General features: G+C 33.8%; 1 long non-coding RNA gene across 2 annotated transcripts; it reads left to right on the forward strand.

The window, feature by feature from the left end:
* The first annotated feature begins 1,098 nt into the window (after positions 1-1,098).
* LOC106014541 (uncharacterized) lies at positions 1,099-46,101 on the forward strand. 2 transcript variants are annotated; one of them, XR_011811841.1, is made up of 6 exons: positions 1,099-1,304; positions 26,352-26,474; positions 35,362-35,466; positions 36,612-36,657; positions 38,952-39,226; positions 40,134-46,101. It is a non-coding gene; the product is annotated as an uncharacterized lncRNA (long non-coding RNA). The 2 variants fall into 2 exon arrangements; XR_001185921.5 differs by lacking the exon at positions 1,099-1,304 and adding an exon at positions 4,272-4,459.
* The last annotated feature ends 25,988 nt before the right edge of the window (positions 46,102-72,089 follow it).

A 72,089-nucleotide genomic window follows, 5' to 3' on the forward strand; every position in this document is an offset into this window, starting at 1 on the left:
GCAGTTAATTTCAGAATCAGTCATTTTTCAGTTCCAGTGCAAGGCAAGAGAATTCAAGAACAGGGCAGAACCTCCTCTGTTGGTGGTAGGTAACTATTAGACAGGATTACTTTATCATCAAGCCATTCATCAATCATAGCAAACTTCCGTACAAGCTGTGCCGATGTTACCACTGCAGCACAACTTACAGTTAGGTTTTTAAAAACGTTCAGTTCATTAAACTATCTGACTTTTTCTTGAAACACCACTCCTTTTCTGTTTAGAAACTTTATAAGAGTGATTAAGTTTTCAAAAAGGCAAGGTACTCAGCAGTTCACAATATCTTCAAAAATAGATAATAAAAAATAACAATTTAAGAGGCTTTACCCAAGAGAAAACTCTGTTAAGAAAGAAGGTTTAAATTTTTACCTTCTTAATATTTCAAGCATCATGCATAGCCATTTTGGTCTTGTGTTTATGCAGTAATGAAATCTAAACTGTTAAGAAGTGTAGTCATTTCAAACATAGTTTTACACATTACTCTGGCATGTGCTGTAAACTATTTTTGCCTCAAGTGTCTCGGTCCTGTGGTTGGTAATACTTAAGTACGCCACTGTTGCATACCTGCCCTTGATCCTGTGCCTGGAACACCACTGAGCACATGATTCAACTGATCCTACAGGCTTCATTAATGAGGAATTTGGATTTTTCTTTTCAGGGCAGTTTCTTCAATAAACGTGATCCTCTCCTATTAGTGGCATGAAATCTTACTGCTTTTTTCCAGAGCTTCTTGAGAGTATGTCACCCTCAATATAGCCAAGCATAAGTTAGTATGAGTTCCAGTCGGAAAACTTCAAGACTTAATGCAGAAGTGTCAGCCAGCCAGTATCTCTGTTGCAATTAGCTAAAACACAGTTCTTACTATTATTTGCCTGAGTATTAGCAGGATTTAGACTTTTCTCTGTACAAAGACTCTGGAAGGTGAGAATTACTTTATACCCTTTCATAAATTATTCCCTTCCAACTAAATGTGTATTCCTCAGGATGAATATGACACTAAATGAATTAAGCAATTTTCCCCAGAGACCTGAAATAACTTCCTTCTGTTACTGAGGAATTTCAAGCAACATCCCGTACTGGACGTTTGCAAGTTAAAAAGATCTCTTCTGCTGTTCTGGTGCCTCAGACCTTCCTCTCAGCATATATCCACCATCTACCTTTCCTCTTCATAACATGCAAGTGTTTGTCACAGTTTAAACTTAAAAAAAAAAAATAAAAAATCACTGCTGTTGGTAGAATTGAAGAAATGATCTCTGGAGAATAAGGTTAGTGTATATATTTAATGTGAAATGAGTAGTGATTCAATCTCATGCAGACAATGAACTTCCCTGACCAGATGTGCTTTGTATAATTCTTGCCTGACATTATACTTGAATGCACTGCTTTTGCAAAAGACAGCAAGATTGCTGCTATTTACCCCTGTGCTGTTAAATACTTAGGTGTTGAATTATTTCATGCTTTGAAACATAGTACTACTACTGTTTGTTGTGAATATATTATTTTGAGACCTTCATTCTTGAGTGATTTCTCTGTATGGAAGAGGAAGATTGTGTATAAATTGTTTCCAGCATTATTTTTGGAATAAGTGTATATCCAAAGGAAATTTCTAGTCATGGCTGTAGCTACTACAGAGCTCAATTTTCTTTTCCTTCAATTCTCTTCAAGTTGACTGCATCAGAAAAATAAGGCTTCCCTTATTTCTTTACCTCATGTACAGATAGAATATCTGTACCAAACCTGAAATAGGTCTTGTTGGTTTATATGCACCTTCCTACTGTAGTGGAAAATGTAAAGTAATAAATAGGTTATATAACCTGTTTTCAAATGTTTTCAGTGGTATAAAGTCGTGTAACCCTTCCATCTGTCAGGAAAGATATAGATATTATTTGTCCCAATTTTGTCTAAGAGCTAGACTTGGACCTTTTATGTTCTATTTTCTAGATGATGTTGAGTATTCAAATATCTAAATAATTTCATAACATTTTTAACAAGTTCTAAAGCATGCCCACTGTTTAATTTGATCCACTTTCTGTCAGGAAATTTGATATTGTGTTGTTGCTTATGTCTGGAAAGTGCCACTAAAATGGCATGTTTCGTTTTGTTCCTATACCAATAAGCCTCAAGCTAATAATGTAAAAAATTCTGTTTACACATCATATAAAATTGCAGAGGAAACTCTCCATTTAGTCCAGCAAATTGTAAACAGTGAGGAAAGAGTTCTGTAGTCAGGTATTTCCATGCTATTCAGGATAGACAGGAAATCTGGAACAGGTAATTATAAGAAGTAAATCAGCAACATAGTTTCAAAAAGCTTCTTTTGCTTACCCAATATCTAATTCTTCAGTGTAACTTTAATTTCTACAAAAATCCATCATCCTGCTTTACACAAATTACTTTTTACTTAATTTATTTATTTCATTTTTTTTTTTTGAATGTTATTTTTTTATCTGAGCTCTTATACAGAAGTATTTGCTGTTACCACAAAAAGAAATAAATGGCATATCAGGAAAACAAATTTGCATACAAAGTACAGGCTGTGGAACATTCTGCTTGATTATTGTACAATTTTAATAAGGTGCGTTATGACTATTTCAAAATCTTGGTGAATAAGAATTTAAAAGAGTGTGAAAGTTTGCAGTGAAACTAATATAGGTATAGAACAAATATTCATGCTTTAAACTTTGCAGGCTTTGTTACAAAGAAGTATTTAAAGACTTCTTCTGGAAGTGTATTACAGAAAAGACCTCTTCCAGGTTATAAAGATCCAAATTACCATGTACTGAACATTTTTCCAACTAATTTAAAATAAAGGATGCTTGCTGATGCTAAATTTTGTACAGCCTATGCTGCCTGTTTTACACAACTATTATTATGGAAAGTATAATTGATATGACTAGTAGGCATTGGTTTTAAAATCAGATTGTCTAGCAATGGGTTATTTATCTTTGTGACTGTACGTGATGCCAAATACTGTTTATGAATGAGATATTGTTCTAGAAGTATGTCCAAATGCTTGAATTTACTTAATTTGAAGACAGAAATTTGTGTTGACACCTTGAAAGATTGTAATGCTATGGCTAGTATTATAAAGAGAATATTCTGCAAGGTTTTGGTTCATCATTATTAACATTTAGCATTCAAAGAAGCACATAAAAATACCAGGCCAAATGTTCCAAAATCTCAGTGCTTTCCTCTGTTGATATCAGCAATGTCTTACCAGTTTTAACACACTTCATTAATGAACACTCCATGCCAGATGTGCTCCTGTTTAAATGCCTAAAAATAACTCTTAAGTTGCTCCATAGCAAATGTTAAGCTGACATAAAGATAAGCTTATGGCAATAATTATATTGCTGCCTTTAAGGTTTATGTTGCGCTTGTAATTGAACACACAATTTGGTATTTTTACCCTGAGAATGGTCTTGAGGCTACTACCTAGGAACATCAGAGAAAAGTTATGATGTAAAGATAGAAAGGCATATAATTAATTTTGTCTAAGAGTTATGCTTAAAGTACTGAGAAGACGGCCATTTTTTTAATCTGAAAATCCCATCACTTGCCAGCTGTAGTGTGTCACATACAGCATGTCTGGCTCAAATACAGAAACATTCTACCTTAAAAGTTAGCAGGAATCAGGAACATTTTGTCAATTCTTTAAGAAAGAGTAATTTCTATTTATAAGAAAATAGTACGTAGGATGGGGGAGAAGCTGAGTCTTTCGGGCAGGGGATAGAGTGTGAGGTGAAAAGAAACATGGCAAGGGAACCCTTAGTGAAAATTTCCTCCTATTTATTTAATTGTTGTAAGCAGAATACTAATAGTCTCAGATATATGTGGACTTTAGATTCCTCTTTCCATTCCTTATTAGGAGTAAAAAACAGAGTTCCGGGGTAACTACCCAATGTATTTTTGTGTGGCACAGTCAACTTCTGTAAAATTATCTAAATGAGATCTAAAAGATGTAGCAACTTGTAGTATATAAACTGGGAACATTGCAACTGAAGATGATGAAGGAATCAAACTTAGAGTAATTACTATTTAGATTGTCAAAACATGCACATGCCATCCAATATTTGTAGCTGGAAAGGAGATTTTTGAAAGAACAGATGATCAACAGAAAAGCTGGGGAGTGACAGCCAATTGAACTGTCCTTTCTTCTGTCACAAATGTATTTGGAAACGACATCTAGGGTGGGGAGTGATTTCCTGTCCCTGCTGTGTCCCTAACAAGGTCTCTGAGGATGTTAATAAGCAAAATACTCTTACGATTTCTCTTTGCAATACTGTTCTTTAAAATAATGTCAAGTAATGATGCACAGAAGAGGTGCCAAGAATCTGCCTTTCATACAGCTGTCTCTAAATACATTGTGCTTTGGAGAACCAGAGGAAGAGGAAGAGAGAGCTACATAGGAGTTCACAATGTAAGTAATGTCTGTTCATCTGCGGTCAGGTCACTGCTTTCCTGCTGGATTGTCCAGGGTGTGTAGAGCAATGCTAGGGTAAGCTAGTACTGATGGCTTCAGGATTTTTCTGTTGTATTATTCCTGTCTCTCTCTACCTTATGCTATGGAGCAGCCCCTGTTTGCATGACTCTGTTGCACCACGGATCACCAGATCCCCCAGGACAGCCACTGAGATGCCAGATTGCTTAAGCTTGTCATGTAACCTGTCAGTCACAGGTGGCTTTTCCCACTGGTAGCTTCACTTATGAAGTGTTCTTTAATTCATCCTTGATGAGTAATGAAGACCTTAAAACTGTTTTTCTGTAACAAACATTAAATGCTTAAGGAATGTTTACTTGTTAAATAACAGAAGGAGAAGAAAAATCCAGAAAAAAAAAAAAGTTAAGACAAAAAACAGATTATATACTTTATTCATGTAGTACTGGAGTATATAGTTGTAATTGTGAAGGTTATTATTTTGACAGAAGAAGATAAAGTAGCTTATAATTAGTACTCAAAATGTGCCTCTATAAAAACAAGGAGTAAGCTAGAAAGTTTTGTCTCGACTAATTAAATGTCATACTACTAATGTTAGTATTTCAGGTACCAAAGACCTTGCAGAGATTAGGTGTTTGAAGATGTAATTAATGCTGCCAGAAACTTCTCAACACATCTATAATTGATCTAAAAACATATAGAGCCAATAGTAGAATAATGTCTTAAAAGTTTGAGGTCATCAGCATTAGTGTGCAAATCAGCATTAGAGTTTTTCTTACACAGAGATGAGACTGGAAAGAAGTAACTGTGTTCCTGTGGACAAGGGCTTACTTCAAGAGAAAGGCCTCAACTTAATCTGTTTTAAGCCAAAATGAAATTTAGCACATACAGAAAGTCTAGCTGTCCTAACACTTAATTAGACCACTTATATCCTCTTCTGTATAGCCAAGGAGGTAAGTCTTGAGAACATTTAATACTTTAAATGATTTAATCCTTTAAATGATTTAAGATGAAAATACATTTCTGAATTTCATCTTGCAACTCTAATTCTGGTAGTGGTAGAAGTTACAGTGAGCTACTTTTATTGATATAAATTATATACTTTAAAAAGTTTTTCCAGTTATTCTGTATGGTTTGATGCCCAAGTAGTATTCATATGCATGCTTCCTATTAGCTTCCATAGAAGAAAATGCTGATCTATTGGCTCATTATGTGGAAAAACTATTATTTTAAGTGCCAGTGATCTTCACTCATTCTTGTCCAGAGCAATTCTGAAGATTTATCATGACAAAGCGTAATTGTAGTTAGACATACTGCTGTTGTCTTTGCAATAAGAATGAGAAAACATCAGCAGTAAAATAAATAAATAATCAAACAGATAAATTGTCTTTCTCCATGTCTTTCATTTTATGAGGAAATGGGAAAAAACATCTGGAGTTATCTGTGAATTCAAAAGGTACAACCTGAAAAATTCTCTCTTGGCTCATTACATCCATTATCTGTCTTCATTTTCTGCCCCTTTTTCAACTGAATCATATACTATTTCCTTCTGGACTGCTGTTATTCTCTGCTTCATTAGCTGCTAATGAGTTGAGATACAGAACAGCATGTCTTCTTTCTTTATTCTTTCCTAACATTTACTAAGAAGCTGGAGGCTTTATATATATATATACATGTACATATATATAAAATATTAATTAATATTAATTAATATTTATTTTATTTTATTTTATTTTATTTTATTTTATTTTATTTTATTTTATTTTATTTTATTTTATTTTATTTTATTTTTTATTTTTCATTTACGTAGAGGGCTGGTGGTTTAAGAAATATCAAGACAGATGATATCTAACTCAATACTCATAGATTTAATTGTACTTACAGATTTATTTATTTTTTTGGTTAAACTGAAGATTATCTTTGATTATTTTAAATCTTAAAGATTTATTTGCCTCTCTCTTCAATGATTTATTTTATTCGGAGCTGCAATATGCATGGTCCCATAATTTGAGAATGATAATGAAGGTAAATTGAACTGTTTATTTTTAATCCTTATGTTGATGTTGACTAGCACAAGGAATGATGATTCACACCTACTCTGCATGTCATTTTACAGGCTATTTGCAATGCAAAACAAATAAAAAATGCTTTATACATATTGGTGATTGAAAAGTATCTTGGACAGCTATGATTATGATGACACAGTAATTTTAATGGCTTGATAATATGCTTCAATTTTAGAAATTTAAGTGTTCAGATGTGAAAAGAGATTCAGCCATTTGTACCTTCTGGCAATGTATTTGTCAATAATACATTTTAAACTGTTTGAAAACATGATATTGGACAACATTTTTCTATTTTTCATATTAAGGGATTCTTAAAATTCTAGAATAATGGCATACCACTGAAAAATGAACTATAAAATTGATAGTTAATAATGCTCTTACTCTTACAAAACATGCTTGGAAGTACTAAGGAAACAGTTTGAAACATTAGTGTTACATTTGAATTTAGAATTTAAAAGCCCTTTTCACTTGCATTTATAAAATTATTTATAGACATTATCAGTTGAACGGTATATACTTTTAGTGGAAATGAAACATCTCATTCACAGAAATAGTTCATTTTAAAAAGTTGTATCTGTGATTAACGCAAATATCTTATTAGCTTGATATTTGGTCCAAGATATTTGAATATAATAATGAATAAACTTAACATTTGTGGAAAATCTCGTCTGTAATTCAGAACAGACACCAAGCTTTCTTCATTAGATGACTGAAACTGGTTCATAATATTAAAGAACTAGATAATCAGAAATTATTAAAAGGCCTAAAGGCATCATGTAAAATCAGTCAGATATGTCAGTATCTTGAGACTGCTAAATATCTTTTTAAAATATGAATCAGCTTTCATGACCTTGAAAGTTCAGACAAGACCTTAGTTATAGTTTGCCATGAAGTCACTTATAATCATATCTACATACAGGACTGCCTTGTTCTGTTGACGGTCTCTTGGAAGGAGAAGGACATCCTGCTACTTCTGGTGGTAGCTATATGAAATTTGGTGTGATTTGAGAAAATATGTATTATTTAGCTAGTACTTAACCCCGTTAATTCAAATAATCATTTTTGAATACCTGCAATGGTTATGCTTTCAAAATTTCATGCTATGTACTTCTCTGGTAGGAGAAAAGAGTCTTCTACTCTTAAATTATCTTTTGTTTTCCATACTGGGTGGGCCTCACCCAGGATTTTATTGCTTTATGGTTTCTTATGATTTGTGAGCTTAATCATCTAATAGGACTCTTCTGGCTCTGTTGGGGGCCAGAGAGCTTTTATGTTTGACATAGTAAACAGTAAAAATTATAATGCTTTCATAATGAATAACAAGAACTGTCAACTATTAGAAACATTATCCATCTGTGAAAGTATTAGAGGTTAAAAAATGTAAATACAGAAAAAGATGCAAACATAGCATATCAGTTGGTACAAGTTAGTGGCATTGTTTTTCTGAAATGCCACTCTACTGTTAAATAAACAACTAACACCCACCACCACGACCAGAATACTAAACAGAAGTTTGGTAGTTTTGGCACTATTTTAGTAATGTTAAAGAAGGTTTAATAGAAATGTTTTGTATCATTCACAATATTTTCACTTAATAGTTCTAACCACACATTCTGACAGATATAAGCACATTTAAATAAGCTTAATTACAGATAAGAATGACATTCTATTCTCAAAATGCTTGGGATTTTCAGCTCCGAACAACTTTTTTTTTGCATTGGATTCAGGATGATTTCTTTGTTGAGTGCCTTTTAAGGAAAGCTGTTACACATTTATGCAATAGTAAGGTAGTATATATATTTATATATTAATGTAAGGTAGTATATATATTGTATTATTATATGTATATTGTATATAAATTGTAAGGTAGTATATATATTTATATATTAATATCCTTCTATTGGAAGTCTTTGACTGTTGTTCTTACTCCTACCTTCTTTCTAGCTATATGGCATATGTGGCCACAGGTTTGACTTGTGAACCTGGAGTCCTGATTGTATGTAACAGCTGAAAATATATTTTTTGGTTCTATGACTGAGAGATGGGATTTCCAAATTCACTTAATTAGCATCTAGGCTAATCAATTCTTTAGAAACTATATGGGTTTAATTTTAGTCTCATCAACAATCAAAAAAAAAAAAAAAAAAGAATTTAAGAAAGGATTCTTTAAAGAAAAATATCTTCTCAGTTGTTTTTTTTTTTTTTTTTTTTTTCAAATTGATTCTTGAGGCAAGAAAATAGCTTTGAAATCCATACTGTCTCCAAAATGAAAATGTTGAAAAGGAAATATTCTCTTTGTAAGTTCTGGGACTTCTATGGAAAAAGTAGCCCACCCTTTCTCTACTTGTGTAGGTAGATTCCACCAAAATGATTTCTTAACTGGGAGTCATGATAATTCTGCACCAATGACAAAAGCAGTAAGACCTTCAGCATTGGAAACATTGACTTACTATTGGATTACACTGAAACAATAATTGATTTTAAATGCAGAACACAAGATTATAATGATATTTTCAAAGGCATTTAATGTATAAAACTAATTATCTCCAGAAATGATAAAATTTGAAATGCAACCAGTTTAAAGGTAATTAAATACATTTTACAACATAAAATACTATAATTGACTTCTTGAACAATTTTTAATTAAAATTGAAATTTCATGCCTGGAATTCTAATCTGTGTTTAAAGGTGCAAATTTAATCCACATGATGTAGTGATACCAGATTATGAACCATACCAGTTGTTCTTTTGAATTTGGTTGGCAAAACTGATTTTTTCTGTGAATAACTTTTTTTTTGCTCATTTATTTCTCTTGTATATTCAGATTTTTTCCTAAGCAAGTCATTAACTGGTAATTTTTTTCCTATCTTCTTAAATTTCAAAATGTGATGAAATTATTTTTAAAATGCAGGTGTTCTCAAGCAAATAGGCTCTTATCACTATATATCCACTGCATAGGAAGGGATGGAATCTACATTTTCTTGGGATTATTTATCCACTTATTTTGATGTGTATGTATAGATGTAAATGTCTTTTCATTGAAGGCTGAAGTTGGCCCTATATCTTGCTAAGGAAGGCAGTAATGTGCCATGCAACTGGTCCTTCCTGGGCTGCACATTAACACGTTACATTGTGTCTATTAAAAAATAATATAGAAAGAAGAAATCTGTGGATATCACAGGCCTTTCCTAAATCTTGTAACACATAGCCACAATGAGACTTCTGTTCTCCACTACTTAGATGCACAGAAATGAAACAAATTTAAATACCGTATTGCAGCAGAACCAAGACAGCAATGGTCTCAGACTTTGAGAGGAAATGTGGGAAACTTCTTCCTCTCTGGGCAACAGCAAAATTTCTTTTATGAAAGACAAAAGAAATGGGGCAAAGAAATCACTAACTAGATCAGATTTGACAGAGGTATGAAAATGAGTTAAAATAAATTGAATAAAATCTGAACATGAATGCTAAGAAATAGGAAACTGTTATCATAGTGTCTACTAAATTTACAGACTTGGAAGTAGATGTTTAGTATTGTGTTCTTTTTACATCTAGATTTTTTTTTTAATCTTTTTTTTTTTTTTTTATCAAGTCAGGAATGCAAATCAATAAATCCATATGCATCTTAAAATAAGAAATAAGAGAATCAGAAAACCCAAAGATTACTGATTTTACACAATAGCCATCTAGAGATGGAAATGTGAGGAGGGAATATGTTTAATATTACTCTATTTCAAAGCCGCATAGGATATTGTTTAATTAGGGGATTTTCAGTTCTGCTTTCTACCCTTGATAGAAAGGTGAACACATATAGTTCTTTGTTATTATTAAAAAATAATACAAAAATACATCAGTTTGAAAGCAAAAGGACCTGTCAATTTCTATGTAACGTTGTTTGCACTCTTCCGCTGCTTATGTGGCCATGGCAGATAAGTTTTTATATAAGATCAGCTTCACCATCATGGTTATACTTATGAAGATAAAATTGAAAGTTCAATTAAACACAGCTAGAAGGCATGAAAGAAGTGATATCATTATCTTAGGTTCCTATTACCTTCTAACTGAAAAAGCGTGTACTGGGTCTGGCGGTAAAACCACCACAAAGGGATGCATGGAAATTATCAATAAACTGCCTATACTAAATATAATAATGAAAGGAAATAGATATATTCTTTTAAAAAACAAATAGGAAAAAAACAGAACAACAACAACAAAACCAAAGATGTTTTTATACAAATAAAATAATTTAATAATAATAATAATAATAATAATAATAATAATAATAATAATAATAATAGAACAGTTTAGCTTCTCTACATGCTATTTTCTTAGTCAATGAGCAGCTATTTAATTCAGTGTATTCTTCTCTGTTCAGACTTGCTTTAGCTATATCTACCAGTTATTTTAAAGCCAGTACTTTTCCATAGCTCACTTGTTGATTAAGCAGTTAGTTTCAAACTTAAAGAACAGTGAAATGTGAAATCATATACAAAAATTAAGATGTGTAAAACCTGCCCCACCAGTGTGTTTCAAAGTATCAATTTCAGCAAATGGAAAAGGTATATAACAGACTCAGGAGGAGAGAATTGTAGGTAATAATGAAAAATCAATAAATAATGAATACAATAGTGGTTAAAAAAAAGTTATATTATCACCATTTCAGAAAAGAAATGGAGCCATTAAATATGTTTGCATATTTTGAACACATTAATTTAGGTTGAAATTTATTAGATCACAATAAATTTCATATGTTTTGTGTCACCAGTTATGTATAAAACAACTTTCATCAAAACATGTTCATCTTAATCTTAAACCATTCATGACTTTCTTGAATGCTATACACTGCTTGCTATCCAGTCTAGAAAAATTAAATAAGAATTCCATTTGCATTCAGTGTGAGCTTGCTTTTGAATGGAAGAATATTTTTTCCATGATTTGTATATGTAAGTAATTCTTCTGAAGTTCTTCCATCTTAACTAGAGCTTTGAAATGATTGCTAGTACAGACAACACTATGCTTAAAAACTGTGCAGAAGTCCACCTTTAAAATTAAACATATATTAGAAATACATTTTCCTACAGAGATGGTGAAATAACACTGCAGGGAGGTAGATAAATACTTAAACATTAAAGACAGAAAAGTAATGTGTTTTAATCATGATAAAGGAAAAGCTGAAGCTAAGAGGAGTTTAAATTTTAATATTTTTTTCTTTCATTCAGATTTAAAGTAAATTAATTCTCACATGGAAAACTAAATCCTTAGAGATACCACCAGAATACACTACCAAATAAGTTTTACCCACTGAAAAAGCAGTGTTGCTTACATAGGAAGGTCAATAATGTTTTCCTTTTTTATTTTAAAAAGACTTTCTTTTTTTTTTTTTTAATATTAATTCATTTTCAGTTAATGGAAGATGGAAGTTGTTTATCTTGTTCTTGTTTTCTGTCAGTTAAAGGTATGACCTGACAGCTATTTAAATATTTACCGAGACCCTCATGCTTTGTTTTTCATTTTTTTTGTTTTGTTTTGTTTTGTTTTGTTTTGTTTTGTTTCAAAGCAAAAGCATAGTTTGTATTCTTCAAAAGTTTATACTCAGTGAATCACAAGTCAGGTACATGACCCAACCCTGGATCGTCTTGCTTTCTATGTCATAAAGCTCATTGTAATTTTCACAGATTTACTCACTGATAATTAACTCTGAAATTCAGAGCACTAAAGCCTTTTATTTTCATAAGCAATAGCGAAATGCTCCCCTCAGTACTTATCCCAGAAAATGAACAACTTTGAAAAAGAGCCTAAGCAGCCAAAAATATGCTATATAAAATATGCATTGAGTCAGAAGAAGGAAGAAAATCAATAGAGTTCTTATAAATTCCATTAGCCCAAGGGCATCAGTGACTTGCTATATAAGCCAACACATTAAGTGTTTTGTTTTGACAATTTACTCATAAATAAATTTATACTTTCTCAGCATAGTAACTGGCAGTGCTAAAATCCACAGCTTTGGTATATGCATCTCCCCTTTCATCTCCACCAGTTGTAGATATGCTAACTTGGGGCTGTTGTCATGACATCAGATGATGTCATGTCTTGCAAGCTTTTTAGTATATCTTCATGACTTACAGTAAACATCAAAATGCATATATGCAGATGCCATCAAAATTTTTGATATATTGAAGTATGAGATAGAACAGAAAATAGCATAAAATAAATGCAGTTTGTTCAAGCAATGGCTATATTTGCTTTCACATATTTTATATTCAAAAACAGATCACAAGTATTAAGTGAGCTTTTTGTAAAAACTATAGTATTCCTGGCTACCTTACTGTGGTGTGGTTACTCAGAGAGAACGTCCTTATAGAACCACTCTTTGAACTGCATTTTTGGAGCAATTAACTTAGTGTTCTATTTAATATATACAAAAAGCTGTGGATTTGATGGACCAAGGTTCAAGAAATATATGTTTCAAATCAGAATATTTTTCCTTTCATTTGGTGCTATTTATCTGTTAGCCATAGATTACAAATTGTAGCTTTCCTGATCAAGGAAGAAAATGATGTTTGCTCGTAGCTGCAGACAATTTTCAAAGCAGCCACAGATTCAGCTTTTCATATGGAGTGGATGTACTTCAGAGGAATAAAATAAAAATGAACAACTATAAAAAGAAAATAGCCAATGCAATCAAATAGAAAGTGGGTCTGATGGTGTTATTCTTTTGATAGCTTTTTGATAGTTCTGTTTCCGGAGTAGAGTCAGTCCCCGAATTTGGTGAGGTAGCGGCTATGTTTCTCTCTGTGCCTTAGGGACAAATAGCTCATTGCAGATGGTCTGACTTGATGTTCAGGATATCAGAAATACTTTATTGTAAACTAATTTACAGTGTCAGCCAGTCAGTGTCCTCTATGTCACCACCAACACTTTTCTGAGGTTTGCCAAGAGCCAATGGGCTTGCCATTGTGCCTGTTTATCTCAGTGGCCTTTAGTCTTACTGTGGGAGAGTTTAAAAATATACTATTCAGGGCAGACTTTATTCAAAACAAAAAAAAAAAAAGAGTTCACAGTGGTCCTTTCCAGTCTCAAGGTGGCTTCAAACTTATCAAGAGAGAATGTTAATAATTTTACTCACTTGGTAATGATTTCCAGTAAGGAATTCAGTGACTTTTTACTAAAGTTATTTGTTAAAATTGACAAGTAAATAAATTAGGAGATGTATTACTTATTCTGAATTTTCTCTTAAAATTAAATCTCTAGTCCCTAGGTAATGTTGCCGTAACGAAATTTTCAGTGTTAATAAGAAGCATAAACATATGCATCACTATTACACTGCTGTAGTTATCCCAAGACAATCATGAAGTGACACTCCTTAAAGAGCTTTTGCTTACCAATTTGTATCAATTGTCATTGATGTTGCTGTCCTTACTGCTTCTATTTTTCTGCTGAGTTCTTGCCTTGTTTGCTTTCAGTACTGTTGAGAGGTAGATGTTTTGTGCTTTTGTTTGCTCGAATATTTTTTTTCTTTCTGAAAAGTGTTTCAGTCTGAAGAACTTACAACTTATTTTGAAAGTAAATATTTTCATCAAGAATCCTTGTTCTAATTTAAAAATCAATGTCAAGTCATTACTCTCTTTTCCTGCCCATCTCCAATTAAAGAAATAATAGCTAGACAAATTTTGGTATCTTTTCATCATCATAAATATGTCCAGCTATGCACATATATCTTGCCTATAGAAGAACTGGTGTTCTACAAAGCATAATCTCATATAACAGTATCTAGGATGTACATCTGTTATTTCAGAGAAAAACAAACTATTCCATTCTTGTTTCTCAAAACCGATCAAGGTTGGGTTGAAAAGATAGGAAAGAAAAAAGAAAAGATTTGCCACAGATAAACTGCATATGTCATATCAAATATGAAGTGTTTGAGTATACCAGTTTCTGACATGATCAGGTTTGGCAGAGGTTCAAATAAGGTAAAATATTGTGAAAAACTGGTAAGTATAATATAATTGGTTAGTAGCTAACAAAGTTATGAGATGCCCCAACGTACAAAACAATAATGGTAAAGAAATCTTACAAAAAAATAAGTTCACTCATTTTATAAATTTAATGCAATGGTGTGAAAGGAATCAAATCTGCTAAAAATAAATCAGTAATTTCAGATAAGTAATGGCACAGCTTATTCAGATAAAATAACTGATTCTTAGGGCATTGTTTAAACATACTTAAAATATATTTGTCATATAAATGCAATGCCTTTAATTTTTAAAGAATGTGCACTTGTGTGTGTGTGTTGCAATTTTTCACAATATTTTATTGACTTCTACTGATAAAATAATGAACAAAGCTCAGGGTAGCATAGATAATTTCATGATCAAGTACACTTAGTTCTTGAGTCAAATTTGACTAGCTTAGCAGTTATGAGTTATGCCATTTGTTTACATTATGGTAATTACAAGTTTTTCTATTCACAGTGAGTAAGTTTTTCATCAGACTCATGCTCAGGACAATGCCAGTACTTTATTGATCACTGTGACTTATCTTAGCTATTCACTTTTGGCTTCTCTTTACTCTTTGTTAGTTTCTGTGTTCAAAGCTATTGCTTGTAGATCTACAATGCAAAAATATACAGAACAATATAGAAATAATATCTATGGAAATACCTGAGGATTTTAATTGAGTTTACTATGTGGGTTTGCCTTGTTTCTTGGTTTGCCTTGTTTCTTGATGCATGCGAAACACAATGCCTTCTGACTAATCTAAACTCGCCTCTTTCACCACTAAAAAGGTCGCTCTTCAATAACTTAGATGTGATACCATAGTACACCTTTGAGACTTTTCTCTGGATAAAAAGCTCAATGTTAATACCATTCATTTGTCTATAATTTTTATCTAGGAAAAAGCATAATTAAAGTATGAATTGTAATTATGTACAACTGAATTGTATATACTTCACTTACCTTCACTTACCATTTTTATTTTATTTTATTTTATTTTTATTTTATTTTATTTTATTTTATTTTATTTTATTTTATTTTTAGGAAGAACTCAGAAGGTCTTTAGGTTGATGAGTGAGTAGGATTAAATAACAAAAGAATGTGATTTGTGTTTGCTGCTCAGAGCTATAATATTTTTAAACATCAACAGCATTGAAATGACAAGTAAATGTACAATTTAGTCCTGTCAAATAGTGTGGGTGTATTTGAAGTTGACAAGGCATAAACTGTGAAGTGGTATCCCTTTTAACCAGTATAGCACTAATGTACATTGATATAACATGAAGGGATAATATAGTCTTTCATTAATTGAAACTGCAAGAATTATGTAGAACTTTTGGAATTTAATTCTACTGTTCTGGTACAAACTATACTTTAATGCCTAGAGAGTTTGAAACAAACTTTTTTGGACAAAAGGCTATAAAGACTGAGAAAGAAAGAAAGAAAGTCAGTTAAAAAATGCAGCTGACCTGAATAACCTCCCTGTTCTGTTATTTTTGCTTTGTTTTGTTACATTTCCTTTGGAATTGTATAGCTTTCTACATTGGTGTTTTTCTTCTTGCATGAAGAGATTACTGTCAATCCTGTCACAACAACCCTACCTCTGGCTGAAATTTTACCTTTTCATCTCCCTACAGACCACTTCCCAGCAATTCTGCAACAATCAGGGCCAACGTTAGAGGGGACAGGGCACCAATCCATGGTATGCAGGCAGTGGGATCTGCTGAGAAAAATGGGTATTAGTACTTCTTAGGATTTACATCTTTTTGGCAAAGAACTGACAAAGAAAGAGTAAATGTTTTCTTGTCTTGCCTTCAGACCTTTGTCAGACTTCCATTTGTTCAGCAATATGCTTTGAAAAGTTGGTATTCCCTGAAGCTCCTGGATATGAGCAGTTAGACTGATGCCTATGGAAAAGAGGTTCCATAATTAAAAGGCCCAGAATTTCTTGTCTCTAAAATGCCCTGGGAATGGTCCTTGTGATATTTCTTACCTTGACAGCTAGTCCTACAAAGGAGCAGAACATTCAAAAATGTTCTATTATTAGAGCAAGCTTTAGGCAAATTACTTATCAAAACATAAATTAGTGCAAGGTTACCAATTCCAGTTCTTTTCCAATGCACAGCAGCAACTGGAAAAAAAGATTACTAGAAATTTCCTTTTCCTACTTAGAGATATTGGTTGCCTTTAGTAAGGCTTTCCTAGGGACAAGTTTTTTATCTAGGCCTCCGTAAATAATATAAACATGTTGCTCTAATTTTGCATCCCCAGTAACTTGTATGAACTTAGTTTAAAAGTATATTTGAGCTCATAACCCGTTGTATAACATTTTGTAGCAAACAACTCAATTATATCTTCAGCTTGATAAAGTACGTAATTTACAGAGGTAGGCTGTGGAAAATATTTTCAATTTACAACTATTTTTAAAGAAAGTTTCATAAGTTATTTATCAGGAAATTTAAAAAAATGGAATTAACCATATAAGATTCATCAAAATTTAAGCAATTTACAAACAACACAAAGTAAATATTTACTTAAGGAAATTGTCTCCTGTGTGTACTATATGCATTGGAATAGAACACTTAAGGTCTCTACATTTTATAGGTTTTTATTAGTTATAAAGAATAGCAGGAGGTAGTGAAAATAATTAGGAAAATAATAACCAATTTTGAGTATTTGTGCCTCACTTCTTTTACTGCAGCACACATTTCAACTTTAGCTGCCAAGCTTAATGGCCAGGCATACTGTTTTTAATCACAAATTAAATTCCGACTTATTAAAGTTCTTCCAGTTTTACACAACAATCTTTAATCATTAAAATTTAGTTCACTGCTTTCTGTTAACAGAAGTTTGTTTTCAGCACATAATCAGCATTTGCTGGATGTGAATATATAGAAACTGTTCTCTTTTACAGGAATGTGTCTTAGCAACCATGTCCTCTTGATTCCTTTGGGTACACAGGGGAAAGAAATTAAACTTTCTTTTCTAATTAACATAATGCAGTTAGTCCAGATTGACGAAGGGGTGGCTGTACATCTGTGACTGAGGGAATAAACCAAATATGTCAATTTGGATAAAAAAGTAAACATTCTATATTCATCACAGAATTTCAGATTAATTGTCAGCACAATAATTATGTAAGTGTAATTAATGTGCAGACTCTGAAGTCACTGGAGTAACAGGAATGGCCAAATACAAGTCTGTAGTGTTGTCAACATTTATGCAATAACAGGAATTTTAAGGGTGCTGTTATATATAATTAATTCAGCAAGCTGCCTGCTTATCAGCTAAATAAAATGATTAACGGTTATGACCCTGTAAATTTTTGACAGTCATCTCTTGTGATTGTAACAAGGCTGTTTTATGGAATGGTGGGTTTTGATTGCATGTTGTCTTGTCAGTTGTGTCTTTGCTTTCACCTTGCTAGCCAAGCATCTTCTCCATCTCTGGCTTACAAATTAAACTGAAAAGGCAGCTGTTAAAATGTTCATCATTATATTTGTTTTTATTGTAATTACTTTGTGCAAACTGGAATATATGTTTCTATGTACATATATTCAATTTATATATGCATATTTACTTTAAGTACATATACGTATGTATATATGTATATATACATGCATATATATATATACATATATGTATACATATATATTATATATATATATATACACATATATATATATTTACATGTGTATACCCTATATATACTTGTATATATAAATTGGACATATGTTCCAATACACGTGTTGCAAGATATGTAGTTTTTAATTTTAAGTTTACTTAAGTTTACTTTTTAATTTTAAGTTTACTGTACACTTGAGCTGCAGCTGAAGGGCTCATAGAAGAGTTTTATCCCCCAAATGTTTACATGGATTTTTAAGGAATACAAAAAGACATTATCTCACTTCTATCTAACATTCCTCAGGAATCCTATTCTTTTTATGATTCAACGTTAGCCAATGTACTTACCCTAGTGTATATGCACATATTTAGCAATTTGGTTTTCTTCCTCTCTAGACAAACTGTCCATATAAGAATAAAAGCATATTTAGCAAAATTAAATGAAATATTGGTTAAGTTCATCTGGAAAATCAGGTTAGACGTCTTCAGACAAAAGTTGTAAACAGATACATCATTACAAATAAAGGCAGTCATCAGTGCTTAGGGATTTGAATTATAGGTTTTGTTGAAGAATTTGGTGATAGTGAAGTGACTGTTGTAGTGTGATCATTGATAAAAGAAGAGAAAAATGCATGAGTTTTTGTAAATTTCTGTGTGAATATTAAATTCTTTTGTACTATTCTGTGGTGGGTTGGTGTTGGACTGCAGCTAGGCACCCGATGGGCTACTCTCTCACTTCTACCCATTACAGGACGTGGAGAAAATAAGAGGAAAAAGCTTCTGGATTGAGATAAAGACAGGGAAATCACCAATTTCTGTCACTGATGAAACAGACTTGTTTCGTCAAACAAAAACAGAAAAAACAGACCATTTTCCTGGGGAAAATTAATTTAATTTATTGCCAAGTAAAATAATTTTGGATAGTGAGAAATGAAGCCAAAAACTAAAATGCCTTCCTGCTGCTCTCCCTATTGTTTTTTCCCACCCCCAGGACCAGCTCCTATATCTCAACCCCAAACGGCGCAGGGAGGCCTCCTTGTGGTGCTCTGATCTCCTTGTTCTCCACACTTCTCATCCTTGCATGAGCTGTGGGGGTTGCCTGCTCAGGGGTCTGCACCATCTCCTCCTCTCCTCCCTCTCTGGCCCATCCCATTCCATTCCCAGGGCTGTTTCTCACATGCTTTCCCCCACTGCTGGGCAGTGTTTTACCCTTTCTTCAAGGCACAAGGGTGCCAACACTGTCACCAGTGTTGCCACTGGGCCCTGTGGTGGGTCTGGCTGGAACTGGGTATGCCCAGTGAAGGTTCACCAAAGTCTCCTCACAGAGGCTGCCCCTGCATCCTCCTCACTGCCAAAACCTCACTGCATGGAACTAAGAAAAGTCTTTAAGAGATTTTTCTTTAAGAGATTAAGAGATCTTCCTCTACACAGGTGATGCTTGGCGTGGGTAGCCTGAAATTTCTGGCAGCTACCTCTGCCACGAAAGAGCATGAATTGAGCTGCTGAGTCCTGAGATACCTGCTGTCAGGGGAGCAGCAGCATACCAGCACAACAGGATTCCCCATTAGCACAGTAAATTCTACTTTTCCTTTGATTTGCCAAATATTGCCAGTTTCTCTATAGGTGTGGCTAAGGTTGAGGGACACCCCCACAAGTATACTACAGGTAGCTGGAGGGAGGAAACATGGAGGGAGCAAATGGTGCTGTTTTTCTGTTTGCTTGCTTACCCTCTCCCCCCCCCCCCCCCCCTTTTTTTTTTTTAATTTTTGTTTTTGTTTTGTGATTCTCCCAGAGGAAAACTGGATACTTCATCCTACAACCCTCAGGTCTGCTCTCTGCAGCAAGAGCAAAAACTGGTTTTCTTGCGATGGTTGTGGCAGTTTAATAATAAACGAGGGACAAAGAGATAAAAAGAGGGAAACAAGTAGAGGGGAGGCCTTCGTGTTTGTAGCTAGTAATGCTTCCAAACTGGAAAAGAAAAACAAGGATTTTCTGAAAAAGTAAGAAGTGCTTAAGAGAAAATACAAAATAAAACTTTGAATAAAATAGGCTCCAGATGGTCATTAAATATGTTAAATGGCAGTCTGCTTTCAGCCCACCAGGCACCAATTTTATTATTCTAATAACATCTTAAAATGAAAAAGATAAAGTCTTGTAAAAAGAGGCTGTTAACTTTGATGGCACTTAATCCAGATAACTTTTAGAATAGCCATTAATGTGCAAAGATACAAAACATATATTCAGCAACAAAAATAGTTCTGTGCTGAAAGGCGCTCATGTGGACATTGGCAGAATTTTTCAGTTATCTTTTGCATGCAGATGCTTAAAAATGACATTTTCAAAAGATGAAACAACAAACGCTGCATTGTAAAATAAAATTGTTTATTCTGAAATCAAAATTTTGGACATTGAAAATTCAGATAAGAATACATCACATAGTACTACATACACACTAGTAATATTTGATATATATTACATATATATATGAATATTTGATCATGCAATAAGGTAAATCATTCTCAACTACTGAGAGTTACTTGTACAGTAGTTTATAGGGGTGTTCATAAGGTAGAGGTTTCTGGTATGGGATTTGTGTATTAATTTTTAGATATTTAAATATAAAAGTTTGATAAGGTGTAAATAAATATAACTGGGATCATTTCACATTTTCAGAGATTGAAAACGGAATACTATGATCTTGTCTATTTGCTTCTTTTGAGAGGGTGTGAAGTCTGAGATCTTGTAATGGTAAAACTCCCTTTCTAAAAGTCCCCAAGCATTTATGGTATTGTTTCAAATGAAGCTTGGTTTTCTGTAAAGGAATTTTATGGCATTTAGATTATAAGGAGGTAGTATAGCCTTCCAGATTGAGTTACCTTTAATGTTTTATTTTTGTGATAACATTTTCCTAGTTTATCCAAAGATGTTTGCTCTTTGCTTTGATTTCACATCCTAGATATGATTGTAAATTTTTCATGCAGTCTTTATGGTTAATTTAGATTTTTCTATTTTTATGCAGTGAAGTAGTTCTAAAATTTTGAGAAACGCAATTAAATACTTCAATGGTATTTATTAATTTAAATAGCTTCTATAAGTATTTTTATGTTACTTTCCTCAATGCATTCTTTTCCAGACCTTGTCTGTGACAGCTGTGTATAGAATCAGGTATTGACCAAACAGAAAGTGTGCACATATCTCTGCATCTTTACAGATGTGTTAGCTCAACTGGAAATGAGTTTTTGTAATGTGCAATAATAATCTAAGGAGATACTGAGGATCAAAATTTTCCACAGTGGTCAGTATGACAAACACAAAACTGCAGAAGATAGTCTACAATCCATTGTGAATTATTTATCAGCTTTTATTAAAAAATAGGAAAACTATTGAATAATATTGAGGACACAAGCTTGATTTATTTATCCTGATGATGTTTCCTGTACAGTGTCTACATTTGTTGTTTTGTATCCCTGTTCTATTCATTTCACACAACCTAAGAAGTATCCTCGGTCTAAATTCACATCATTCAATTATTAATCATAATTCATTTCTGTTTTTCAATTCAGTTTTTAACTGATTTTCAAAACTAAGCTAGAACATGAAAGAAAAATGGCAATAAAATTATTTCTTTTGTATGAGGGAAGACATTTTTTATATGGCTTATAGAAATAAAAATACTCAAAGGTTATGTCAGAAGTAAAGTAATCACTTGAATTCTATGAACTAGAGGAATAAAATCCTGTTACAAGTTAATACTTTTTGAACAGCAGTTTCTGAGTGGAAGGGATTGAAATACATTGCTGATAAAAAGGATAATGCAGAGAAATCTTTCAAATGCAGGCAGGTTTTCTGCCTACAGAATTTTCCTTGGTGGAATCCAGGGAAAAGGAAAGTGAGTGGAAAAATTGTAAAACTGTCTAACTTCTTAGAAATAGGCTAAAACTCCTTTTTTCCACGCTTCTGCCTACCGTCTGTCCCCCAAAGTCAATCATGTTCAGACTCGAACATCTGTGATTACTGTCTGTCTGGAAAGTGTGTCAGTGAAAAAGCTAATTTATTGAGCAGGTGAAGCTAATAATAGAATTTTGCTTTTGGATGCAAAATAAATTATAAAAGATAGAGGAAATGGGTTGAGGTTCTTATCCAAGAAAATACCAGAGTTTGTATTTTTGTTTGTCCTGGCAGAAAAATAATTGTTGCAGTAGGAGTATTATTCTTGGGAAAAGAAGCAGCCTTATTAAGGTAGTGCATCATCATTCTGAAAGTGTATGTGGGTTAAGTTCTCAAGACATGGAGAAAACTGTCTTTGCTGGTGGTCTAAAAGAAAGATTCGACAAAAAGTAGCTGGAAATATGTTATCTTTTTTATTTTAATCGAATTCACAAGTATTTTATCAACAGGATTGAGCTTCAGAACTGACAGCATAAAGACTTTGAATATTCCAAATTTTCACAGGTAATTTCATTTGTTTGTTCTGAGATGGAGCTCTAGACCCAAGGTATAACATATGTCTTGAAAAACAGAGTGTCAATAAACATTTCATTCCTCTCAGAAATACATTTCTCAAAATACAGCAGTTTCCACACTGAAAATATATTCTATTAGTTCATATATTAGAATGTTAGTTCATTTTTTGAGGAAACAATACCTTGAAAAATGTGTGTGAGAGTGGATATATGTACATGCATGGGAGCTAGCTTCAGCAGTAGCTTTTATAATGGATCAACAGATGCCTTTACTTACAAGCTGGATTAGTTGCAAGACCTGTGAAAAAATTGTATTCCTCCAAAGGTATTCTGTATAATGAGACAACTGAAAAAAAGTAAAAAAAAAAAAGTAAAGCACAGCTAAAGTAGGTTGGAATGAACATGAAAGAAATTTGTCCATAGTCTCTAAACATAAATAAACACATTTACCTTTCCTAAGTAGATGGCAATAACAGAACAAGGAGTCTCATTACCAATCAGCAGTTCAATCTGTTAATGTTATCAAAGGGCTATCTGTTCAATTAAAAAAGTACAGTGCTTTCCATTCAGATTTCTCTTCTTCCTTCATTGAAAAAAGGCAAAACAAAATACCTTTTTTTTTCTTTTCAGTCACAATTCCTGATATCATAACAAATGGCAGATATACCTGAAATTCATTAAAGATCATATATTTTCATATCTGATTATTGATCCAGCAAACTGAGAGTAGTAAATATTAGATGTTTTAAGAAAGAAAAGAAAAAAAAGGTGGGGGAATCTTCACAATATATATTTTTCTGTAATCATAGGATTCCCAGAATTTACAGCAGAAGCTCTCAAATTTCATCTTTCACACTAACAAATTTCTGATACAAGTCTCAATAGATGAGAAAAAATAGTGTTCTGTAAAGGTACTCATGTCCTACATGTTTATGGAATGATACAGGAGAAGGGGATATGTTAACTGAGTTTTGTAGTTTTTTGTTGGTGGTTTTTTTTGTTTGTTTGTTTGTTTGTTTTTCATTTAGTATTGAAGATTAATAAAAATCCCAGAGCATTTTTGTAAAACTTAAAAAACCAGGGTGACTTTTCTTGGTTCCTGACTGAGCGAAGTTATGTTTGCCTGTTATGGTACATAAATATGTTTAAATCCTTTTGTATAAATGTGGAAGTATGTTTTACTAATCAATGAAGCCACAAAAGTTTTGCTATGCTTATAGGAACCAACAAGACATACAATTTGCACTACCACAAATACTCAGGAACATTGTAACATAATTGTATAAGGCGTAAATCAGCTGCTCTGCTTTTTTGTTTTTTTGTTTGAGTATGCCAGACTCAGTGGAGGAATGAGAGGAACAACAGAGAATGGAAAAGGAAATCCTCTTGACTCTGTTGCCTATGGATATTGAAGTGCAGGGCGTATTACAGCTACTTAGCTGCTTCTGGCTGGAAACATTTACTTGTTGAATTATGACAGCCTAAAATCACATATTTACAGAAAGAATAAGAGCAGCAGCAGAAGCAGAATGGATCTCAGGGTTTCCAATCTCACTGCAGCAACTGCAGAGACTGTCACTATTCAAGTTCTGTAAAGCAGCAAGTAATTTTCCATAAGAATGCCTAAGCAATGTGGATGGGATTTCTGTTTAAATCCCTAACAATAATCTTTCTGAGATCTTCCTTACATTTTCTTTATTTATATAAATTTGGACACAGTTCTCATCTTTGTAGAATATCAGTAAGTAGAACCAAGGATTCTGGACAAAAAACAACCTTCAGATAAAGCACTAGAGGGTCAAGTTTTGAATGTCTTTATGACACATTGAATTTTGATCATAATTAATAAAAACACCAAGGAAGCACTGCACTCTATAGCAGTGTCCAGGACAGTGCAAACATGCATGTGAATTAGTAAGAAAAATTTGAAGAAATTGGAGATCAATGGAGATCAACAACGGATAAAGAATCCAGCAACACTTATGTTAAAATTATATTTTCTTCCTCCTTTTTTAAGTAAATTGTGAGGACTGCTTTTTCACTTTTTTTTTTTTTCCTCTTTGGCTTTCAGGAAGGACTGTTGAATTGCCTTGTTTGAGTAGTGGGATTGGGCCAGACAATTTTCAGAAGTCCTTTTGAACTTTGACTACTCTGATTCTATGAATTGAAAGTAGAAGTGATGTTGTTGGAGAGCATACTTCTGAAGCAGAGTGCACAGATTCTTCAAAATGTGCCCTCCTAAATATTAGAATTTATTGGTTGAGAGGTCTTCCACTCTTAATAATAATACTATTATTAAAATGTATATAGAACTGCACAGTTACATGGTTTGACAAAAGTTTAAATGACTTCAAAATTTCTGCTGCATTCACAAGTACAATTATTTTTGTTTTAAAATGTCATATCAAATGAAATTTTAAATGATGTGATGATATAATTTAAATGCAAGAATACAGTTGCAACTCTGGTATCATTTGATGTTACCTAAACTTATAAAATATTAAATATATGTCCTTAAAACAAATTCTGATTTCTTTCTTCCTCTTTCATGTTCAGCTTCATTGCAAGTACAGGATTTTATATTTTTTGGTTCTTATGAAAATAATGTCAGGTGACAGTCTTGGAGTAATAGGTGATGAAGGCATGAACTTGTTCCCAGAGTTAACATACAAGCTAGAAGGTTTTCTTTGTTAATACAAGTTCACATTTTTTATTCATTAAATACTTCATTTCTATTTTCAAATAGAAAATGTGTCAAATGTGTATTTTATTTTATTTTTTAAATTCACTGGGACTTAGATGAAGCTTAATTTATTTCAGTAGCTGAAACTTGTCCTCTTAGTCAAGTTTCATCATTTTCAGATAATGGAATCTTGCAGCAGTCCTGTATTAGAATTGGAGGCAAAGCATTTTGTAGCTTAACTTTCAGCGTTGTGTGACACTGTTATCACCTCTAAATAAGGGAACAAACTTTGCTTATCTATACTAGTCATATGTTGAGATTCAAATAAAAAAAAAATCACAGTAGAATGTGGTTTCAAAGCATAAGGGTATTATGGAAATAGCAAACAATACTTTCATATCCGACACTGTCACTAAGTAAGTCTACTTTCTTAGCCCTTTGAAAGGGAGCACAGAACTTGAAGTTTATGTTTAAATAAATATAGAAGGCATCATTCAAAGTCTGCCAAGGCTACTGCACTGGTAAATGTCAAAACTCTAATCCTACTAAGGGAGCTGGCCAAGCCAGGTTGCTGCTTTTGTTAGAATAACACACAGAAGCCTCCAGTACACTGTTCTCTAGTTGATCTCCAACTCATTGCTAGCCTCTCCTATTGTTATAAAATTGAATTAGTCCTTCATTATGAAGGAAATAGGTGCAGATAAATGTTTGATATTCTGCCTCTGGCAATGGCTAATATTATGTGCTTCAGAGAAAACACAAAAATATCCCATAATACTACCAAGTCCAATCTGCAATGCTGGATGTAAGATAGCAGGCCTTTCTGATGCCTGTAGGGCAGAATTGTACCCTGTTGCATGAGACTAAATTAATCTTTTCCTAAGCAGTGTTATTTCAGATACTGCTATTGGTCAATTATGCAGGCCCTTTTAAAATTCCACGCTCAGCTGTTGTACTGCATAAGTAATTATTTCCTATTGGGTATTACATGTCTACTAACTATAAATCTTAGTGAATAACCCACTTGTTTTTCTGTTCTGACAGATGCTCCCTGGGAATGCTTGTTAAAAGAAGAAGTACTTCTGTCTGCATCTGGTGAAGTCAGCCCCAAAGTAGATGAAATACTAAACAGCACTGGCCAGAGATTATGCACCCTGATGCTCATAGGTAATCCAATCTTTCTCTTTGGAATGTCAAATACTTGGAAAAGCACTATTTAAACCACAATCTGTAAGGATTTTAGTGTTGTTTACTACAGATCACATTAATCTAGAAGTATGCTGTGTCCTTAATTTCCTCAGTGATTATAAAGGAAAAAATAATAGTTGCAGGACTTGTTCTTCATAAAATGAACTTGCCAGTAGCTAAGGTAAAATATTGAGTTTGATAATGAAACATGCAAGATTCTGTCATTCTTTGTCCTCCCTCTTATTAAGTTTATTACAATGGAGAAAAATGTAGCATAGAGTGTGGAAGACCAAATGTTTTCACTCTAATCTGAGTAATTTGAATATCTTGAGCTCTTTTAAGTCTCCCTCTCTTCTGATAGATAAACCTGCTATATGTTAGTGGCTCAGCATCCCCCCTTTAGTTTCTCAAAGGACTTAACTTTTATTAAGCAAGGGGGATTCTGAAGAACATCAGCAACAGAGCTGGGCTCCAGTCACCTTAGAACTGATCTCACATCAGATTTGAGACAAAACCATACTGCTATAAGAATTTAAGAGAAAAAATAAAATGATAATTATTTAGCTTTAAGAACTTATAGATGATGAGAAAACATTAGACTGTATTATATACATAATTAATTACCCATAATTCTTTCATCTTTCTGCCAATTTGTTTTTTTCAGTTTCCTTTTTCTTTTGGTGAATGTCAGAAAAGAACCTATGGAGAGAAAAACCTAGCCTCCTGCCTGCTGTGACTTTTAGGCTAGACAGTATTTTGAAGTAGCTGTAGCTTTGCTCTAGGCTTGCACCCACTGGCATAGCACAGCATTTGTATTCAGTACCTCCAGAACTGCCTGCAGGGAATGCCATCTGAGGAAGATGCTGCTGGTGGGGGAGGCTGGGTCAGCAATGCTTCTGTCTGAAAGTGCCACAAACTAAGCTTGGACATCACCGGACTTTCATGACAGAGAGCTAAGGAGTTATCAGTCACACAGGATCCTGAAGGTAGATGTGACTTCCTACTATACATATTCCACATTCTATATGCACAGCATACACATAGCTAAATCAGCATTAGCCTTCCCTGTAGTTTCCTATGTTTTCATACAATTTTCTTCATGTTATTTGTACTCAGTTTAGCCTGGGTCATTTACTTTGTTTCTCCCTGCTGTTCCTTGATGTCTCAAACATATCTCTACCAGGCAAGTGAAGCTGGTTTCTAAACAAAAATGTCAGAAATTCAGTACATAAATTTTGCCATTCTTTCAGAGTAACTACTGCTATTTCATTACAGCAGCCTTAGAATCTTCAGTATTTTTTTAATAAGGTCAGTCTTCCTCATGAAAAGTAATAGTTAAAAGCAGGATGCTATATTTTGCCATAAAGTAAAACCATTTTACTTGTGAAGGGACTGAAACTGATCATATTAAGAGCTGGAGAAAAGTGCTATAATAGTAAGGAATGGACATTATGGGTAAAAAGCATACACCTGTATCATGGTTTTGGATCACACTAGGGGGACTGAGAAGCTACCTGTAAACTGTATGTTTTGATCAGTGTTTGAAGGACTTTTTCAGATATGCGCTGCAGGAGTTCTCCTATCAGTGCATAGCTTCTGAAAAGTAATCTAGAGGGAAGAGAGTAATTGAATGCTAGCTTGGAGATACAGATCATCAACTGATTTTTCCTCTGAGATTTATATATGGATGACAAAACAGGAGAGTAGAAAGTAAAGGGAGGGTATTTTGAATATATTGAAGTTTACTGCATCTTCATAAAAGTAGGGCATATATGAAAAGAAGGAAAAATGCCTCACTTGCATATTTGGATTTTAGTAAGCAGCTACTCAGGTCTGTTTCTCCGCTGAAGTTTGAAAACTGATGTTTTAATAATCTGTGAAAAACAACTAATTAATTAGGTCATGTTTTTTTCACTTTTGATTTAGCTGAAGCATAAATCAGGATATTGGAGTTGCACATGAGTTCTGATCAATCATGAAGAAAATTTATGAAACTGTAGATTAGTAACAATGTTAAACATTCAGAGAATCTAAATTCATAGTAAATAATTCATAATCACAGGACAGACATACCTTCCAATAATTTTACAGAGTAGATTAATAATTAAAGAAGATGTTTAATTATTTCGAAGGTTAAATGCAAGCCTGGGAATGAATATTGACCGTCGTGTAGATGTCTTAAAACTTTTTTTTTCCTTTCTGGAAAATCAGAGGTTTTGTATATTATATTACAATAGTCATTCACCTGAAGAAAAGTCAGAAAAATAGGTGATTTCAGAAATAGAAGAATAATTTCTCATTTTCCACTTTTCAAACCTCTATATTAAATCAAACCTGTATATTATCCAAAGTAAAAGTTGTTCGGTAAGAGTGAGGTTGTTGTTACCTCAAAAAGTAGTTTCCATTGCTGTAATGATCATGTGCAGAGATTACTGGGGTCTGTACAGTGCCTCAGTACTCACACAACTCCTATTACTATCCATGTACTTGAGTGCTTAATATTTTAGGACTTGTGTATTTTTTCCTCTATCAGGAACAGTTAAAACTGTTAAAAATCCAATCTCCACCAGTTTGTATTTTTCATGGTTTGTTATTCAGATTTTGCTCATTAATCTGATGTGGTTAATACAGTTTTTATACCGTAGTGTATTTATTCATTTCTTACATGAATCTGTCCTCCGTGATGTTTACTCATCTACAACATACAAAAAAAAATATAGCTGCAAATATATTAACTCGTTACAGAGAAAATGCACAGTCCTATATACTGTAATATAATGAAGATGAAATTTGGCATTCTTTTAGTAATCTGCGGTCTATCATTTCACTATATGAGACATTTCTTTCTTTACTATTTAATCAAATATTTAAAGATATTAATGCTAGAATAAATTAAGGGCTTTTAATAGACTTCGAAAAGCCATCAATTTCAAAACAGTCCACATTAATTATTCTTTAATTAAATGCAGTATGTTAAGTCTAAAGAAGTGCAGGGATTTGGTTTGGGAAAAAAAAAAAAAAAAAGGTAGGGATCTATAGAAATAAAACTTATCAGTAAAGCTTAATCTGTAGTATCTCCAAAAAATGACCGTGTACCATACTAGCAGTAGTGAAGGAAGAAGAAACTATGTGATTAAAAGAAGGAACAGAAGAACAACAAAGTTGTGATGTAGGAAGGGGCTACAGAATGAGTTGACTATACCAGGTATAGATTTTCAGATTAATGTAAAGAATTAAAAGAACAAAGCCAAACCGGTTTGTAAAGGCAATCATGATGTTGTTTTTTTTTCCTTCAGGTTTCATTCATTATGAAATGTTGTTTCATAAAGTCTTTAAAAGCATAAAACTATGTGTATGAAGACTTACTGTGTGGAGACTAAATCCTTTTGCATTACAAGGTTTATACAGCAGTGTTACAACCTTGCTCTGAACATCTGAATATTGCATTATAATATACAGCATCCAATCATATAGGCGAATGTGAGTAGTAAAACCTAAGGCTCATAAACTCTCTCAAACTATGTATCTGCACTGCATTTTAATACTATCTCTCTAGTTTCTGTATCATTAAATCTGACACACCACATTTTATTCCCTTTAGCAGTGTTGTTAGGTTGACTGCCCACTAAATATGAACCCTAAGTGAAGATGACTTCACCTTGGTACTGAGCTTTCTTTGCTTCAATTAACTTTAGTACTTACCTTGCTTCAATTAACTTTGCAGGATCTGTGGAAAGGTCTCCTTATTGTGAGATATTTTTCTAAGGCAGGAAAAATATATTTGGGAGTACACAGGGATACAAAAATGAATTAAAAGAAATAGCACCTTTGTCAAGTAGAAGCAGTTAAAGACCATATTTAAATAGTAATAGTTTTTATAATCTATATTTAGTCCCTGTTTAAGACCTAATTCTCTTGCTAAATCATCTACAGACTCTCTCAATATAGAAGTAGTTTTACCTGTCTTGTTCCTATATTCCTTGTTTATCTGAATTTTACTTCAAACTTCTCAGGACAGTAATCATGTCTTTTACATATTTTAACAGTAAAAATACTCCGTGATTTCTACTTTAGACATCTAATATATGAACCTGGACAGGTATTTGATTATTACCTACTAGCAACTCTTACATCAGACAGAAGTAAGGAATTAGTTTCAGAATGGGGATGGTAAAGTTTTCCAGTACTTGTATAGCTGAACCTGCAAGTAAGCCAAACAAAAGAAGGCTGAAGGAAATGAACAGGTGACCTGTTTGTTTACTGCCAAAATATATAGTAAACAACACAATATAATATTTGCATCTCTTAGAAAAAAAAAAAAAAAGTGTTCTGCCACTTGTTATTTATTTTAAACCTCAGTGGTAAAAAAAAATAAAAATAAATAAATCAAATTTTGCATCCCTGGACTTGATTATCCTGCTGCTGTAAGGCTGGGCAGGAATCTTTATCATAAATTACTCAATGTGAAAGCCTGTAATGGGGGAAATTGGGAAGTGTAATTAAGGAACCAAAATTATTTTTAAGCTAGCATCCAGAAACTGATTTAGAAAGCATGAATTCCTTGAGAACTGGACATTTGTGTTCCAATTGGAAAATACAAGATTTGGCAGAATGTGAGCTAGAATGAGCTAAAAATATCCATGATCCAATACCAAATATCCATGATCTAACTTCAGCCCTGTTTACTTAGCCTAAACAATTATTCAGTAGAACCAGGAGGAGGTTGGTCAGAGGATTTGATAGAAACAGTGACAAGTAGAGATGATTCAAATATCTAGTAAAAGTGTTGATTTACACTTTAAAGTAAAAGTCACCTTGTTTTAACAGATTTCTCATTCTTGCAATGTTTAAAAGTTGAAAAAAATTCTGTCAATGTATCTCTGTAGTTCAGTCTTTTTAACCAACATATTAGTTAAACAAAGATGTTATCTATCTTCTAATATGAACAATTTCTATATGTTATTAATTAACCTTTAATAACCTAAGCTGACTTTAATCAGGCCTTTCCTGAAATTCTGTGTGGGATTGAAAAGCTTAAATTAACTTGAATGTAGGAGTTCCTCAGATAGAGTTCTTAGGCAATTTATGTTTTTTGTTATTAAATGTACAGTACAGTATCACAAAAATGCAATCTCTTATTTTTCTGTCACTTTTCCTTATTTTCAAGCAGTTGTTAGCAGCTCCTTGAAAAATATCAATATACCTTGCATTATTCTTGTGCTATCTTACTGGTATTTTTTGTACGTGGTCTCAGGACTCTGCCTTTTCAGATGTTCTTATCCCATATTATGAAGACTACATGCTCAGACTAAATTTTCACACTCCACACTTGGAAGTGCTGAGAATGTTGACCTGTTTGATTATTTTATTTTATTTTTTTGGTTGGTTTGGTTTTGGTTTTGGAAGGGTTTCTACAAAGTATTTTTGTTTGTATTATTTTATGGACTTCTAGATATCCATCTGTGAATATTTAACTTTCAGAACTTTGTTTTCTTGCTATACTTTTTACCTCTTTTGCCAAGGCCATTGCATCCTAAGTTATTTCAGCTCAGTAGTCTTTTTTTTTTTTTTTTTTTTCCAGCAGTTAATTCCAGGAGATTGTTGTTATTACATTTGATTCCATTATATTTTGCACTCTTTTTTAAAAAAGAAAAAAAGAAAAAAAAAAAAGACATAACAGTGGAATATTCTAAATTGAAAAATACCTATTTATTCCTTGTGTATTCAGTTCACTTTCTGTGTATTCACCTGTCCATATAGCTGTTACGGTAGAACTTCACCCTCCAGTTACAGTGAAGGCAAGTACTTTCAGATTAGTTGCTAAAATATTATTTATGCACTTTTTTTTTTCTCAAGTTACACTGCACACAAAAGATATCAAATAAAAATACATTAGGCATCCAGACTGGCATGTCTATTTTTTTTTTCTAGATTCTGCAGAATTTTGGTAATTATTTAGTTACCAAGAAGGCTCTTGTCCTGTCTGTACTCCTAGTTTTGACAATTTATTTAACAGCTTCAGTTAATCAAGAATGAACTTGGAAAGGTTTTTATCTTCATTCTTCTATCTCTGTGTTTCTGTTCATTTTTTCTGATCAAATACTCCTCTTACACAGTAGAAAGCTACTGCTGCTACCACTGAATGCTACACATTTGTTCTCTGTGGTAAATAATCAGTTGGCCTGTGTGCTTTAGAGGCTTGCTACATTTCTCTTTTTACAGCATACATAACTTACAAAAAGAAATTTGATGAATTGACCTGAATGTTCAGCCCAGATTTCCCTCCTGCAATATCGTACACACAAAAAAAGAGTTTACTTTGCGGGCAATAAAAGAGAGGCAAGAAGTTATTTCTTGGTGGCATATGAATGTCTCCATTCAGCAGTTGATATGTATTAACTTGGTTTTGAACCTAATTGAAAATCAGCTGTTCATGTCTAGTTTGTTTGATTTTTGTATAATTTATCCGACAAATGCTTTGAGAGTATTTTTTCTCTAGAGAGACAATGACCAAATATATGATAGATGCTTGCTACCATCACTGGGATGTTTAGATTCGTGAATTGCCTGTGGGAAGCCATGTGAGAATAATGTCACACCACTGATGGTCCTAGCAGTGTCAGGTCACTTGCTGCTGACCAGAGTCTTTAATTAAGCCATTCTGTCTTTTCTCTAAGAAACCTCTGGAAACATGATGTTTGAAAGAGAAAGTCGTTGTATTCCCTTCCAGATGAAAAAAAAATGGCGTTTAGGATAAAAATGATATATTCAGCTATATAAAGTATTTCTTCTATGAAATTCAGACTCATGTAAACCTACTCCAGCCAATCTACTTTATATCTTAAAAGATGCTTCATTATTATCATCATCATCATCAAAGGAAATGAGGGTTGATAAATGATGGGATGATAAATGTAACATTCTTTCACATGTTTTAGAGGATAAATAACTTGGCTATTACACTGTATTCTATGTGTCTAACCCAAGTGCTCTTGATGGAAAATGTATTAAAAATAATTCTTCTCTTAAGATTTATAAATTCTACAGCTGAAGAGAGCTGTTGCTGTGTTAGGTTCTTTGAATCTAGATTCCCACCTATCTGTAATTCTAATATTAATAGAATTTAAATAAAAGGAAATATCAGTAAATATAATATTTTATAACTAATTGTAGATAATATAAAAGTAATAAATTATAACAAAGATAAAAGATAATTATGAAATCACTTAAACTTTGCAGGGACAGGACAAGGAGTAATGGCCACAAGATAGAGCACAGGAAGTTCCGCATGAGAAAGAACTTCATGGTGAGGGTGATGGAGCACTGGAACAGGAAGGTTGGAATAGGAAGCACTGGAATAGGGAGGTTGTGGAGTCTCCTTCTCTAGAGATATTCAAGGTCTGTCTGGACGCCTACCTGGGCAGCCTGCTCTAAGGAACCTGCTTTGGCATGGGGATTGGACCCGATGATCTTTCGAGGTCTCTTCCAACCCCTTCAGTTCTGTGATTCTGTTATTTTAAACACGTTTTGGGGGCAACAAGGAAGAATAATTGATAATTTGCAGACTATAAGAGTGAGTTCAGCAATATTGACTAATACTACATTTTCAAAGATAATCAAGTATCACAGAATCACAGAATCACAGAATTTCTAGGTTGGAAGAGACCTCAAGATCATCGAGTCCAACCTCTAACCTAACACTAACAGTCCCCACTAAACCATATCCCTAAGCTCTACATCTAAACGTCTTTTGAAGACTTCCAGGGATGGTGACTCCACCACCTCCCTGGGCAGCCCGTTCCAGTGCCTAACAACCCTTTCAGTAAAGAAATTCTTCCTAACATCTAACCTAAAACTCCCCTGGAGTAACTTTAGCCCATTCCCCCTCGTCCTGTCACCAGGCACATGGGAGAACAGGCCAACCCCCACCTCTCTACAGCCTCCTTTAATGTACTTATACAGAGCAATAAGGTCACCCCTGAGCCTCCTCTTCTCTAGGCTGAACAATTAATGATATTTTGATTAAAAGACAAATTTTTGTCATCTTTTCATACATCTGTATTATTCTTTTCTATTTCTGTGCTGATATTCTGTACTTTTAACTGGTTTTGCAAAACCTGTGCTTTAGCGTGTTTTTTTTTCCTCAAGCTGAGCATCATGATTTTATGTAGTTGTGATATATATAGCCATGAAACATGAAAGACTGTTCAAGACAGTTGGTCACATGTAAACAACCGGTATTTGAAGGGATGACATCCGCTATCTGCTTTGACTTCCAAGATTTGTGATTGTGTTTTTTTTTTGTTTGTTTGTTTGTTTTCAAAGTCAGTGTTCCCAAACTCTTTCAAGAACAACGTGTGGGAAGTTGCTTTCTAGGTTGCTTTGCAATGTGCTTGCTTTTTCCCACCGAGATGCAGTTTCCCTCATAAATCTAGTCTACTAATGATTTGTGTGTTGTAACTGGTTCTATATTTTATAAAAGGATTTATTGTTGTTGCAGTGTCATGCAATTATTAATTGCTATGTTTGCTAATCTTTGTCTGTCTTGCATTTGGTTGCCTTCATATTTCTGAAGCTTGACTAAAGAAGAAAATGTATTGCATTTGAAAATATGACCACTCTTGAGCAGAGTTGGCTTTCCCTTTCATGATAATTAACATTTGGTGATACATTCCTGAATGGACAGTGTACAAGGTATATATTGTAGAATGAACAACTCAGTTTTCCCTCCTGTACTCATAAAGATCAACTATGTAATTAATGTGCTCAAGTAGCTGTGGTCTAAGATAAGAAAAGTCAATTCAAATGCGTGCTAATAGTTTCAACTTCAATTAATCTTTCATAAGAATTTTCATATTCCCCCCAGTGTCCCGACTACTATTGGAAAATGGTTGTCCATGTGTTTTTGTTAATGAATTGACCAGACGGAGAAAAAAATACAGAGAATATACAGAAATCCCTACTAAAAAAGGTACTTGGACTGTTTTCCCTATGCTATATCAGATCATTTTGTAAATAGTATAGGTGTCAGCTACTGCTCAAGAAAAGTATGAAGGTCATACTATCCAGCTTTTTTTTGTACTATAGATTTTTATTATTTTGGGGGGGGGGGGGGAATTATTTTTCTGGCAGTCTGTTAGCAAGAAGTGTATCAGATTTGTTGGGTACTTTTGCTCACAAAATGTAGAACGTGTTGGCACTCAACATACTATGTATTATCAAGAAACAGGTGACTTTCTTGTAATGGAAAGAAATATTATAGAACAATAGGACAAGCAAAGTCGAATTCTGTATTATATTCCACTTGGAAAGACAGATGCATTTTTTTATTGGGGGGAGGGGGAGGGGGAGGGGGTGAAGTTTACTGTCTTTATCTGACCAGGTTTGTCATGGCATTTGGACTTGGGTTGAGCTGAAATAATTTTGTGTAGTACAGGGACTCCTACCTTAGCAAATGTGAAAACAAGTGTATGATGTTAACTGACCTGACTTCTCTTTCCTGGCAGTAATTAACCATATGTTTGAACCAGAGCTTCCTCATTCTCTAAACATCTTTCTGCTTAACCTAACAGCTGGGGCACATGTGAGGTACCTTTCCATCCTGCTGAGATGCCTCACTGACTTCAGAGAGGGATCTAAGATGTGAGAATGTAAAACCATACTTCACCTATTTTAAAAGCCCATACATCTCAAAACAGAAGAGGGGACAAAAAAATCTTTCATATGTGTATTTCATGACAGTCCAATCAGAAGTAAAACAGAAATGTTGTGAAGAGAAATAGTAGGCCATGTAGCATCAAAACTGTGGCATACGTGGTCTGCCTTTGTGCTATTATATAAAACATGACTGATTCCAGACAAAATCTGGGATCTTTTAAGCATATTGTTCTTCAGCCTCACAGAAGGATAATCCTGTTGAGTGAAGTATGGTTATTTGTTTATGCCATTTTAAGCACAAATGTTGTCTAATGGATTGGAATGCATGTATGTCTTCTAAAATTTGGCTGCAACTGCATGGGTAATTTGACTTGCATAGCAGTGCATTTTGAAGTGAATCTCCCATCTGCTCAATTTCCTTTTTTTTTTTTTTTTTTTTTTTTTTTGACTCATGAAAAGATTCAAGTAGTCATGAAGTTCAAAACCAGCACCAGTGGTGTTTCAGGTAAGGTCAAGTAGTGCAAGTAGTGTTTACACAGTAGATATATTCAAACCAGACTAAATCTTGTCTGAAGAAACTCTTTCTACAACACACTTTGAGCATAAAGCCTAAGCTGTTTAATTACTAGATGAGAGAGTTCACACTGAGACTCTCTCTTCCTCCTCCTCCCCCCCTCCCCCCCCCAAATTTGTTGCTGAGAAATGTGCATACAGTTTGTGAGATTATACAACTTGAATCCCTCCCTTCAGAATGAGGGACACAGGCTTTCTCCTGCACCCACCTGAGAAGACTTATGTTCTTTGACTGGTGGTATGACCAGATTATCCACTACTTTTCTTCTAAAGGCCTACTTCTTTCTTGTGCCCAGGTTATGAAGAAACTTGCTGAAAGAACTTTATTGAAAAAATAAAAAGACCTAATTGCAGTGTACCATAACTCTCAAAACATGTAATTGTATTTAAAACAGATTTTAGACCTCTTGTATTAAAGCACTGCTTCTTCCACACAAAGGCTTGAGTGTGAGCTTCTCTAAGAGCTCTTTGAACAGGAGGAATTTTGTGGGAGAAGAGATTAAACAATTTTTAACAGACTGGTTTTAATTTAACAAGAAAAAAGTTTCATTGTTCTGAATGAAATGCGTTGTCCTTGAGGCAAACATAAAGGTACTCTGCAATATCTAGGTAAATTAACTTAGCCTTCTCTTTTGCACTGAAAGTACATTATGGATCTCAAAAACATTAAGCTGCATCTAAGATGAAACATTAGAGCAAAGATGACATATTTAAGTGAAAGGCCAGCACATGTTCACTGATACCTCTGAAAATTTGCAACTGCCACTTGACTTACAATGAACTATATGTAGTGAGTTTCATTTCAGTCTTTCTTCCTACAGCTGATGAGATATGATACTTATACTCCATCTCAGAGGTATATAGAAAAGGTTTTTTTTTGTTTTTGAGGTGTTGTGTAAGCCTCCTCCTGCTTCCCAGCCCTAAACTGGTCATCTGGATGGGATGACTGAGTAGTATGATGAACCCCATCTACCTAGGAGTAAGACATCCTCAAAGCACAGTTCTATGTATATGTAATAATAATGAAAAACAATCAGCAAGAGGAAAGAGAGCCATCCTCCTCCAGCCTTGCTGTCAGTGGTCATTAGAGGGTCCTCCCACAATGGAAAAAGTCATTCTTGGCTGAAGTGTTTTTTCTCTGTTATTACATATGTGTTTTAGCTCAATTCTCTGTTTTCCCAGTATTTCTAAATAGAAGAAGAGGAGAGGAGAGGAAACAGTAAAAGAAAGCTTATTTATATACAAGCAGGATTTTTCTGAACTTCACTCATGCCAGATGGAGTATCTAAATAATGTTACTGACTATTAGGTCTGAATTACTGCACTGTATTTTCTTAACACAAATGTAACCTGTTATATCATGTGGGTTTAAACAAAAGGAGCTTTAAGCTAAATAAATGAACTCGCAGCAACAAGTGAAAGCAAAGTGGTTTTTTTTTCTCACTAATTAAGGCATATTACAATGATTGTCAATATTGAATTTAAAAAGACATAATAAAACCCACAAAGAACATGTAGAATTTTTACTTGTACATTACATGTAGCTCTGTCAATCTCTGTTGATCTTTCTGTTGATGTAAGTACATTCATGATGTGCTTGCAAAATGGATCTCCTCTGGTCTGTGGGATGGGAGGATGACTTGTTTTATCCTAGATGTAAATTTGAGATGCTTAACGTATTTTTACTCTCTACTCTGCTATCAACAACATATTAAATATTTGAAGCATATGAAATAAACATACTTGATGTACAGTCATAGATTTAAGGATTATTTCACTTTTTCTTGCCTCTTTCCTCTCTCCGTTCCTCTTCTTCTTTCCTTTTTTTGGGGGGACGGAGGGGAGGAGGAGGAGGTGAGGAATAATAAGTGTTTCATGTTGCAAATTGCTACATGCAGCCAGGCCATCATTCAGAAGTACTACTACAGAAAGAATAGGTCATTTGCCTCATAACCTCTCTGTTTTTCCAGTACTTCTAAATTAGGTCCCTTGGATCACTCTTCAAGGTCAGTGACTTTTTCATTAAGTGCAGAGAGCCTCAGCTTCTTCTGAGTTACTTAAATTCCCTACACTCTGGGCCACTGGTTTTAGCCTTAGGTTGCTTTCATTTTTTTTAATTTGGCTGAAGTTAATATAACAAGCTGTGTGTGTTATCATTTTTTTATTCCCCTCCCTACTTTTTTTTTCTTTTTTTTTCTTTTTTCATATGAGAGTTCATCTTATCAGTCTGACAGATCACCTGCATGAAATGGTGGAGTTCAAGATCCTTAGGGCTGTGAGGAGGTTGCACAGCATGTTTACTACCCTGGACTTCAGGAGAGCAGACTTTGGCCTCTTCTGGGATTAGCTTAGTAGAATACCATGGGATAAAACCCTGGAAGGAAGAAGATCACCTCCTTCAAATACAGGAATGATGCATCCATCAAGAGAAAGTCAGGCAGAAACACCAGGAGGCCCGCATGGGTGAACAGGGAGCTCCTGGACAAACTCAAACAGAAAAAGTAAGCCAAAGAGGGTGGAAGCAAGAATAGGTAGCCTGGGAGAAATACAGAGAAGTTGTCTGAGCAGCCAGGGATCAGGTTAGGAAAGCTAAGGCCCTGATAGAACTAAATCTGGATGGGGACGTGAAGGGCAACGAGAAAAGCTTCTATAGTTATGTTGGTGATAAAAGGAAGGCTAGAGAAAATGTGTGCCCTCTTTGGAAGGAACCTAAATACCTGGTTGCCTGGGATATGGAGAAGGCCTAGGTTATGGAGAAGGGATATTGGGTGGCCACACCACCCAAGTTGCAGAAGGAAAAGGCAGGGGAGAATAAAGAACTGCCCACTGTAGGAGAAGATTGGGTTTGTGACTAAGGAACATGAAGGTGCACGTGACCTGATGATGTATCCACACATCCTATGAGAACTGTCAGATGTAGTTGCTGATCTGGTTTCGGTTAGGACAGAGTTAATTTTCTTCCTAGTAGCTGGTAGAATGCTTTGTTTTGGCTTAGGATGAGAAGAGCGCTGCTAACATACTGATGTTTTAATTGTTGCAGAGCAGTGCTTACACCAAGCCAAGGATGTTTCAGCTTCTCACTCTGTCCTGCCAATGGGCAGGCTGGGGGTGCAGCAAGAGCTGGGAGGGGTCAGACCCAGAACAGTTGACCCAAACTGGCCAAAGGGGGTATTCCATACCATCTGATGTCATGCTAAACAATATATGGGTGTGGCTGGCTAGGGGGAGGAGGGCCGGACTGCTTGGTGTTAGGCTGGGCATCGGTCAGCGGGTGGTGAGCAATTGCATTGTGCATCGCTTGTTTCATACATATTATTAGTAGTAGTACTATTACCATCATTATTTTGTTATTATTATTGCTATTATTATTTTCCCATCTTAATAAACTGTCTTTATCTCAACTTACAGGCTTCTCTCACCTGTTTCTCTCCCCCATCCCAGAGAGGGAGGGGGGTGGATGAGCGAACGGATGTGTGGTGTTTAGCTGCCGGCCGGGTTAAACCACAACAGTTGCTTAGCCACTATCCATCATATTTGATAAGTTGTGGCAGTCTGCTGAAGTTCCTGCTGACTGGAAAAAGGGAAACATAACCCACATTTTTAAAAAGGGAAAAAAGGAAGACGTAGGGAACTACATGCCAGTCACACCTTTTTGCCAGCAAGATCATAGAGTGGATCCTCATGGAAACTATGCTAAAGAACATGGAATATGAGGAGGTGACTGGTGACAGTCAACATAACTTCACAAAGGGCAAATTGAGCCTGACAAATTTGGTGGCCTTCTTATGATGGGGTTACAGCATTTGTGGATAGGGGAAGAGCAACAGACGTCATTGAACTGACATCATTTATCTGGAGATGTGCAAAGCATTTGTCACTGTCCCACATGATATGTTTGTCTCTAAATTGGATAGATGTGGACTCAATGGATGGACCACTCAGTGGATAAGGAATTGCCTGGATGGTTGCATCAAAGAGTTGCAGTCAACAGCTTGATGTCCAAGCAGAGACTAACGACAAGTGGTGTTCATCAGGGGTTGGTATTGGCACCGTTACTGTTTAATGTCTTTGGCCAGCAGGTGATCCTCCCTCTCTGCTCTGCTCTCATGAGACCCCACCTGCAGTGCTGTGTTCAGCTCTGGGGCCCCCAACATCAGAAGGACATGAACCTATTGGAGCAAGTGCAGAGGAGGGCCATGAACGTGATCAGAGGGCTGGAGCTCTCTTATGAGGACAGGCTGAGACAGTAGGGGTTGTTAAGCCTGGAGAAGGGAAGGCTTCAGGGAGACCTTACAGAAGCCTTCCTGTACTTAAAGGAGACCTACAAGAAAGCTGGAGTTGGACTTTTTACAAGGACATGTAGTGATAGAACAAGGGGTAATGGCTTTAAATTGAAAGGTGGAGGATTTAGATTACATATAAAGAAGAAATTCTTCACTATGGGGGTGGTGAAGCTCTGGAAGAGGATGCCCAGAGAAGTTGTGGATGCCCTGACCCCGGAAGGGTTCAAGGCCAGGTTGGATGGGGCTTTGAACAACCTGGTCTAGTGGGAGGTGTCCCTGCCCCTGACAGGGGGTTGAAATTAGATGATCTTTAAGGTCCATTCCAAACCAAACCATTCTGTGATTGCTCGAGTATTAAGTCCCGACACTGTCATTAGGTTTCAGTAGGTCAAGAATATGGGTTGCACCACAAGCAGACTGGAAAGTGCAAAATGTGATTTATTTTTTTTTGACGTGCTTTTTGATGTTGTCATACAAAAAGACAGGCCTTTAATATTCTTCTGCATACAGATGACACCATTAAAAAATCTAAGGTTTAACTATTAGGTTCATAACTTGATTAGAAAAGTCCATCAGCAAAAGAATACGGATAATGTCTTGTGTGTATATAAATTAAATTTATAGAAAACAACATTTCTAGCTTTCTAGCATTCTGCAATTCCAGGGGGAAAAAAAAAAAAAAAAAAAAAAAGTATTTGCTGCAAGTTCTCATAATGAATATTTGAGCTTCTCTAATGTCTCTTTCTCAGTAATTTTTTTTAAAGCTTGAATTATGTCCTCCAGTTCCCCTCCATGGTAGGTCACAGTTATTATTTCCCTTAAAACAAGTGAAGAAGGTTAGGAAGATACACATTATTTTCCTCAATAATGTGTGATGAATAAATGACAGAAGCAGAAATTATATCCTACTGTTCTAACTGTTATACTGTTATATTTCATGGCTTGTAATGCCATGGGAAGTAAGATCAACACTTTGTCAGAGTGACTAAGCAGTCGGAGTTGCTGTGTTAATGTTGAAATCTCTCATAGGATTTGGTTTCATTTGACAATTACATTCAATTAGAAAACACCCTTAAGTGACTTCTCAAGGTTGTGGTTTAACTTGGTGTGGTTTCCAAGTGAAGAAAACCCCTGGAGGAGATATTATTAATTGTACTTTTCACAGCATTTCTTTAGGAGCAGCCAAGGTCAGTGCCATTTTCCAAGGCACTCTGCAGATGAGTGACCAGGAACTTCTTCTGTTTACATAGTTTAGAATAAAAATGGACAAGTGAAACAAATTACTACGGCAAATGTCATTCTTTTGAGGGAGGACAGAGCAAGAAAGGAGCTTTTCTAAAGAGAGAGCTATAAGGTAATCCTGAGAATAAAGCTTTTGGAAAACAGCTGGGCAAAGTTCTAATGTGCTTCCTTCGTCATGTCACAATTCTTGTTTTTGTGTGGACACCACATGCAGTTATTTCTCATAATCTTCTTGCTCTGCCTGTTTTTTTGGATTTGGACTCTCCAGCTTCCCTTTACCTATTTTCAAGACTAAAGGCCTTGCTGGTAATGTGATGGAAAGTGTTACAAGACACCAAAAGTTCACAGAAAGGCCTACTGGCCAATCCCAATACAAGTGGATACTGATTCATACTGATTGATTCCCTCCCCCCAACTTTTTTTTTTTTTTCCTCAGTAAGAGATTCCAGAAACAAATGGAAAAGGAACAATTTTGAGAGATATATCATCTTAGGATATTGTGAATCTACCTTGCTGCTTGCCAGTATTCTGTAGCATCTTAAATATAATTTTCAAAGCCTCTTATTCTAACAGGAAGGAAAGAAGACAATGCTTAGTTCTGTAAGTCATCTTCATTGCCATTTTATTTCTTTTCCAATACTGAACAACTTTCCAAGCAGCTGAGCCAAAAGGACAAGTGAGTTAAATGTTCAGATTAGCCTATAAACTTCAAGCTGCAGTGAGCCATGGAATCAGACTTAATTTGCTCTGTTCCTAGCTTCCTTCCCACTCTCCAAGGCAAGAGTCTCTTAAACAGATCTTTCCTCTGATTTGGTCTTAAATTCAGCTTTACTGACATTCACTTGCGATCAACAATATCAAACAGTTCATATGAATACCTAGTTTATTTGGACCATAGGAGTTTGAGGTTGAGATTAAAGATAATACTTTAGTTCAGGAAGGAAAATGAAAATATGTTTTAAGTGCTTGATTAGACAAGAAAACTACACATGTCAATCCTATAGACCTGCCAATATACAATTAGTAATAGGCATACCTAATATATCTAATAATTGGAAAAAAATGTAATGTGTGAAGATATGCAAATTATCCCAGATTTTAGTAGAATACTTCTGCACCTGCTACTTTTACATAATTTGTCAGAAGCAAAATTTGATTGCATGTTATTGAGACTAGATTTCAGAAAAGAAACAGTTCAGATTTTAGAAGTTTTTCAGTACACACCTAGTGAAGCAGCTCAAGGTCAACACTGCCTTAACAGAATGAAAAATAATGTATGTCTTTAAAAATAGGGGATTTAAAACCAATCTCAACAATTTGGGATTTACGAAGAGTTTTAACTTATTTTTATAATTACAAGTAATTTTTTTATATATAAATGGCCTAACAGCACCATCTTCTGACAAGCTGTATTTTCTGCAATAACCTTGAAAAGCACTTCTAGTCCTTTGCATACATATTTTTGTTGCTGTCACAAAGAAAACAGATTCTAGGGAAATAAATGTGTTATCCCATGTATCCTAAGAGAAGACATTGATTGAGAGACCAGGGAAGTCAGTTATTGCCCGATTTCTTCTTCTTGCTTAAGATAGTGATAGAATTTCATTCAGATGTAATTGTGCCTCAAATTGTTGTTGAAAGGTTTGCTGCAGAAACATTTTAAAGATATACTCTTGTCAAACACTTGGAAAGAGGTAATTTATATGTAATTTCAACAGCAGTTCTACCAACTTCAGATGTCTTGTAGCATTACTGTGAAAGTAAAAATATTATATATGTCATATTTTCTAACCCAGAGTTGCTGTATTTGTACAACTAAAGCTGCTGACAGTTTTGTATTGAAATATGCAAAATAAATCAACATTGATAGTTTAAATACAGTTTTGATCTGTTTAGGGCAACAATGGTTTTAGGTGAGTGCATTTTGGCAAAGGTGCTTTAACTCATGTTTGGTTTATGTTGTCTGTGAGCTTAGGTACTTGATCACTTACCATGAAATCAAGGGTTAATGCACAGAATCAGTACTGATGGGACTGCACACTCCCATCTATCAAAAAGCACAAGGTGACATTGGACAATCTTGGTAATATCTGGTTCTTGGTTTTGGTTCATCTTGAATTCAATTTGGGTCTCATTTCTTTAACCTCCATTTTTGGTAGGGCCTAACCTTTCAGTCAGATCTTGTATTTCCCAGTCAAAAGCCACTCCTACTATATAATCTGTCATCATTTATGTATATAGCTACAGTTATTGTAAAATTAATATTTTTCAAGTTTGAGTTAATTTTTTAGTAAGTAAACAGTGCTATTCTATGGAAGTTGCTTTATAGATGTTAGAAGGTAAGAGGTAGAGTCTTTAGAAAGTTTACTTACCTTCTTTGTTAAAATAAGGAGTTCCAGCTTCACATAGTAAACTCCTGTATTATTAGAGGCATTTAGAAATATTTGGTACATTTTTGCTGGTGGTGGTAGCTGCAGCTGTAATGAGTGTTCTCAAGTCTTGATTGAGAATCATCCAACCTCCTCAAAAGAGTGGTAATATAAAGAGTACTGAAACAATTTATAGAACAGCGACTATGTATCTCAAGGGAACGAGCTCTATTTCATATTATTCCAAGTAATTTGCACACATACATACACATTTATATTAGAAACCTGCAAGATATCTTTTTAGGTAATCACTGTTTTCATATGTATTCATGAGGATTTAGCCAGATAAGTGTTCCCTGTACTCATGATGAGTTACACATTAACACAATTAAATGTTAGTTGTATCACCAGCGACTTAATAAGAAAATGCTCTACACAGCTGTAATGGCTATAAGCCTGTAGTAGAAGTAACTGAAAAGTTTTAGACTGCCATCATGAAGTGTGTTACTTATGAACGGTGTTCAAAGAATCTTATATATGAATGAGTGAAAAAAATAAAAAATTTCCAGTCCTAAATCAGTAGATGAAACATTAAATAATATAATACATTTTCAGAATGAAAGATAAGAAACTTTGAGGAAAGTGGAAATGAGAATTTGTCCTCATTATCATTTTGTTAATTATACCCTAAATCTTTCATGTTTGTTGTACTGGAGCATGGCTTACATATGTAGGCCCTTACAGCTCTAAAAACATAGCAGAAAAAATGTGTATTGTATTTTCATCCAGAAATGAAAGTTTAGATATATTTTCATATCATTGCATTGCAACTTGAAGACATTGATGCCCTACTGTTGCAGTCATTTCCTTTGCAAAGGTATTGATTTATAGTATTGATTTTACTTCTAGAAAAAAAAGTATTGTACTTCTGGAAGAAAGCAGAGTTTGACGTTCATAAGTGTACTATATTTTCATATATATGTACCAAGGGAGGAAAACTCCAGTTACAGAAGTCAATTCTGTTCTAGCCATCTGTCATTCAACTTACAAATATTTTTGGTATATATTGCAAAAAAACAAAAGTGAGATAATATACTGCATTTAATTTTAAAAAGACATTGAGAACAAAATACTGATAACCATCTGTATAACTTTTTTTTTTGCATAAATTAAAGAAATCTAATAATTTGAGAAATATTTGCTAAAGTTGGCATGAGGCTCAGAATAACTGATATGCACCCCTGATCTCAAAATAGAAAAACTGATTACTTTTCAGACTGTGTAGTAAGATTTTTCTATGGCAGGAACTCTGGAACTTCTTTTTTGATTTCCTGTTTATTCAAGTTAAACAATCCAATAATAATTGGAACAAATAAAACAGTTTTACTGATCTATGATTAATGAGTGTTCTCAAGTCTTGATTGAGAATCATCCGACCTCCTCAAAAGAGTGATAATATAAAGAGTACTGAAACAATTTATAGAACAGCAACTATGTATCTATAGTTCATATCATATAAACTATGTATGTATAGTTTATTCTATAAACTATAGAATATAGTTTATAAACTATAGAATATAGTTTATAGTTAGTTAGTTAGTATAGTTAGTAAAGTAGTATAGTTAGTAGTAGTTAGTATATAGTTAGTATAGTTAGTAAACTATAGAATATAGTTTATAGTTTAGAATATAGAACTAAAGAAGATGGTTAGTAGGATGATCTTCCTTGAGATGCTAAAGACAAAAAAAAAAAAAAAAAAAGATGCCAAAAAATGATTTTATTTCTGAGCTTCTTTGTTCAGAAATATTTACCAAAAATATAGTATAACTTAAGCTAAGATGGAAAAAAAAAAACACAAAACAACAACAAAAAATATTACTGGCAACAAAATAATTTTTGTATTTAGACTTAAGTAGACTTTTTGTATTTGGACTTAAATACATCAAAAAAAAAAAAAAAAAAAAAAGAAAAAAGAAAAAAGAAAAATTTGTATGTAAGAGACAGGAGGAAACTGCATTCTTATTTAAAGTAGTTAAATATAATATTCCCAGCCTATCACTTCACTTTTCAACTTGTTCTCTTTATTCTTCATAGTAGTATGTATTGTCCTACTTATTTATTTAATGAAGTCAGAAGTTTACTTATAAATGTTTGAACCACATCGTTCCTGATGAGAACAAAGTCTCCAATCAGTGGTTGGTGTATATACTCGTATTAGAAATTGAGGTCTTGTATTTGATCTAGGTGATGAGTAATTCTGTGGATAATTTTGTTTTCTGAATTACGTTGTTTGACTTGGATTATTCAAAATGTTAAATCTTTGTTTCCTTTTTCCTTATAATCTGTTATAAATAAATATTTTTTGCATTCTTTCAAAGGAGGTAGAATTTCTCTGCCACATTCTCTGGGATTGCAGACAATGCTAGCACACACGATAAAGAACTACTTTATATCAGTTTCTTTAAGAAGATTGCTATACTTTTTATACCCTTTTTGGATCCAGCAACATTTAGGGTTGGAGTTCTTTGGAGGCAAAATTGGCTTTCAAGTACTTAGGAAGGTGAAAGAGAAAATTGTAGCAAAATGCTAGACAGATAAGAAGTTCCATATGTGGTTGGATCCAAGTCTGCTAGCTACATATTTCTACCTATTCTTCTGAAAATCTGTTTTCAGCAGAAATGATATGTTGTGGGAATTATGTATTCTCTGGAACATCTGGGTTTGCGATGGAAAACGGCATGATGCTTTGCATGACCAGACAGATTACACCAAAACTGAATCAGACCTGGGAGGAACTGTGGACTCCTGGGTAGGTATGAAACCTTTCAACTTCTGTCGTCATCTCATTTTAGAAATTGAATAACTCTTCCCAGATTATATGGCTATCAAATCAAATCATGGCCAAATCAAATATGGCCAAAGCAAATCAAATTAGAAAAAAAAAAAAAAAAAATCAATCCTGAAGTTACTTTCCACCAAATAAGAAGACACTCAAAAGGTGTATTCCTTCTTCTGTGTGCGGCTGTGTGGCTGTGGCGGTGTGTTAACTGTCGAATGTCTTTTTCTTCCTGATGCTTCTTTCCATTGAATGGGGCAAGTTTACTGTTCTCCAGAAATGGTAAAGTCAGAAGTAAGATACCAGGATCTTCCAGGCCAGGATTTAATATTCAATATATCTGTTTTCTGTTCTTGTGCTGGAGAAATTTAAGTAATTGATACCACACCTATCAAGAAAGATTATAATAACTTGATATTCAAGTGAAAAATTAATCGTATTCCTCTAAAAATTCATGGAAAGACTATTTTCATTTGTATGCCCCTGTAATTTTTCATTTTGAAAGATATGTTGTCAGATCTTATTAAGTGTGGACTATATCTAGGCATATGAAATCTCTTCGTCTCTGAAGATCCCTATATTATACCTAAAAATCCAAGACTAACTTTGAACACCCTTGCTTTTCTGGGTTTAAGTTAGACCCCTGATATTATTTGACCATATAGTATTTCTTTATTTTTAGTCTCTGAATATGTTCTTTGTTGTTTTTCTCCTAGAGACAGAAAACAAGACTATAAATCCCAGTGGTGGAACTTGAAAAATTGGGTTTGTGTGGTTCAAATCTTTTGAAAATTCTATAAAGCAGCATGAGACATTGTTCTATTCAATTTCTGGCTATTGATCCAACTGAATGCTTGTTTGGAGATTGCCTTTGCAGTTTTATTTGAACAGAAGAAATACTTTTTTCTTTAGAGAGAGGGGGTGTGGGGATTTCACTTACAAGGGACACATTTCATGTGTACGGATTTCTCATGCTGAGGGCAATAAAGTAGTTTTGCCCTTGAAGCAGAGTATTATACCTCTAAGTTGCACAGTTTATATATGTGTTAATTACAAACAAGGTGGTGAGCAGTTCACAGCTGGGAAGATGAATGCCTTGTCTGCCAGAGAAAAATAGTTCTGATTAAAGATGTGTCAACCAGGCTACCCCGTTTCTGTATCAGACGCCCTGTGCTAAAGCCAATGTTGGAAAAAACTCAGAACTGAAATGCTTGGAATCTGGGCCCAAGGAAAATGAATCTACTGTAAAGATGGAGAGACCATTCCTTACAGGAGGTGATGTGACTTTACCCAATTGTGCAGTAGTTAGCTTACTGACCTTAAAGGTCATATAGATGTTCTTATCCAAAGGTCTTAATTTTTGTGCTTGCACCTGAAATGATGAGTTTTTGTTTTGTTTTGTTTTATTTTGTTTTGTTTTTCTTTCCTAGAAATAAATAGAATTGCTAATGCCATCTACTTACACAACATTTCTTTTTAATTTTCCTTTCATGGTAAAGCAAATCATCTAACCTTCCTATTTCTCATTTTCTCTGCTTCACTGTTATATACTTAAGTCACGTGCATATATTAAAGTTCATTTATGTGCATATATGTGTACATTTGAAAGAAAATGTACAATGAGCTCCTCAGAACTGAAAATTGCCTGTGATACAAGAACAGAGAAAACACTATTTGTAGTAAATTTGTTCTGTAAACAATATAATACTCTGTAAATAATATAATACAATATGATACTTAATATAATATAATTAAGGTACCTGTTGCTCATGTGAAAATTCTTCCAAAGTTAGGCTAGGGTAAAACATTAAAGCAAACACTCAGAATGCCGATTAGTTTGCTACAGTTAGTCATTCTTGCTTGTAAGTTTTTAGATGTTTGCATCTCAGTAATAATAAATAAATAATCATTACACTTAACAACATCTGTATGAAGGGTCCTCAGAACAGTGATTTCTATTACTATTGTGGTTTTATATTCTTCCATGCTATTTGACCTGTGTATGAACTGAACATATTTGAGAGGTAATTTGTTCAGATTACTAGTAACTGTATCTCTGTAAATGTTTTTTTGTTGTTTTGTTTTGCCTGACAGGTAGATTAGGAAATGGGGGAGAATTTTCCTTTAGAAAAATAAGAATGTCATCAACATATAGTATCTCATCCTTGTCACACCAGTAATACAAATGTTTTGTGGGAGACTTTCCTATGGGCAATTTGTGCTCCATCTCTTCCTCTGATGTAAATTGTGAGATCATGCACAAACAGGATCAAAAGATCCATGATTCCTGAATTTCAGTGTTCTCCTTTGGTCAAGTTAAGTTTGCATTCACTTAATTCTTTGGTTTGTGGGCTTTGGAAGTTTTGATCTTATAAGGTCACTAGGATGTCTTTGGACCGATGAACGTTTTTGGAAATTGGTGATTTTGGTTTTGGCCAGTGCTTGGCTGAATTAATGTCTCTAAACAAAATTTCTAGCCTTCACTGGTATTTTCCGGGTTAGTTGATGTTGTACAGAATTGCATTACATTACAAACGTGATAAAAATACAGTATTGACTTAGAGTTTCATACAGTCTTAAAGTCTTTTATAAAACTGTATCGATCTATCTTTACTTTTGAAGGTCAGCATAAAGTTTACAAAGAAGCATATGAGGTTAGGAAACATTATATGGGAGTTGCCCATTAAAGTATTAAAATGTGACCTGCTGTTGCTGGAGCTATCAACAAAACTTGTATCCTCATCATTCCCAAGCTGCATACATATGATCTAGATTTTGGCTAATAAAAATGAATGTAATGCTGCAGTGATTAAGATATTTTGTACTGTAATCATTCCTTCCTTAGAAGAGTTCAAATTGCAATGTTAGACCATTCCTCCAAAGCATGGAGATGTTTTATGATGCAGTAAATCCATTAAAAACTTGAGAATTAAGAAAATATCTTTCAAAGAGCCTGTTTTTCCACTGTCAGTATGTGGTTCTTCTACGACATTGATGGCCTTCAAAATGCATTACAACTCCGTCTGTATTTGGGCTCTTGACAAAAGTAAATATAAATAGATCCCTTGAAAAGGAAAATAAGTGAGAATTAGACAATAGCATATTGGAAATAAAACTGGAAATAGACCCCACAGCTTTGAAGTTGCTAAATAATAAAAATGAATAAATAAATAAAATTGGGATTTAATTTGAAGCAAGCCTTTGAGACTACTGCAGTCCTTTTACTCAGAATAGTTACAGCTGTGCTTGTGTGTAAGGTACCTTTCCCAAGCTCAAGTCTCTGTTATGAGCTTGCTAAGCATACAAAGAGCAGAAGGGGAGGGACAGCTGCATAGTGGATCTATGCTGGTATTGTAGTTCCGATTGAGATTGTGCTTTTGAAGTGAATCTGGTCTTCCGCATTTATGGCACTTGGATTGTGCCAGAGAGCATGAAGTGGATTTCTGACAGATTACGGTGAACAGGAAGATACACTCTAGGATCAGTTGATTCAGTTTGTAAGCCCATCATAATGTTAATTGATTTAACATATTTGCTATTATCCTAGATCTCTAAAAAGAAATCTATAATTTGGGGGTGAGAGGGGCTATTTTTACTTTTTTAGTTTCTGGTATTAATTTTCCTTATATAAATTCCCTTGTATAAATAACATTTTGACAGTTAGTATAATAAAGGATAAAAAAGGAAGAAAAAAAAGCCAGCCAACATTCTCCAGCATATCAATAAAGTACTTTTTTAGAACAAAAATAAAATAGAATTCACATGGAGAATAAAGGAATAAATACTTTTTCAATCTCTGGTCAGTCAGCAATAGCAATAGTGAGTAAGCTTCATGATGGGAACTCTGAAAAATCACACTTGCTAACTGTGTGTTATGCCATTTCTTTTGTAAAGTGAATTGTGGTAATGGCATACTGCAGATGTCAGCTTTTGGAAGAAAATCTAAGTAGATATCTGAGGGTAATCTTAGAGCTGAATCATTTTCTAATAATAGAAACAAACATTTTTTTTTGTGTACCTTTAATCATCTTGAAGGGAAAGGAGTAGGGATCTTTCCCTCAGACTAATACTGTGAGTTGCAAGAAATAGGAGACTAAATCTTAATTCCATTTTGGATGCACAGGTCTTATGCTTATTGCTGTGATACTGCACTTTAATATTACCACCAGATGTTTTTTTTTTTTTTTAAATGATGAGTTGTGTTACCCATGTATGCTATCTCCATAATTCAAAAACATTGCAACCTTCTGTTGTAAATGTTTACTTCTGTGTAGTGGCATATCCTGCTGTATCTTAGTAACAGTTTGATTGCTTTTTATTTAAAGGAGTTTTCAGATGTACAAAAGTCCAAATTTTTTTGTTCATTTTAATGTTTGGTGTACATGAAATATATATATATATATATATCAATAATCTGATTGACAGAAATGGGATTATTATTGACCAAAAAAAAAAAAAAACCATCAATTATGTATCAGAAAGAATTTTGGATGAGAAACCAAAACTATGAAAATCTTTACTGTAGCATGTTATTAATGAAAGAATTAGGTATTGTATGCTTTTCTACCATTTGTATTTAACATCTCTGTGTTTCTCTTTCTTAATAAACTGCATTTTTAGATGTTTCAAAGGGAGTTTAAGTTAACCTTGTGACTTCATTTCAAAGGTATTATTTCTGCACTTTAACGTGATAATTTGCAATGAAGATTTTTCATGTGTTTTATATAAATGGTAGAGTTCATTAAACTGAAACTCATGTTTTATATTATAGAATTCTGTCAATTTTTGAAAGGAGCTACATCAATCACAAGCATAAATTGTGAACTATATAAAAATTTAACAATTGAAAACAGGTTTATGTCTGATTCTGTGGCTTGAAAACAGTATTCCTCTTTCAGATGAGTCTTTTAAGAAAAAAAAATCAATCCCATTTTTTTAGATCTATGAGTGTTTACTTGAATGCAGAGGGAATAGACAGTTTTCCACAGAAAAAGGAAACTAATTATCCTATGAAATTACTTGGATTATAGGAACTGGAGTATATGAAGTATGAATTGTATACTTTGATTATTGATATATATTATTATTTTCAGAGATACATAAGGGTATCTCTGAAAATTGTTAAATGTTTACAGTAGCGGTAGAAGCTAGTAGAATGGCATAATCTTTGCCACTTGGCAGGAGAAACCCTGTATTTTGTCAGGTCAGAACCAAGTTGATGGTATTTATCAACCTTTGCTGGTCAAAGAAAGCATCAGCTGAATTGCATGGGAGATCCTAGGACATTATTGAGTTCAGTGTAGTACGTTTATTAAAAGCACAGCTCATTTTTTTGTAATTTCTTACCAATAGTTCTAGTCAGAAGCATTTCTCAGCAATGGTTTGTAAAACAGAATATCCTCAACAAGTGGAGAAAATTTAGCAAAGCATGTGCTATAATCCTGTATAAAGTGTTTGATTGCTGACTTCTATGTTAAAAATACAATTAAATAAAGCTATATATTCAAATGAGATAAGGAACCAGTAATTCTCAATTATCTGTCTTATGTTTCCAACATATAGCTCAAAAAATGTAAAAGGTGGCCTGCTCTTTGGAATATGTAGCATACAAAAGTTGACTAATAGCAGAAGACAATGTTATTTCCATATTTGTGTTATTTTTAACAACAATGCCTAAATAGAAAATCTGAAGTATCAAATACTTATCTAAACTATTAACAAACTGTCTTAAGTATCAGTGATTAATAGCAGAACAGAGAAAAATCTTTTATAGTTCTTGTTGTATAGTTCTTGTATACTTTTGCAATTGAATTTAGTGCAATAAGTAAAATATTCATATAAAAGACAATCAATATAAGCATATTGACAATATTGAAATATTTCAATTTATTGTTACCTTGGTTATGTTCTGCCATGCTTCCTTTCACTATACAATGTGGTGTTCAAAACAAAAGTATAACTAAAAGAAGCCTTTCCAAATTAGAAATGTTACTTGCCTCACTCCCAGGTTGTCCAAAAAGAATATCATCCCTTGAGCTTAAAAGGGGGGGGGGGGGGGGGGATGGTGTGAAATTTTGAGTTGCGTTCAATGACACTACTACATCTTACTAATAATTTATTATTAAGTGGTTATTGTAACTTAGTTAATTTTGTTTCATAGAAAGCTCCATTCATCTGGATATTATTTCATTTTACAATTTCCATTAACGTTAGTATAACAGCAGTGGTGTTTTGATAAATCTACTCTTATGCTTTGCTACAGAATTCTTTATTAATGAAAATTCATTTTTGAATTGCAGCTGGTTAAGAATTATTTTTCAATAGATGGACATATTAAACTTCATACATTATATCAAATTAACATTTGAATGGTTTTGTTTTTTTATGAGTCATTATTTTCAATTATCATATGAATCTATGTTAACATTTCAAAGATCCAAAAATAAAGTCTCATGTTTCTGAAATATTGTTTAGTGAAAGAAAGGAATTTCTGTGATCACCCCAGACATATTAATATTAGGTTGAGGCATAATTTTTACTGTTCAGTCTTTGTTCTGCTTCCCTTCCCCACATAAGATCCTCCATAAACATAGAGAATTATTATGTGTATAGATATTCCTTGTAAGGTGGAACCTTTATCCAGGTTATTTATTTTCTCCTCAGTCTCAGTATTACGGGGAAAAGAAACAACAAAAAAACACCACCAACTTTATGTTGCTATTCACAAGAATAATTTTTAATTTCACTTTTATTTTAAAAATCTCTAATCAAATACTTTCAAATATATCCAGGCAGATATATTTGAAACCCAAAGTAGAACTGGTGGACCCATTTATTAATGCACAGGAGAAAAGGAGAGGATAATGTCATAATTTTAAATAAATTCATATTCAAATATTTTGATGAGATTATTTATATAATTGCATCATATGAAAAAGACAACAAAATACTGTTTTTAGGTACAGTGCTGTTTAGAAGGACTGTCCTGCAGTCTACTCTGGATGTGGGTTTATGATGTGCTTTGGGACTGAAAACAGATCTCAACACCTGTTGAGAAAATATATTGGTAAAACACATTAAGAAAACAAAGCGTTTATTGAGCTTTTGTAGTGGAAAATACACGTGTATGTCTTGGTCTTATTTGATACATGATTCTTTGGATTAAATAATGCAATCAAATGAGTAATCAACTGTGACACACAAGTGGGAAATAGTTTTGCCAACAGTGTCTTGTTACTGGTTATTTTATGAATGAAATTTGTTGGAATGAAGCTATTACTTCTTCAAAAACTTGGAAATCTTCCTGACTTATCAACATTTACTATTCTCATGTTTGCCAGAAATTTAGACAACCAACTTGATGTCAAGCTGATCACTGTTGTCAAATCAGAGGAAATATTTTCTGTCATTTAATTTTTTAAACTTGTCAAGTTTCATCAATTGCATCAAATTCTGGCCCCAGAATTTCTGGCATAGTATAAGTCAAGTATCAATGTACTGAAGTCAGACCTGTAATAGCAATGTAAAACTATCAGGAAGATGAGTTGATCCCTTGTGTTAACATTTTGTAAATGTCTAACATTAACCAGAATGATGTTTAACTTTTAAGTTTAGCAGTTCTATTCTTCTTATTAGAAAACAGCTTTTACCATTCTTGGGCCACACAGTTGAAATCAGAAAAGGTTTATTTGTTAACTTCTCGTCAAGACAAAGCAGACAAGTTCTGTTGCTGTGTAGGCCATGGGTGTCTACAAAGGATGATGCATCTTCCTATTTATCTTCTTCTATTTTCTTTTCCAGCTTAACTTTGGTTTAGTGCTGGCATAATCCTCACAGAAATACAGTGTAGTTCTGACAGCCTTTGGAGCTCATTGTGAGGTATGTGCATGCTCTGTTTTTTTTTTGTTTGTTTGTTTGTTTTGTTTTGTGTTTTTTTTTTCCAAATGTCAGATACTGGCAATGCTCTCCTGTATTGTATTTTTGTAAACATGGTTGCTATATAAATGATGTAGTCCTTAACGTTTACCAATAGAAATTGTTTATATTCCTTAAAATTTGCAATATTATATATTGCAAATACAAATGATGTAGTCCTTAACGTTTACCAATAGAATTTGTTTATATTCCTTAAAATTTGCAATACAGCAAGCCTCTTATAAATTTCTTAAATATTCAGTGCCTTTAGTTTTTTGTTGTTGTTTTGTTTGTTTGTTTGTTTGTTTTCTTTTTTAAATCACCTAGCAATCTTAGGTCAGTTACGTGGTGCTCTATGTTTTAATTCCTGACAGAAGACTCATGTTGCCTTAGGGAAGATTAATCTTCATTGCAAATGTTTTGCTAGCCAAATCTTCTCTCCTCTTCTGTGACAAGGGACTAGTCTCTAGAAGCAGGCTTGCCTCTCTCAATCTCACAGAATAAAATCAACAACTTAAATTATATCACGTATTCAATATTATCTGTTGTTGGTAAAATTAATTGGCTTACATACACAAAAACAGAATACCCAAAAACTTCAAAACTAGCATTACAGATGTTTTTGCTCATAGAAAATCACGACTTGACCTACAAAAAGCATTCAGATGAAGAAAAATTGCTGTATTATAACCTTTAAAGTAGCTGGAAACCTGATCCGTTAAATTGACCGTACACACATTGATCCATTACATGACCATAGAGTAGTCATCAGATGCAGTCATGGTACTTCTTAGCACGTGTTGACCACTGAAATTCATGCAGGTCTGTGTACAAGAGAGTGTGTTCATTATCCTAATTGCTTGTCTTCATTTAGTTTATTTTCAAGAGAGTTTCCAGGAAAGCATTACATTATTTATTTATATATATCTAAACTCAGAATATTTTTTACAAGATGCTGAGTGTCAGGACAATACAACAGTGAATAATAAAAGGCAGTTTGCTGTGAAATTACATTTATGTTAAACCATATATATACTGACTTCAAAAGCAATGTCTGTCCTTCTGAAGGTATTTGCTATCCTATCATTTCAAATTTACAACTGTGCAATGTCTGTAATAATGATATCAAAGACAAATCCTTAGCTCACTACATTAAAAATGAATGATTACTGGATTGTTTTTTAGAGAAAAAAAATCCTTTCAAAATATAATGTTAATTATCTGTGATCTTGTAAAAATGAAACAAAAAAACTTGATGCTGTAGTTGCAGCTGCTTTGTAATTTTCATGATCTACAGTAATAAAGCTACATCTGTAAATATATATATATATATTTACATATGTGTGTGTGTGTGTGTGTGTGTGTATGTGTGTTTGGCATTTCTAATATAAATGGAAAAGTTCCAGTATTGACAAAAGAAAATTGTGAGCTTATTTGGCATTCAAAAATTCTGTGCATAGTAAATTCCCTCTAAATTGCATTCAGTTCTAAATAGATCACTGAACTATTATTTCTGAAAATCAGACTAGAATCATGTGTCAGCCTTTAGTAAGTCATGGAACGATGTTGGGACAATACCCAAGAGCACAGTTGGACTACCTTATTTATTTAGGTAAGACATACAGACATTAAGATGGCTTCAGAAATTAAGAAGGGATTAAAAACTGTGAGAGTGGAAGCGAGGGCGAGTATGGAGGCAGTATTTAAAAACAACAACAACAACAACAACAACCCACACCTGGCTTTTTATCTGTCTACCCTAGTAGATTTTACAAGTAACAGAAAGATGTTACACAAATATGCACATGCTTTCCATCACTTTATTGAACAGTTTTGTAATATTAGTTACATAAATAGTACTCCATCTTTTTTCCCCATCTTCTGTCATAGCTAATGCTTAAACTTTGTAATTTAAGCACTTCCAAGGAACTGACAGCACTGAGGTCTGAGAATACATCACATATCAGTCCGGAAGCACAGGACTGCTATGAAATCCAGGTTTATCTGGACTGCTGCCCTTCATTAGTGTTCAAAGAACAGCACCTCTTCCAAATCCTGTGAAGGCCCGAATATCTAGTGACAGCTGTTAATTGGCACATTTTTTTTTTTTTCAGGTAAGTTTAGGCTAGGTTCAGGTGGAGGGATGGAAGGAATGTATTTTCCTCTTACATAGAATATCACAGCTTATGCCTTCTTAAGACTGGATTTTGCAAAATTTGCCTGCATTAGCAAGCATTTTTCAGGAAGCTTAGGCATTTAATTGGCACATGCTCAGACTGTGAACCTGCCATGGTTGACATAGGGCAGTTACAGTGATTTTATGCTATTAATCATCTAATCAAAAGGAGTTACAGGGAAAAGGTGCAATTCTGCTGATAAGGTCCAGCAGGCTGATATTGAACCAGTGGTTGGCTTTGTCACAAGCACTTTTAATAATTGATGCAAAGTTGTATTTAATGTCCTTCAGAATTTCTCCTGTTTTTATCTCTGATAATAAACACAGGTGTCTTCAATAGCAGTGAGATGCTACAAGCCATCTCTCTGTAGGAACGTGGGTATGTAAAGGTTGAGAACTGCCATGTCTAGCCCTTCAGCAGCTTTGCAGAGGTGACTTGGTGGCAGGCTTTAGACTTTGGGAAGTATCTGCATAGATTATTTTTTCTCCTCTTTACTAAATGTAGTGATAAGCCTTGAGTAGAATTCCATATCCAGGCCAAAGGAATAAGAAGGGCAGAATAGGAAAGGCTGTTTCTCTGTCAGTTGTGTGTGTGTGTGGTGATATGCTGAAGTGTTGGCCAAGCTCACGTGTCCAGTCTTGGGCAGTCTTTCCTATGCATCAGCTGAGGACTTGACCAGAGAGTCACTTTAACTTGGCAGAGAGTTAGGGTTGTACTGCTGGAGCTGGGCTGCTGTCCTTGGATACTAGTATTTAATAATACTTACAGTCATCAAAAGGATTAAAATCATTAATTTGAAGTAACTTAAATGCATACTAAGCACAGCTTTTTGTATACTGTTAATAGATGGAGTTCAGATATTTTTGAGCTTACAAGGGTCTTGGTCAGTGTACAGTGATATTTTAGGTATTTTCCACTGAATAAGCTGCCTAGTTTTTAAAGAAGGCTAATCATGTTTTTTATAGGTGTGGCATTCTAAAAGCTGTATAAAGTGACATCTTGTGATTTAGTAAGAAAAATTAAAAAGGAGATAGAAGATACATGAAGCCTTTATGTAGAGGACTCTGTACAGTTACCTCTGAATTTCTGAGTTGTGTTGTGTTTTCTTTTTTGTGTTTTGTTTCTTCAGATTTCTCTATTTCCCATCTTTCATAGTTAGAGAATGTTTACAGTAAATGAAAATATATTATTAATCTCTATTTTAATTATAAATTGTGATCTTACAGTGTTTGATAGCAGGGAAATTCTGGATCAGAATTCACCACAATTCCAGACAGCTAACAAACAGCTTTCCTTAATGGCACTTAGCTATTATTAACAAAGCCTCTCTATGTCCTTGACTCTTCTGACACTGCCAATCAAAATTTGTCTTCCCTTTGGGCATGTCTTATGAGCTTCTCAGATTCAGAATAATTTATAATGAGTAAATCAAACAATTCTCTAACATGTTAATGGCCTTAATTTCCTCCTTCTCCTCAAGGTCTAAAGATTTGATTGCTGTGTTGAGAATATAAAAATGAACATTATAAATTGAAAGCTGTCAGAGATGGTCAGAATGAGAAAAGCACTGATATAAAAAAAAAAAAAATGCACATAAACTTGGAAGACTTCTGACTCTAGTTCATACAATGCCTAAGAAGTATCTTCATGGTTGGCAAAGTAAATACTACTCATTTTCATAAAATGCACATTATATAGCCCCAACTCAAAGAAAAGACATAATACATATGCTGTATTGTAGTATGTCTGGAATAATTCACAGAATCATCTAGGTTGGAAGAGACCTCCAAGATAACTTATTCCAACCTCTAAATTCCTTTGTTGTAAATCTACAGAAGTATTTGCTTGCATTTTGTATGTGAGGAAAATTGATGATCCAAAAGAAAACTTAGATACTAAAAAAGATAAATAATAATCTGTATCCCTAGAGTATGTGGGGGTTAGTTACAGCTTGTAATATAAGCAGTATATCATTGAAAATGAAACTGGTGTATAAAAGGAACTATCTTTTGGGGCTTTGACCAATAATTTTGTAGTTGTGACAGTTTGTAACAAGGCATTTATAGCACTTGGTACTTTAATTTGTTTGTTTGCATTAGCAGAATATCATTTTAAGTCAGGTTTTAAGGCACTCAGGGGGTCATCCTGTCCAATTCCTTCTGGTCCTCCCACACCTCAGAGCAGGACAAATTGGGTCAGATTACTTCAGCAAGTTCTGAGTACCTTGAGGTATGGTAATTTCTCCCTTTGTTTCACAAGGCAGTCTTTGAGCGTACTTGGTTGGGGGGAATCCTAGTACCCAGTTTTCTCAGTCTCTCTTCAGATGTGAGCATGTGGCCACATATTCTGGCCTCCTTAAACATTGTGATGGCTTCTGTAGGGCTGGTTTGATGATGTCAGTGTCTTCCTTGTACCAAGGAGATAAAAAATGGACACAGACCTCCAGGTGCACTCTCACAAAGAAATATAAACTAGTCACATAAACAATGTTGAGGGTGTTGTTAAACTAGTTAAACTATGTACGAGCATGGAACAAATATATAGATGGTGTATGTCCTTCTGAGCTTTTAAGCTAGAAGACTAGATGCACAAAGAGAGAGAAGGCATTTATTGGATAGAAGTCTTAGTATGTCTAGCTCTATATCAATTTGTTTTTGTGCATTGTGAAAAATGAGTTGCAATTTGTTGAGGACCTACATTTAACTAGGAAGTTGCCTGGTGCCTAACTCCTTGATTCCCACATCATTCCTGAAAGCAGCTGGTTTTCATTTGTCTCCCTGAATTAGCCTTGTCAAAACATTTACTGATAAAGGTCAGAACATGTATCCTCATTATGAAAATCATCCCCTTTAATTCTTTTTATTGTCATTTTAACTAATCACAATGTAGACATAATTTCAGTTAACATCTTCAATTTTTACATGCCTTATGTTAAAAAATTCCTTTGATCTCTTTACTTTTTTTCTTCACTCATGAATGTAATAAAGATCTCATAAGATCCTTTTTGGTATTGCATCACAGGAAATAGCTTGGAAAGAATTTTATTTCAACATTCCCTTTTTCTTTCTCAAGGCCATTTAAAGAAAGAGGAGTATTTGCATAGCTCTTATAATAAGACATGTTTTAAGCTGTTTTTCAATTAAAGTAATAAAAATGTGTTCAAGGTAAATGAAAAGGAGCTGTAAGATATTTTAGATAATAAAATAAAATAATCTTCAACAGGGTGTTTATGTTGCAGGAACATATTTTTTTTTTTAAGTTTACTGTTGTAAAATTAATTTGTTTCAATTTTCAACAAGGTTCTTCAGCATTCCATTTTGCTGACTTGAAGCAAGCCTGCTTCTTGCATCTGTGATAAGCAATTAAAACATTTATACTAAATACTTTCTGAAATTTTGACAAATTAAACTTGGCATAATAAACTGAAGACTGCTTCTAGCATGGCTGGAATAAAAACAGTGACAATTTAAGTTGGTAATATTTTTAAGAAGCCTGTTTTATTAAGGTTCAAAAATAAATTAATCTGACTGATGTACAGAAAGAAAAAAATCAAATGAATGATATATTGTATTTTACATGCACAGTAAAGTTTTGAGTTGGAGACAACATTTTGGGTGTTTAGTCCTGCCATCATTGTTTCTGAGACTTGAGGGTGTTTTTACAAACCTGGTCTATTAAGAGACAAGCAGTTTTGTGACCAGAAAAGCTCATGACATCTGGTCTGTTATAGCTGTTAGCTGGTAAAAATTTCAGCTATGCCTTCAGTTTTTCCCACAGTTACAGATTCATCCCTTCTCTTGCTCTCTCTCTCTCTCTCTCTCTCTCTCTCTCTCTCTCTCTCTCTCTCTCTCTCTCTCTCTCTCTCTCCCTCTCTCTCCCCCCGTGCTGATTCTCTAGTGTTTCAAAGGCCTGGCCTTAGCCCTTCTCAGGGGCGATACAAAAAGTATCCATCTTCCTTACAAGGATAGCTATTTCAGTGGTGCAAAGAGGAATTTAGTTTCTCCAAAAGTTTGGCAGTGTCAGTTTTCATTGAACCTGACCTACATATTGAGAAATACAAATGTGAAGCAGAGTGCTTGCATACATGCGCTCACATACATGTATAGTATAATCCTGCATATTATAATATGGCAGTGGTTCTAATACATAAAAAATGTTTAAGAAATTAATGCAACAGGCACAAAAATGCTAAAAAAGAAAAAAAGTTCTTGAATTTAGCAATGATATATGTTTGTTACAGTTTGTTAGATACATTGAGGTTAAAGTTTCTGCAACATGTGAAACAAAACATTATAGAATTTTAATAGCATGTTACTGAGGTAGTTTCAAAAAATGCAACAGGAGTAGCACCATGTAAAAATGAAGCATTTTTCTAGGTTAGAAGCTGATCAGCATTAAATCCACACTTGACATTATAGAGATGAATGGTCGTGCATAAAACGGGCTTCTTCCCGGAACAGACTAATAGGAAAGAGTAATTATTTTATATCAAATAAAATTACCACTCTTTAAACTAGTTGTTTTTGCTGCTCTAGTTATGTTAAAATCCATCTTTTCCCTCTAAGACCTTTGACTTTTATCATAATAGCATAGGGTTTTTTTTACTTCCATGAACAGATTGAAAATTATGTATGTAATAGTCACATATGGGTACACTGAGACCAACAAGAAACATCTTGCTATAGGTACTCTACTGCATATCTTGAGTTTTAGGAAAATTTAGAACCGTGTTAATTTGTAAAAACAGCTTCAGAACTCAATCTTTTCTTAAATTCACATCTTTGTATTTAATGTGGGAGGCTGCTGTTGATGATCTGTATTATCAGACACTAATTAATTTTTTAACTTTATTTAAATCTTTCAGGGTATAGCTATAGGTATTTAGGAATGCTCATTTTGATACTTCCATTTTATATATTCAAGATACCTACTTTTAGGGCTATACAAGGCACGTTCCTCTTTAATTTCTTTATTTTTCTTATGCATGCCTTACAGTGTTGAAAAAAAAAACAACATTCCTCAGAGTACTTATGTGTATAAAATTCTTGGTGTTGCCAATTAAGTCTCATAGCTCCAATAAGAGGTGATTCACGTTTATGTATTACCTTCATGAACTCCTAATTAATCTCTACCATGTTCCTCTGAGTTCCTGAGAGAATGAGAAAACTAGGTCACATACAATTTTTTTGCCTTTGCCATAACAGTTACTGGTTTGAGGGTTTTGTTTGATTTGTTGTTGGATTTTTTTGTTTGTTTGATTGGTTTGATGCCGGAAAGATTAATCCAAAGTATTATTCTGATGAATTTTGGGCTCAAGAATTTTTCTGTATACTGGGATCAGACCAACGAGTTTGCCAGTCACAGAGCAAACTAGATTCTGGTGGGACCAGACACAACCTTTCCAGATATTCTTAGTGAACCTGTGAAAACTACCATGCCTACTGCCATTAAAATATTTCCATACCAAGGAGATAATAGTTGAGATCCTAATACATGAGGAGCTTTCAAGTAACTTTTCAAGGCTTAATCTATATTATCAGTAAGGTGGAGGGAAAGTGGAAGGAGTAGGGAAGAGAGGTTTCGGCATGCAAGATCATGGCTTTTTCATAACTCCAGACATTTGTAGTTGTCGTGAGAGTAGTAGCATGCTAGCAGCACTATGATTGAAATCTTCTAAGTCTTCATTAAGTATAAGGCATTATATTGTTTAAGTTTGTCTTTCCTGTATTAATGTTTTTTGTTGTGAGAACATACTGAGATTACTGGCACATGTCCTACATCGTCTTTTGTTTAAGACTCCTTTACTGGTGCTTGTTAGAGACTAGATTCTATGCTTGCCAGACTCTGCTTTTATACGATAGTACTCATAAGCCTTGTAATGAGGATAGAGAAAGTCTGAATATTGCATTAAGTGGGCATTACAGTGCAGCTATTACAGGGCAGAAGTTGCTTTAGTAGAAATCTATGTAGAGTCTCGTATGAAGTTATTATATTGCCATTACAGTGTCAAAGCAATCTCTAAGCTAGTCCTTGGAGACCACATTATTATGTCATGATAGGAGATTACGCCTTTGCACTAAATGGTTTCAGAATAAGTCTACAGAGACCTAATTATATTGCCATTGCTGCTTGAGAGGATTGTTTAATAGTAAAGCACTTTCTGTAGAAGCTCACTTACAATGACAAAATAAAGTGAAATTATGACAGTGTGTTTTCTGCTAGAGAAAGAAAGGAAATAAAGCACAATCAAATGCCATCTAAGATTAAACCATAAATACATAGTAAATGATGAATTTACAACCCTTGCATCTTAACTGTCTTCCCATGACTAAAACACACTAATAATTAACAGATCTCTTTAAATTCCAGCAGCAAATATTTTTTAAATTGTGAAAACTGTTATTACTCACATAATGCTGCAATGACTCTAAACAGTCAATTTTATGGTAGGATTGGTTACTGAAGGACTAACACCTGTTCTAAACAGAGCTTTTGACTGAAGATTTAAGTGGGCAGTAGCAGTTTAAAATATAAATTTATACATGGTTATAAATGTATTGGCCACTTCCAATTTAATATATATATTTTAGATCCTTATGCAAACAGAGAACAAAGTAATTGTCATGAAAATTAGATTAATATTAATAACAATTATACAAAACTTTTCCCAAGACAAAGGGCAAAACAAAGGCAAGATCAATTGTTGCAAATGTTTATTCAGAATGCCTTGCAGACTATGAAGATGTTATTCATTACCTGTTCTATAGATACAGTGTCTGCTTTAAATTGGTATAGAAAATCAATGGTCTGAGCAGGCGAAAATCCACTCTCTTCTATAAATCACAAGAATAGATTTTCGTGCTATAAATTTGACAGAGAAACAATGAAAACAAAACAAATAATACTTTGCTTTTTTTCATTAATAAAGAACTGTGAAGGTTTTATAGAATAACATGAACTTGAACTCAATCAAGACTTGGATTATTGTGCAAGGGAAAAATAAAATCAATATGTAAATTTATTTAAATGTTCATATGGAGTCACTTGCCTGAATATAAACACTTAGTATATATATTATGCTTAAACATGTTTCGGTTTATAAAAATATGTTTTTTATGTACATAGTCAACCTCTATGCATCTGTAGAAGTCTTCTCTCTCTTAACTCTTCATCAGCTAAATGGAGGAAACTGAAACAAGTCACAATTAGTTCTACAAATTGAAGAGTTCAAGAAAATTGGTTAGAGTTAATGAAGCTGGGGTTTAGAGAACAGTAAGGGGAATATAGTACTCATCAAGTAATCAATCAACCTTAGCACATATACTGATAATTCTGTCTAGCATATCTATTTTGGTATTTCTAATGTTTCTATCACCATGATATCTAGATACCATGTATCAGATTTAGCAAGCCTCATTAAAATGTAGTATAACAAAAAGAAGGCAATAACTGTTTTCTATGATACAGAAATAGAGTAATAAGTAAACTACAGAAGTTTGTTCATAGCTATTGCATGTCAAATGTGAAATATCTTGATTCTTACCACCTGAAATAAACAATCTTACTGAGGCATGCAAATTTATTTGAGGAAAATTATTATAATTATAGAAGTCATTATGTACATAGCTCACATGGAAGTTAACTTAAAAACAACTGCATGACCAACATCAGAGAAATGGGGAAATGCTAGAAGTAAAGCTATGTGTTAAATGCATTCGTTCCAAAGTATATTTGAATGTATTTAATGCACTACACTGTTAATAATAAAGCAGTTATCCAATATTTTATCTCCTTTATTAACAGGTTCAAGACTTAAACCCAAACTCTGTTATTTCCTAACACTTGATTCCGGTAACTTGATAATGGCTGATTTTTTATTTTTATAAAAAATAATTTTTATTTTTTACTTTTTATTTTTATTGGTTGGAAACAGAAGTGCTGAGGTACTAACAGGCCAACTCCTGTTCTTACCCCTGGCATCAGAGTGCTTCCAAAGAGTGTTTATCAATATGGTGATATGATAAGCATTTTATGTATATAAATATATATTTTTTAAAAAAAATCGATGATTTCATGTTAGATGTGAATGTACTCCAAACAGTCACTTCTTTTATTGTAAAACCTTAATTACATAAACAAAAGTTTACCTACTAATTACTAACTTCTGCATGGGTAATTTGTGGTATTGTTACCTTCTCAGAACAACTTTTAGAAAGGTGATCTGTAAAATACAGCTTTCTTACTGCTTTTAACACATGAGATTATAACTGGGTAGCATAATTAGATTTTTCCCTAGTGTAACATCTGTTCACATTTTAAATGTACAAACCATTCCAAGCTACTTAGAAAAATATTTTCTAGGGTCAATGAAAGACATTGTGCATTCATCCTAATGTTCCTTTTCTAAAGACATTACCTTACCAGAACTGCATATCTGACGTGAACTCTGTCCAGTCTCTGCAGAAGCTCATAATACTATTTTCACAGCCATAATGTTGGGGAAGTCAGATATACAATCTTTTGAAATCCAGAGGAGGCTTTTTTCCCTTCTGTATGTATTATGGTACTATTTTTATTATTTTACAGTGTTTTCTACTTGAATAAATGCTGCTGAGAATACAAAAGATGTACAGACAAAATTATTTTCTAAGGAAGTTTTAATTATATTACGATTGAAATTTTATATATTTTAATGTATGGCTTTTAATACAAAACTCTAACTTTACCCATAAAAGTCTAATTTCTGCTTGATAAACTCTTAAATTAGTTTTGGATAATTGCTTTTTCAAAGTCTTCCCTCATACATCTACTGTCAATTTTTTACAGCTCACTGAGTCATTTCAAATTATGTCTGCTTTGTCTTGCAAAATAAAAATAAGTGATTAAAGATGTTAAGTGTTTCTGTGTCAAAATCTTTGTTTTTGCTTTCTTTGTTACAAATATTTTCCATTTGACTTTTTTTGTGTGTAATGTCTTCAGGCTATGTGTTGAGAAGAAAAAGGACTAGTCATGCTGTGCTGCACTATATATTGTGTGGTCTTTATACCATACGTTGTTTAAGGCTAAAGTGTCAGTGATGCTGTCAGGCCCTACTCTGACTGAGCGACAGTACCTGCATTAGCTATGCTAACATAGCACAGTCTTTTTGGCTCAGGGGTCTACACTATGAATATGTGATGGCAGATTGTATACTTATACCTTTAGTAACATTTCTAAAGTCACTGAAAAGAAATGCATGCAATTTAACATCTCTTTACTTCCATCAACACAGCAGTGTTAGGAATATTTTTGCATATCAGTCTCCTTATTTGCTCTACTGTTACATGTTCTCTGCTATTGTGCCTTCACTTTGTGTTGACTCATTTAAACTCCTGAGACTCGCTTTTTCTTTGCATCAGAAGACAAGATCTACAGCCCGTTTGGATGTCACTTGCGATAATTGCACTTCCTTTCATTTGTGATTTTATCAAACTAAAAGCTGAATAAAAGCATTATCAAATTAATTCCTTTCTAATGGTAGTAGCAGGGGGCAGAAAACTGAACTGGCATAAAGAAAGACAATGGTAAGGTTTTTAAAATGTTTCCATGGATTCAGGGAGGTCCTTTCTGACATACAAAAGCTCCTTCCAGTACTCCATTCTTAAAATCAGAGTAGACTATTATGAACTACTCTTCTGGCATTTAATAAGCAGGTATGCACTTCTAGAGATCACATCATCACATTCCATATAACAAAAAGATAGTAGCAACAATGTGCTAAACTGAAAAAATACTTTTCTTTATTAAACTTGCTTTCCTTCTCAGTAACTCAGTAATTGTTACTCTGGAATCTCTTAGAAGGCTTACTGCCATCTGAATTTCTCTGGGACTGTGACAGCAGTAGGTTTCTATCCATTTCAGCTCTATCCACCTTACAAATTTTCTTTTTCTTTATGTATTAGCACAGCTTTCTGTAAAAATTCTCATGTTACCTTTTGTGTTTCAGGAACAAATTTTCAATAGGCCCCCTCTATCAGGCAACAGGTTTGCCTCTTTGGGATTACAAATTCCAGATATTTGACAGCTTTCTTCATTTTCACATCTTTACTCCTGTGATTTATGAAAAGCTTTCCTCCATATGCTCAGTCTCTCCATCCCACTGGCTTTTCAGTGGACAGAGTTATTTCAGAACTACCCTAATCAACGTGCAAATTGTATGCAGGTCAGAGAGCAAAAGCTAGAGATTAATGGTATGATTTGAGTCTGTTTAGGCACTGGAGTCTAGGAAAACAAGCAGTATGAGCAACTCTTGAAAATCTTTTTGTTATATTTATGTTGTTCTGAACTGTTGTTAGGAGTGCGCTATATCATCCTGCAAAGTGGAGAGGGCTGGGGCTAGGTCAGTGTGAAGGAGCAGGGCATCTCAAATGCATCTTTGATTCATTCATAATTCATGCTCCACACTGCAAAGTACTACTATGGGAGTTACAGTAGTCCCTAACTTCTTCCTTTTACAATAAGTCTGCTACTTATAAAGAAGTTTTGGAAATACACTGACTTGGATTTAGACTCTGAACTGTTTTTTTTCTGGAACGAGTAGGAATAGCACTTGCTAGTAGAAGATATCACATTGGGATTTAAATTGAAAAAAATAAATTTTTTGGTTTTGTATAGTAATTGGGAAGTTGCTACTGAATATAAACATAACAATACACAGAAATATAAGTGGACTTTATACTATATATATAATTTTTTTTCAAATTTTAAGTGTTTACCAGTAGACATTGTTCTTGTAAATGTTTAATTTAAGTGTTAAAGAAACCAGTTCCTTCATTTTGCAATATTAGCATAAACTTGGAAGAATGCAGTCATATTCTAAACAATACTGCCAAATAACTGGAGGATAAAATGTTACTTTATATTAAAGAAAATTATTTTTCTACTTTCTCTTTGCTTTGGAAAATGCCATACAATTCCTTCAGTAGTAATGTAAAACATTAGTTTTGCTTTTTGCCTTATAAAGTATAATAAGCTAATTGTTGCCAATGATTTGATCGTAATTTTCTAACAATTATAATAATTGGGTGGTTAAGTGCTTACTTAAGACATCCTATTTATCTTCTGCACTCAGCAGATGCAGATTTTAGTGGTAGTTGTGAAGTGACTAGAAGTGACTGCAGATGGTCCAGATTTCTTTCTCTATCCTAAAATATACTGTAGGGATCTTGTCACTTCATGGTAATAACATTCTGCAATTTTAGAATATATGCTTAAGCCTTGACACACCCTTGCTTTTTAAGTAAATTGTAAAATAATTTCCCATCAGCATACATAGAGAAAAAAAAAAGAGAGAGAGAGAGAGAGAGAAAGGGGTACTGAGTGTTAGATAGTGGTTCACATCATGCCTTGATTTGAGATGAGATAAACAAATTGGTCTGATCTCTAGTTCTTAACCTGTACTCTCTGGATTCAAACAGCAACTCAATTAATGATTTTTGTTGACAGGTTTCTATAAGGTGAATGGAGGCCTTAGAATAATAAATAAATAAAAAATAACATCATACAAAAAGGCAGAATCGTCATTCTGAGACTTTATTAATTAATAAACTACTAAAATTAGCCAGAGTAGCAGGTTCTAGTTTGTCCATGTATCAGCAATATATATGTATATTAATTTTTATTGTATGGTTTACAGTAAATAACTGCATTTATGAGTGCTCTCATAATATCTTAATTTATGATCACCATAAAATCTGTTAAAAAATTTTGACATTGTTTCTTTTTCTAAACGTAAATTTCACCAAAATTTAGAGATGCTTTTTTTTTCTGAAATAGTATTTAAATATAAAAAAACTGATTTTCCTTGTGCATAACAACACATAACTAGTAGTGACTGGAAGGTATTTTCTTTTGCACTTCTTTCAATTCTATGTAATAGCAGTAGGCTTCATTAATCATCATTTTTCTTTTCCACGTTGTTGCAGAGTAAGAATATTTTGCTTGTGCCCTTTCTGTTGTGTTGTGTTTTGTACATTAACAGTATGATTTGTCTGAGATCACAAAGATAGGAATTTAACACAGTCTTGCTATGAATACTGAAATAATATGAAAAAAGGTGGGAATTTCAACTCTTATTTTTAAAGAAATGTGAATCCAGTGTACATCTACTAATTAGGGTAAAGGCTTACATGATGAATGCTAAGTTCTTATAATGGTAAGGATAATGATAAAAGGTCTTATAATGGTAATTTTAAATGTTAGTAATATTTGGAACATACAAGTGATGAGAATACTGTGATTGAACAGCTTTAAATTGACTTTGTCAAAACAACCAACCACTATGAAGAATTATTTGGAATAAGATTACTTTTGATTAAGAATTATCATTATTTCTTGCCATGACTTAAGTGGTTTATACATTTATTTATTTATTTATTTATTTATATTAAGGAGAAGAAAAGCATGGGGACAGCCAGTTTGCAGTTTGAGTAGTCAGCACTTGGGTCACACTGAGCATCTGCTTTACACAGTTGCTAATGCTCCCCCTTTCTCTAAAAAAAAAAAGAACTGAAATGAGATTGCAGTCTGATTATGTGGGATTACGCAATATATTTAAGTTTACCATTATGTGCCTGTACAAAACAAAACAAAAATGTCATGATGATTCTGGGTAGTCTAACAGTACTCCTCAAGTATACTTGTTTTGTAAGGGAGCTTGTTAGTTTTATAGTCAACAGAAAAAAAAGTCCAAAAGAACTTATGATAAAAACGTAACTTTGTATTTAGGTTAGTTGGTTTTGGTTTATATGGTTGGTTTGGTTCAGTTGGTTCATTTTTGAGAGAGGGCAAACTTCCTTTTTTAGTGTTTCTTAGTGCAGAGGAATTTAAACACAGTATGGAGTCATGATTGTGGAACAGCTACAGCTTTTACGTTAACCTTTAAAATGTTGATAGGTACTTCTTTAATCCATCTCCTTTTAACAGTTTTCATTGTTGCATATCTGCAAATATTCAGCATTATTATAATAAACAACTCATAGTGCTCCATGGGGATGTTGTTACCTCTTTAGAGTGGAATAAATAATATAAATTTTAATAATATTTTAACAAATGCTGTGATGCTTGCTCATGTGCATAATGGGCTACCATACTGGGAAAAGTGAGTGTAAAGGAAAATAAAAGATGTGCCTTGTAGAATTTTCATGGCATGGCATTATTAGAGAATGTACATTTTTTAGCTTTTCTAATTCAGCTTCCATTTCTAGCAGATGGCAAATTTTATTCTTTAGAATTCAATTATCCAAGTAGCTAATTAGAACTTTGAGATATTAGAAATATAGAGGCTTAATCATAAAATCTTCTGGAGCAGCAAGTGTTTGCTCAATGTGTTGATCTTTACAGGTCCCTTCCAACTCGGGATATTCTATTCCTAATATTCTGGCCTGTCCTTACTAGAGGTAAGGTTTTCAGGGGTCCCTTGAAATTTAAGTGCAATTTAGAGTGACACATAGGGGTAATGATTTCCTCCTAAAGAACACTAAAATGTTTAGTATGCTGTACATGTTGTAAGTTCACTCTCCTGGTGAGTATAGATACCTCTAATTTAGGAAGAGACATCTACTGTAAGAAGAATTATATAATATTGCTCATTAGGGTTTTAGTGAATAATGAAAAATTAGCCATTGTATGAAAATTTAGCTGAAAAAGCTTTAGGATGCTTGGAGTCATTTTCAAATAAAGTCTGAAGTCAAGATGTTCATCCATTCATTGCATTCAACTATGATGGGAAAAGTACGTATTGGCATAAATCAGAAAATATTCAGAAAATATGAACACCTGCAGGTTGTCATAGATAGTTAATATAGTGAGACAGTGCAGGGTTATCCTATCTTTAAGTGCTCTGACTAATTATTAAATCAGTAACATTTCTGATACAGAGATGGTTTTCTTGAAAATAAAGAATGTATTCCATGTGAATCTCACTGAGAAAAAGATAATTGGTGACATCAAACAGTTAATGTGTAGGAAAAGCAGGATAATTTGCACAGCTACATTATAATCACCTTATCTGCAAGTTCAGCTCAGCTCAGCCTTGCAGACTTCAACAGTACTTTCTTCTGGATGCTCACCTTTCCTCTTGTGCCTTGAAACAAAATTTCTTGGAGGTAAGAAAACTGAGCATTCCTCCTCACAACAGGAGCCAACAACAGCCAAAGCAAGAGCCATGCAGCCGTTTGACAGTTTTCTAACTTTTCATGGACAGAATCCTGAGTCTAGCTTCCAAAGCTTCTCTGAAATAACTTATGGCAAATTTACTATTTTATACAAAAGACCGATCACTTACAATCTAAATTAAAATAAATTAACCTAATAAATGAAGATTTTATAGCCATTACACAACTAGAAATTTGTAAAGAGTCTTTAAAACCAACAGAGTATAACTTTATAGAAAACCAGATTGACGTGTGAGCGTGCACTGTGGGTATGAGCACGTGTGTGTGTGTGTCCTAAATATACAGATTACATAATTTGAGACATTTCCATGGAAAATATCATTAGCAGTC

The sequence above is a fragment of the Anas platyrhynchos genome, chromosome 10, assembly GCF_047663525.1.
Source record: "Anas platyrhynchos isolate ZD024472 breed Pekin duck chromosome 10, IASCAAS_PekinDuck_T2T, whole genome shotgun sequence".
Lineage (NCBI taxonomy): Eukaryota > Metazoa > Chordata > Aves > Anseriformes > Anatidae > Anas > Anas platyrhynchos.